Source organism: Chlorocebus sabaeus, chromosome 14 (genome assembly GCF_047675955.1).
Source record: "Chlorocebus sabaeus isolate Y175 chromosome 14, mChlSab1.0.hap1, whole genome shotgun sequence".
Taxonomy (NCBI): domain Eukaryota; kingdom Metazoa; phylum Chordata; class Mammalia; order Primates; family Cercopithecidae; genus Chlorocebus; species Chlorocebus sabaeus.
The window spans coordinates 88,862,107-88,934,195 of NC_132917.1; positions in this window are offsets into that span (position 1 = coordinate 88,862,107).

Genomic DNA, 72,089 nt, shown 5'->3' on the forward strand with positions numbered 1-72,089 from the left:
GGAAATCTCTCCAGTATCTATCTGAAGATATTTCTGTTTTCACGGTAAGCCTCAAAGCACTCCCGAGTATCCCTTAGCTGACTAACCTAAAACAGTGTTAGAATACTGCTCAACGAAAACAGAAACTTAACTGTGCATGTCGACTTCAAGTGACATAGAGTAGTTTCACAGAAAGTTTCGTTCTGGTTTTTATTGGAAGGTATTTCTTTTTCAGCATATTCTTAAGAGCATTCCCAAATGTCCTTTCTCAGATTCCACAGAAACAGTGATTTCAAACTGCTCAATCCAAAGAATGATTTACCTCTATTAGATGAATACACACATCATAAGGCAGTTGCTCCAAAAGCTTCTCTCCAGTTTTCTTTGGAAAACATTTCCTTTCTCACCACAAGCCTCCAGGCGCCTCTGAATATCCCTTCATAGATTACTCAAAGGCAGAGTTTCTCAACTGGGTAACATAGTGTAAGTTTTAATTATCTAAAATGAATGCACACGTCAGAGAGCAGTTTCTTGGAACACTTCTTTCTGGGATTTATTTTGGAATATTTCACTTTTCTCCATAGTCTTCAATGTGCTGCAAAATATCACTTTTTCAGTTTTACAGGAACTGTGTTCAAACACTGTTTTATGAGAAAATAGGTATAACTCCCTGAATGGAATTCACACAACACAAAGCAGTTTCTCAGAAATTTACTCTCCAGTTTTTATCTGAAGATGTTTCCTATTTCTCCACAGGCCTGAATGTGTTCCCGAATGTTCCCACGCAAATCCGTCCATGATGCAGTTTCAAAACTCCGTAAGAGAAAGAAAGCTTTATCTATGTGAGATGAATAGACATATCTGACACAAAGCAGTTTCACAGAAAGTTTCTTTTCAGTTTTTGTCAGAGGATATTTCCTTTTCCACTATAGCCATCCATATCCTCTCAAATGTCCCATGTTAGCTTTTTATGCAAGTGGGATTTCCCAATCCTCTATGAGATGAAAAGTATAACTCTGTGAGTGGAATGAATGTGTCACAAAGCAGCTTCTCAGAATTTTTTTCTGCAGTATCTATCTGAAGATATTTCCATTTTCACAATAAGTTTCAATGCACTGCCAAGTATCCTTTAGCTGAGTAACCTAAAACAGTGTTAGAATACTGCTCAATGAAGACAGAAGTTTTAATGTGCGAGTTCACTTCACATGACCTAGAGCAGTTTCACAAAATGTTTCCTTAAGGTTTTTATCGGAGAGTGTTTCTTTTTCAGTATATTCTTAAAAACGTTCCCAAATGTCAATTCTCCGACTCCACAGAAACACTGATTTCAAACTGCTCAATTCAAAGAATGATTTAACTCTATGACATGAAAACACACATCACAAAGCGGTTGCTCTGAAAGCCTCTCTCCAGTTTTCATCAGAAGACGTTTCCCTTCTCACCACAAGCCTCTGAGAGCCACTTAATATCCCTTCACAGATTCCTCCAAAACAGAGTTTCCAAACTAAGCCCGTAATGTAAGCTTTAATTCTCTGAAATGAATGCACACGTCAAAGAGGAGTTTTTTGGAATGCTTCTTTCTGGGTTTTATTTCAGGATATTTCACTTTTCATCATAGTCTTCAATGTGCTGCAAAATATCACAGGAACAGTGTTCAAACAATATCTTAGGAGAAAAGAGGTATAATTCCCTGAGTGGAATGCACATATCACAAAGCATTTTCTCAGAAAACTACTCTCCAATTTTTATCTTAAGGTATCTCCTATTTCCGTACAGGCCTGTATGTGCTCCCAATGTCCCCTCACGAAACCGTTCATGACACAGTCTCAGAAATGCATAATAGAAAGAAAGGTTTATCTGTGTGAGATGAATAGACATATCTGTTACAAAGCTGTTGCACAGAAAGCTTCTTTCCAGTTGCTGTCTGTGGATACTTCCTTTTTCATCATAGCCGGCCATATACTCCCGAATGCCCCCTTGTAGCTTTTTATCCAAACGGGATTCACCAATCGTCTATGAGAAGAAAAGTATAACTCTGTGAGTGGAATGCACACATCACAAAGCAGCTCCTCGGAGATCTTCTCTCCAGTATGTATCTGAAGATATTTCCTTTTTCACCGTAAGCCTCAGAGTGCTCCCGAGTAGTCCTTAGCTGACTAAACAAAAACAGTGTCAGAATACTGCCCAATGACAAAGGAAGCTTTAATGTGTGAGTGGAATTCACATGACCTAGAGCAGTTACAGGCAAAGATTCCTTCTGGTTTTTATCGGAGAGTATTTTGTTTTTCAGCATATTCTTAAGAGCATCCTCAAATGTCCTTTCTCAGGTTCCACAGAAACAGTGATTTCAAACTACTCAACCCAAAGAATAATTTAACTCTGTGAGATGAATACACACATCAAAAAGCAGTTGCTCTGAAAGCTTCTCTCCAGTTTTCATCGGAAGACGTTTCCTTTCTCACCACAAGCCTCCAGGTTCCACTTATATCCCTTCACAGATTCCTCTAGGACAGAGTTTCCAAACCAGGCCACGTAGTGCAAGGTTTAACTCTCTGAAATGAATGCACACGTCAGAGAGCAGTTTCTTGCAACGGTTCTTTCTGGGTTTTATTTCTGGATATTTCCCTTTTTGCCAGAGTCTTCAATGCGCTGCAAAATATGACATTTTCTGTTTTACAGGAACTGTGTTGAAACACTGCCTTATGAGAAAAGAGTGGAACTCCCTGAGTGGAATGCACACATCACAAAGCAGTTTCTCAGAAAACTTCTTTCCAGTTTTTATCTGAAGATATCTCCTATTTCCCCACAGACCTCAATGTGCTACTGAATGTCCCTTCACGAATCCGTACATGATGCAGCTTCAAAACAGCGTAATAGAAACAAAGTTTATCTATGTGAGATGAATAGACATATCTATCCCAAAGCAGTTTCAGAGAAAGCTTCTTTCCAGTTTTTGTCTGAGAATACTTCCTTTTTCATCATAGCTGTCCATATACTCCCGATTGTCCCCTGGTAGCGTTTTCTCCAAACAGGATTCCCCAATCATCTATGAGAAGAAAGGTAGAACTCTATGAGTGGAATGCTCACGTCACAAAGCAGCTCCTCGGAAATCTTCTCTCCAGTATCTATCAGAAGATATTTCTGTTTTCACGGTAAGCCTCAAAGTGCTCCCAAGTATCCCTAAGTTGACTACCTTGAAACAGTGTTAGAATACTGCTCAATGAAAACAAAAGCTTAACTGTGCATGTGGAATTCACGTGACCTAGGCAGTTTCACAGAAAGTTTCCAAGTTTCCTTCTGGTTTTTATCGGTGGGTATTACCTTTTTAGTGTATTCTTAAGAGTGTTCCCAAATGTCCTTTATGAGGAACCACAGAAACAGTGATTTCAACCTGCTCAATCCAGAGAATGACTTAACCCTCTGAGATGAATACACACATAACAAAGTAGTTGCTCCGAATGATTCTCTCCAGTTTTCATCGGAAGACGTTTTCTTTCTCACCACAAACCTCCATGCAAATATTTTTTTAAAAATTTATTTATTATTATTAAACTTTAAGTTGTAGGGTACGTGTGCACAACGTGCAGGTTTGCTACATATGTATACTTGTGCCATGTTGGTGTGCTGCACCCATCAACTCGTCATTTACATCAGGTATAACTCTCAATGCAATCCCTCCCCCCTCCCCCCTCCCCATGATAGGCCCCGGTGTGTGATGTTCCCCTTCCCGAGTCCAAGTGATCTCATTGTTCAGTTCCTGCCTACGAGTGAGAACATGCGGTGTTTGGTTTTCTGTTCTTGTGATAGTTTGCTAAGAATGATGGTTTCCAGCTGCATCCATGTCCCTACAAAGGACACAAACTCATCCTTTTTTATGGCTGCATAGTATTCCATGGTGTATATGTGCCACATTTTCTTAATCCAATCTGTCACTGATGGACATTTGGGTTGATTCCAAGTCTTTGCTATTGTGAATAGTGCTGCAATAAACATACGTGTGCATGTGTCTTTATAGCAGCATGATTTATAATCCTTTGGGTATATACCCAATAATGGGATGGCTGGGTCATATGGTACATCTAGTTCTAGATCCTTGAGGAATCGCCATACTGTTTTCCATAATGGTTGAACTAGTTTACAATCCCACCAACAGTGTAAAAGTGTTCCTATTTCTCCACATCCTCTCCAGCACCTGTTGTTTCCTGACTTTTGAATGATCGCCATTCTAACTGGTGAAGATGGTATCTCATTGTGGTTTTGATTTGCATTTCTCTGATGGCCAGTGATGATGAGCATTTTTTCATGTGTCTGTTGGCTGTATGAATGTCTTCTTTTGAGAAATGTCTGTTCATATCCTTTGCCCACTTTTTGATGGGGTTGTTTGTTTGTTTTTCTTGTAAATTTGTTTGAGTTCTTTGTAGGTTCTGGATATTAGCCCTTTGTCAGATGAGTAGATTGCAAAAATTTTCTCCCATTCTGTAGGTTGCCTGTTCACTCTGATGGTAGTTTCTTTTGCTGTGCAGAAGCTGTTTAGTTTAATGAGATCCCATTTGTCAATTTTGGCTTTTGCTGCTGTTGCTTTTGGTGTTTTAGACATGAAGTCTTTGCCCATGCCTATGTCCTGAATGGTACTACCTAGGTTTTCCTCTAGGATTTTTATGGTATTAGGTCTAACATTTAAGTCTCTAATCCATCTTGAATTAATTTTCATGTAAGGAGTAAGGAAAGGATCCAGTTTCAGCTTTCTACTTATGGCTAGCCAATTTTCCCAGCACCATTTATTAAATAGGGAATCCTTTCCCCATTTCTTGTTTCTCTCAGGTTTGTCAAAGATCAGATGGCTGTAGATGTGTGGTATTATTTCTGAGGACTCTGTTCTGTTCCATTGGTCTATATCTCTGTTTTGGTACCAGTACCATCCTGTTTTGGTTACTGTAGCCTTGTAGTATAGTTTGAAGTCAGGTAGCGTGATGCCTCCAGCTTTGTTCTTTTGACTTAGGATTGTCTTGGAGATGCGGGCTCTTTTTTGGTTCCATATGAACTTTAAAGCAGTTTTTTCCAATTCTGTGAAGAAGCTCATTGGTAGCTTGATGGGGATGGCATTGAATCTATAAATTACCTTGGGCAGTATGGCCATTTTCACGATATTGATTCTTCCTATCCATGAGCATGGTATGTTCTTCCATTTGTTTGTGTCCTCTTTGATTTCACTGAGCAGTGGTTTGTAGTTCTCCTTGAAGAGGTCCTTTACATCCCTTGTAAGTTGGATTCCTAGGTATTTTATTCTCTTTGAAGCAATTGTGAATGGAAGTTCATTCCTGATTTGGCTCTCTGTTTGTCTGTTACTGGTGTATAAGAATGCTTGTGATTTTTGCACATTAATTTTGTATCCTGAGACTTTGCTGAAGTTGCTTACCAGCTTAAGGAGATTTTGGGCTGAGACAATGGGGTTTTCTAAATATACAATCATGTCATCTGCAAAGAGGGACAATTTGAATTCTTCTTTTCCTAACTCAGTCCCCTTGATTTCTTTCTCTTGCCTAATTGCCCTAGCCAGAACTTCCAACACTATGTTGAATAGGAGTGGTGAGAGAGGGCATCCCTGTCTTATGCCACTTTTCAAAGGGAATTTTTCCAGTTTTTGCCCATTCAGTATGATATTGGCTGTGGGTTTTTCATAAATAGCTCTTATGATTTTGAGGTACGTTCCATCAATACCGAATTTATTGAGCGTTTTTAGCATGAAGGGCTGTTGAATTTTGTCAAAAGCCTTTTCTGCATCTATTGAGATAATGATGTGGTTCTTGTCTTTGGTTCTGTTTATATGCTGGATTATGTTTATTGATTTGCGAATGTTGAACCAGCGTTGCATCCCAGGGATGAAGCCCACTTGATCATGGTGGATAAGCTTTTTGATGTGTTGCTAAATCCGGTTTGCCAGTATTTTATTGAGGATTTTTGCATCGATGTTCATCAGGGATATTGGTCTAAAATTCTCTTTTTTTGTTGTGTCTCTGCCAGGCTTTGGTATCAGGATGATGTTGGCCTCATAAAATGAGTTAGGGAGGATTCCCTCTTTTTCTATTGATTGGAATAGTTTCAGAAGGAATGGTACCAGCTCCTCCTTGTACCTCTGGTAGAATTCAGCTGTGAATACATTTGGTCTTGGACTTTTTTTTGGTTGGTAGGCTATTAATTATTGCTTCAATTTCAGAGCCTGCTATTGGTCTATTCAGGGATTCAACTTCTTCCTGGTTTAGTCTTGGAAGAGTGTAAGTGTCCAGGAAATTATCCATTTCTTCTATATTTTCCAGTTTATTTGCATAGAGGTGTTTATAGTATTCTCTGATGGTAGTTTGTATTTCTGTGGGGTCGGTGGTGATATCTCCTTTATCATTTTTAATTGCGTCGATTTGATTCTTCTCTCTTTTCTTCTTTATTAGTCTTGCTAGTGGTCTGTCAATTTTGTTGATCTTTTCAAAAAACCAACTCCTGGATTCATTGATTTTTTGGAGGGTTTTTTGTGTCTCTATCTCCTTCAGTTCTGCTCTGATCTTAGTTATTTCTTGCCTTCTGCTAGCTTTCGAATGTGCTTGCTCTTGCTTCTCTAGTTCTTTTAATTGCGATGTTAGAGTGTCAATTTTAGATCTTTCCTGCTTTCTCTTGTGGGCATTTAGTGCTATAACTTTCCCTCTACACACTGCTTTAAAAGTGTCCCAGAGATTCTGGTATGTTATATCTTTGTCCTCATTGGTTTCAAAGAACATCTTTATTTCTGCCTTCATTTCATTATGTACCCAGTAGTCATTCAGGAGCAGGCTGTTCAGTTTCCATGTAGTTGAGCGGTTTTGATTGAGTTTCTTAGTCCTGAGTTCTAGTTTGATTGCACTGTGGTCTGAGAGACAGTTTGTTATAATTTCTGTTCTTGTACATTTACTGAGGAGTGCTTTACTTCCAATTACGTGGTCAATTTTGGAGTAAGTACGATGTGGTGCTGAGAAGAATGTATATTCTGTTGATTTGGGGTGGAGAGTTCTATAGATGTCTATTAGGTCTGCTTGCTGCAGAGATGAGTTCAATTCCTGGATATCCTTGTTAACTTTCTGTCTCGTTGATCTGTCTAATGTTGACAGTGGAGTGTTGAAGTCTCCCATTATTATTGTATGGGAGTCTAAGTCTCTTTGTAAGTCTCTAAGGACTTGCTTTATGAATCTGGGTGCTCCTGTATTGGGTGCATATATATTTAGGATAGTTAGCTCTTCCTGTTGAATTGATCCCTTTACCATTATGTAATGGCCTTCTTTGTCTCTTTTGACCTTTGATGGTTTAAAGTCTGTTTTATCAGAGACTAGTATTGCAACCCCGCCTTTTTTTGTTCTCCATTTGCTTGGTAAATCTTCCTCCATCCCTTTATTTTGGGCCTATGTATGTCTCTGCTTGTGAGATGGGTCTCCTGAATACAGCAGACTGATGGGTCTTGACTCTTTATCCAGTTTGCCAGTCTGTGTCTTTTAATTGGAGCATTTAGTCCATTTACATTTAAGGTTAAGATTGTTATGTGTGAACTTGATCCTGCCATTATGATATTAACTGGTTATTTTGCTCGTTAGTTGATGCAGTTTCTTCCTAGCCTAAATGATCTTTACATTTTGGCATGTTTTTGCAATGGCTGGTACCAGTTGTTCCTTTCCATGTTCAGTGCTTCCTTCAGGGTCTCTTGTAAGGCAGGCCTAGTGGTGACAAAATCTCTAAGCATTTGCTTATCTGTAAAGGATTTTATTTCTCCTTCACTTATGAAACTTAGTTTGGCTGGATATAAAATTCTGGGTTAAAAATTCTTTTCTTTAAGAATGTTGAATATTGGCCCCCACTCTCTTCTGGCTTGAAGAGTTTCTGCCGAGAGATCTGCTGTTAGTCTGATGGGCTTCCCTTTGTGGGTAACCCGACCTTTCTCTCTGGCTGCCCTTAAGATTTTTTCCTTCATTTCAACTTTGGTGAATCTGGCAATTATGTGTCTTGGAGTTGCTCTTCTCGAGGAGTATCTTTGTGGCGTTCTCTGCATTTCCTGGATTTGAATGTTGGCCTGCCCTACTAGGTTGGGGAAGTTCTCCTGGATGATATCCTGAAGAGTGTTTTCCAACTTGGTTCCATTTTCCCCCTCACTTTCAGGCACCCCTGTCAGACGTAGATTTGGCCTTTTTACATAATCCCATACTTCTTGCAGGCTTTGTTCATTTCTTTTTCTTCTTTTTTCTTTAGGTTTCTCTTCTCGCTTCATTTCATTCATTTGATCCTCCATCGCTGACATTCTTTCTTCCAGTTGATCGAGTCGGTTACTGAAGCTTGTGCATTTGTCACGTATTTCTTGTGTCATGGTTTTCGTCTCTTTCATTTCGTTTATGAGCTTGTCTGCATTAATTACTCTAGCCATCAATTCTTCCACTTTTTTTTCAAGATTTTTAGTTTCTTTGCGCTGGGTACGTAATTCCTCCTTTAGCTCTGAGAAATTTGATGGACTGAAGCCTTCTTCTCTCATCTCGTCGAAGTCATTCTCCGTCCAGCTTTGATCCGTTGCTGGCGATGAGCTGCGCTCCTTTGCCGGGGGAGATGCGCTCTTATTTTTTGAATTTCCAGCTTTTCTGCCCTGCTTTTTCCCCATCTTTGTGGTTTTATCTGCCTCTGGTCTTTGATGATGGTGATGTACTGATGGGGTTTTGGTATAGGTGTCCTTCCTGTTTGAGAGTTTTCCTTCTAACAGTCAGGACCCTCAGCTGTAGGTCTGTTGGAGATTGCTTGAGGTCCACTCCAGACCCTGTTTGCCTGGGTATCAGCAGCAGAGGCTGCAGAAGATAGAATATTTCTGAACAGTGAGTGTACCTGTCTGATTTTTGCTTTGGAAGCTTCCTCTCAGGGGTGTACTCCACCCTGTGAGGTGTGTGGTGTCAGACTGCCCCTAGTGGGGGATGTCTCCCAGTTAGGCTACTCAGGGGTCAGGGACCCACTTGAGCAGGGAGTCTGTCCCTTCTCAGATCTCAACCTCCGTGTTGGGAGATCCACTGCTCTCTTCAAAGCTGTCAGACAGAGTCGTTTGCGTCTGCAGAGCTGCTGCGTTTGTTATTGTTTACTGTGCCCTGTCCCCAGAGGTGGAGTCTACAGAGACAGGCAGGTTTCCTTGAGCTGCTGTGAGCTCCACCCTGTTCGAGCTTCCCAGCAGCTTTGTTTACCTACTTAATCCTCAGCAATGGCGGGCGCCCCTCCCCCAGCCTGGCTGCTGCCTTTCCGGTAGATCACAGACTGCTGTGCTAGCGATGAGGGAGGCTCCGTGGGTGTGGGACCCTCCCGGCCAGGTGTGGGATATGATCTCCTGGTGTGCCTGTTTGCTTAAAGCGCAGTATTGGGGTGGGAGTTACCCGATTTTCCAGGTGTTGTGTGTCTCAGTTCCCCTGGCTAGGAAAAGGTATTCCCTTCCCCCTTGTGCTTTCCAGGTGAGACAATGCCTCGCCCTGCTTCAGCTCTCGCTGGTCGGGCTGCAGCAGCTGACCAGCACCGATCGTCTGGCACTCCCCAGTGAGATGAACCCAGTACCTCAGTTGAAAATGCAGAAATCACTGGTCTTCTGTGTCGCTCGCGCTGGGAGTTGGAGACTGGAGCTGTTCCTATTTGGCCATCTTGCTCCGCCCCCACTCCATGCAAAACTTAATATCCCTTCACAGATTCCTCAAAGACAGAATTTCCAAACTGAGCAACGTAGTGTAAGCTTTAACTGCCAGAAATAAATGCATACGTCAGAGAGCAGTATCGTGCAATGCTTCTTTCTGAATTTTATTTCCGAATTTTCACTTTTCACCACAGTCTCCAATGTGCTGCAAAATATAACTTTTTCAGTTTTACAGGAACAGTGTTCAAAGACTGCCTTATGAGAAAAGAGGTATACTCACAGAGTGGAATGCACACATGACAAAGCAGTTTCTCAGAAAACTTCTCTCCAGTTATTATCTGAAGATATCTGCTATTTCCCCACAGGCCTGAATGTGCTCCCGAATGTCCCTTCGCAAATCCGTCCATGACGCAGTTTCAAAACTGTGTAATAGAAAGAAAGTTTTATCTATGTGAGATGAATAGACATATCTATCACAAAGCAGTTCCACAGAGAGCTTTTTCCAGTTTTTGTCTGAGGATATTTCCTTTTTCACCATGGCCGTCCATAGACTCCCGAATGTCTCCTGGTAGCTTTTTTTCCAAACAGGATTCCCCAATATTCTAAGAGAAGAAAGCTATAACTCTGTGAGTGAAATGCACACGTCACAAATCAGCTCTTCGGAAATCTTCTCTCCAGTATCTCTCTGAAGATATTTTCATTTTCACCATATGCCTCAAAGTGCTCCTGAGTATCCCTTAGCTGACAATCCCAAAACACTCTAAGAATACTTGTCAATGAAAACAGAAGCTTAACTGTGTGAGTGGACTTCACGTGACCTAGAGCAGTCTCACAGAAAGTTCCGATTTCAACTGTTCAGTCCAAACAACAATTTAACTCTATGAGATGAATACACACATCACAAAGCAGTTGCTCAGTAAGCTTCTGTCCAGTTTTCATCGACAGACGTTACCTTTCTCACTACAAGCCTCCGGGCGCCAATAAATATCTCTTCACAGATTCCTCAAAGACAGAGTTTCCAAACTGGGCAACGTAGTGTAAATTTTAAATCTCTGAAATGAATGCACACATTAGAGAACAGTCTACTTCTTTCTGTGTTTTATTTTGGGATATTTCACTTTTCGGTATAGTCTTCAACACGCTGCAAAATATCACTTTTTTGGTCTTACAGGAACAGTGTTCAAACACTGCCTTATGAGAAAAGAGGTATAATACCCTGATTGGAATGCACACATCACAAAGTAGCTTCATAGAAAGCTTCTCTCCAGATTTTATCTTTAGATAATACCTATTTCCCCACAGGGCTGAATGTGTTCCCAAATGTCCCTTTGGGAATCCATCCATGACGCAGTTTCAAAACCGCATAATAGAAAGAAAATTTTTTCTATGTTAGTTGAATAGACACATCTATCACAAAGCAGTTTCACAGAAAGCTTCTTTACTGTTTTTGTCTGAGGATACTTCCTTTTTCACCATAGAAGTCCATATACTCCCAAATGTCCCCTGGTAGCGTTTTCTTAAAAACGGGATTCCTCAATCCTCTATGAGAAGAAAGGTGTAACTCTGTCAGTGGAATGCACATGTCACAAAGCAGCTCCTCAGAAATTGTCTCTCCAGTATTTATCTGAAGATATTTTCGTTTTCACCGTAAGCCTCAAAGCACTCCCGAGTATCGTTTAGCTGACTAACTTGAAACATTGTTAGAATACTGCTCAATGAAAACAGAAGCTTAACTGTGCATGTGGAATTCATGTGACCTGGGGCATTTTCACAGAAAGTTTCCAAGTTTCCTTCTGGTTTTTTTCGGAGGATATTGCTTTTTTAGCATATTCTTAAGAGTGTTCCCAAATGTCCTTTATGAGGATCCACAGAAACAGTGATTTCAAACTGTTCAATTCAAAGAATGATTTAACTCCATGAGATGAATACACAAATCACAAAGCAGTTGCTCAGAAAGATTCTCTCCAGTTTTCATCGGAAGACGTTTGTTTTCTCACCACATGCCTCCAAGCGACCCTTCATATCCCTTCATAGGTTCCTGAAAGACAGAGTTTCCAAACTGGGCAATGTAGTGTAAGCTTTAGCTCTCTGAAATGAAAGCACACATTAGCAGTTTCTCAGAAAGCTTCTCTCCAGTTTTTATCTGAAGATATCTTCTATTTTCCCACAGGCCTGAATGTGCTGCTGAATGTCCCTTTGTGAATCCATCCATGATGCAGTTTCAAAACCGCATAATAGAAAGTTTTATCTATGTGAGATGAATACACATATCTATCACAAAGCAATTTCACAGAAAGCTGCTTTTCACTTTTTTCTGAGGATATTTCCTTTTTCACCATAGCCGTCCATGTACTCCTGAATGTCCCCTGGAGGCTTTTTCTCAAAACGGGATTCCCCAATCCTCTATGACAAGAAAAGTTTAACTCTGTGAGTGGAATGCACATGTCACAAATCAGCTCCTCAGAAATCTTCTCTCCACTATATATCTGATGATATTTCCATTTTCACAGAAACCTCAAAGCACTACCAAGTATCCCTTAGCTGAATAAACTAAAACAGTTGTAGAATACTGCTCAATGAAAACAGAAACTTAACTGTGTGAGTGGAATTCACATGACAGAGAGCAGTTTCACAGAAGGTTTCCTTCTGCTATTTATCAGAAGCTATTTCTTTTCAGCATATTTTTAAGAGTGTTCCCAAATGTCCTTTCTCAGGTTCCAAAGAAACAGTGATTCCAAACTGCTCAATCCAAAGAACGATTTACCTCTATGAGTTAAAAACACAGATCACTGACAGTTGTTCAGCAATCTTCTCTCCAGTTTTCAACGGAAGATATTTCCTTGCTTGCCACAGGAACGCAGTCGCCACTTAATCTCCCTTCGCAGAAACCTGCAAGACAGATTTTGCAAAGTGTGTAGTGTAAAGTAATCTTTAACTTTGTGAAATGAATGCACATATCAGAGAGTAGTTTCTTGGAACACTTCTTTCTGGGTTTTATTTGAGGATATTTCACGTTCCGCCATAATCTTCAATGTGCTCTAAAATATCACTTTTTTGGTTTTACATGAACAGTGTTCAAACACTGCCTTATGAGAAAAGAGGTATAACTACCTGAGTGGAATGCACACAACACAAAGCAGTTTCTCAGAAAGCTTCTCTCCAGTTTTTATCTGAAGATATTTTCTTTTTCACCGTAGGCCTGAATGTGCTCCCGAATGTCCCTTCCTAGATCTGTCCATGACAGTTGCCAAGCTGCATAAGGTAAAGTAATGTTTATCAATGTCAGGTGAATAAAAATAGCAAAAAGCAGATTCACAGAAAGCTTCTTTCCAGTTTCCATCTGATGTTATTTCCTTTTTCGCCATACTCCTGTGTTTGCTCCCAAATGTCCCTTCGCAGATCCGTCCATGACAGAGTTTCCAACCTGCATAATGTAAGGAAAGCTTTATCTATGTGAGGTGAATACACATACAACGGAGCAGTTTCACAGAAAGCTTCTTCCTTATTTTAGTCTGAAGCTATTTCCTATTTCACCTTTTTCATCAATATGGTACTAAGTATCTCTTGGTACCTTTTCCTCCAAAAGTTTTTCCCTGAATCTATATGAGAAGATAGGTATAACACTGTGAGTGGAATGCACATGTCACAAAGCAGTTCCTCGGAAAACTCCTCTCCAGTTTCTATCGGAGCATATTTCCTTTTTAGCCATAAGCCTCAAAACGCTCCCGAATATCCCTTCGCACACTGAACATAAACACTGGTAGAAAACAGCTCAATGAAAAGAGAAGCTTAACTGAGTGAGAGGAATTCACACGACATGTAGCAGTTTCCCAGAAAGCTTCCTTCTGGTTTTTATCTGAGGATATTTCTTTCTCCATATTCTAAAGAACATTCCCAAATGTCCTTCCTCAGATTCCACAGACGCAGTGATTTCAAACTGCTCAATTCAAAGAATGGTTTAACTCTATAAAATGAATACACACATCACAAAGCCATTGCTCAGAAAGCTTCTCTCCAGGTTTCATTGGAAGACATTTCCTAGCTCAACAGAGGCCTCGGGGCGTAACTTAAAATCTCTTCACAGATACCTCAAAGACAGAGTTTCCAAACTGGGAATGTAGTGTAAGCTTTAACTCTCTGAAATGAATGCACAGGTCAGAGAGCTATTTCTTGGAATGCTTCTTTCTGGGTTTTATTTCAGGATATTTCACTTTTCACCATAGTCTTCAATGCGGTGCAAAATACTACTTTTTCAGTTTTACAGGAACAGTGTTCAAACACTGCCTTAGGAGAAAAGAGGTATAAGTCCCTGAGTGAAAGGCACACATCACAAAGCAGTTTCTCAGAAAGCTTCTTTCCAGTTTTTAGGTGAAGGTATCTCCTTTTTCATCATAGGCCTGAATGTGCTCCCGAAATTTCTTTTGCAAATCCATCCATGACAAAGTTTCAAAGCTGCATAATAGAAACAAAATTTTATCTATGTGAGATGATTAGACATATCTTTTCCAAAGCACTTTCACTCAAAGCTTCTTTACAGTTTGTCTGAAGATAGTTCCTTTTTCACCATAAAAATCCATATACTCCCAAATGTCCCCTGGTAGATTCTTCTCCAGATGCAATTCCCCAATCCTCTATGAGAAGAAAAGTACAACTCTGTGAGTGGAATGCACATGTCACAAAGCAGCTCCTCGGACATCTTCTCTCCAGTATCTCTCTGAAGATATTTCCGTTTTCAGCGTAACCCTCAAAGTGCTCCCGAGTACCCCTAAGCTGACTAACCTAAAACAGTGTTAGAATACTGCTCAATGAAAACAGAAGCTTAACTGTGTGGGTGGACTTCACGTGACCTAGAGCAGTTTCGCAGAAAGTTTCCTTCAGGTTTTTTCGGAGGGTATTTCTTTTTCAGTATATTCTTAAGAGCGTTCCAAATGTCCTTTATCAGGTTCCACAGAAACAGTGATTTCAAATTGCTCCATCGAAAGAATGATTTAACTCTGTGTGATGAATACAAACATCACAAAGCATTTGCTCCGAAAGCTTCTGTCCAGTTTTCATCAGAAGATGTTACCTTTTTCACCACAAGCCTCCACATGCCACGAAATATCTCTTCACAGATTCCTCAAAGACAGAGTTTAGAAACTGGGCAAAGTAGTGTAAGCTTTAACTCCCTGAAATGAATGGACTCGTCGGAGAGTAGTTTCTTGGAACACTTCTTTCTGGGTTTTATTTCAGGACAGTTCACTTTTCGCCATAGTCTTCAATGCACTGCAAACTATCCCTTTTCAGGTTTACAAGAATAGTGTTGAAACCTGCCTTATGAGAAAAGAGGTATAACTCACTGAGTGGAATGCACACATCACAAAGCACTTTCTCAGAAATCTTCTCTCCAGTTTTTATCTGAAGAAATCGCTATTACCCCACGTTCCTGAATGTGCTCCCGAAAGTTTCTTCGCGAATCCATCCATGAGGCAGTTTCAAAACTGCGTAATTGAAGGAAAGTTTTATTTATGTAAGATGAATAACCATATCTATCACCAAACAGTTTCACATATAGCTTCTTTCCCGTTTTTATCAGAGGATATTTCCTTTTTCTCCATAGCTGTGCATATACTCCCAAATGTCTCCTGGTAGCATTTACTCTAAACGTGATTCCTCAATCCTCTATAAGAAGAAAAGTATTACCCTGTGAGTGGAATGCACATGTCACAAAGCAGCTCCTCGGAAATCTTCTCTCCAGTATCTATTTGAAGATATTTCCGTTTTCACTGTAAGCCTCAATGTCCTCCCTAGTATCTCTTAGCTGACTAACCTAAAACAGTGTTAGAATACTGTTCAATGGAAAACAAGCTTAATTCTGCGAGTGGACTTCATATGACCTATAGCAGTTTCACAGAAAGACACCTTCTGGTTTTTATTGGAGGGTATTTCTTTATCAGGATATTCTTAAGAGCGTTCCCAAATATTCTTTTTCAAGTTCCACAGAAACAGTGATTTCAAACTGCTCAATCCAAAGAATGATTTATCTCTATGAGATGAATACACACATCACAAAGCAGCTGCTCTGAAGGTTTCTCTCTAGGTTTCATCGGAAGAGATTTTCTTTCTCACCACAATCCTCCGGGCGCCCCTTAATATCCCTTCACAGATTCCTCAAAGACAGAGTTTCCAAACTGGGAACGTAGTGTAAGATTTAACTCTCTCAAGTGAATGCCCATGTCAGAGAGCAGTTTCTTGGAATGCTTCTTTCTGGGTTTTATTTCAGGATATTTCACTTTTCACTGTAGTCTTTGAGATGCTGCAAAGTTTCACTTTTTCCATTTTGCAGAAACTGTGTTCAAACACAGCCTTATGAGAATAGAGATATATCTCCCTGAGTGGAATGCACACATCACAAAGCAGTTTATCAGAAAGCTTCTCTCCACTTTTTACCTGAAGATATCTCCTTTTTCCCTGGAGGCCTGTGTGTGCTCTTGACTGTCTTTTCACGATTCTGCCCATGACGCAGTTTCAAAATCACGTAATAGAAAGAAAGTTTTATCTATGTGAGATGAATAGAGATATCTATCACGAATAAGTTTCACAGAAAGCTTCTTTCCAGTTTTTGTCTGAGGATATTTTTTTTTTCACCATAACAGTCCATATACTCCCGAATGTCCCTGGGTAGCTTTTTCTCAAATGTCTTCAATGAGCTGCAAAATATCACTTTTTCAGTTTTACAGGAACACTGTTCAAACACTGCCTTTTGAGAAAAGAGTTATAACTCCCTGAGTGGAATGCACACATCACAAAGCAGTTTCTCAGAAAGCTTCTCTTCAGCTTTTATCTGAAAATATCTCCTATTTTCAAACAATCCTGAATGTGCTCCTGAATGTCCCTTTGCGAATCCGTTTTTTACGCAGTTTCAAAACTGTATAATAGAAAGAAAGTTTTATCTATGTGAGATGAATAGACATATTTATCACAAAGCAGTTTCACAGAAAGCTTCTTTCTAGTTCTTGTCTGAGGACATATCCTCGGACACGTTTCTAGGTCACGTGGGCTTCACATGACCTGGACCAGTTTCACAGAAACTTTCCTTCTGGTTTTATCGGAGGGTATTTCTTTTTCAGCATATTCTTAAGAGCTTTCCTAAATGTCCTTTCTCAGGTTCCACAGAAACAGTGATTTCAGACTGCTTAATCCAAAGAATGATTAAACTCTATGAGATGCATACACACATCACAAAGCCATTGCTCTGAAAGTTTCTGTCCAGTTTTCATCAAAAGACGTTACCTTTCTGACCACAAGCCTCCGGGTGCCACTTAATATCCCTTCACAGGTTCCTCAAAGACAGTTTCCAAACTAGGCAACGTAGTGTAAGCATTAACTCTCTGAAATGAATGCACACGTCAGATAGCAGTTTCTTTGAATGTTTCTTTCTGGGTTTATTTCCGGATATTTCATTTTTTGCCATAGTCTTCAATGCGATGTAAAATATCACTTCTTCAGTTTTACAGGAATAGTGTTCAAACACTGCCTGATGAGAAAAGTGGTATAACTCCCTGAGTGGAATACACATATCACAAAGCAGTTTCTCAGAAAGCTTCTCTCCAGTTTTTATCTAAAGATATCTCCTATTTACGCACAGGCCTGAATGTGCTCCCAAATGTCCCTTCGCTAATCCATCCATGTCGCAGTTTCCAACCTTGTCATAGAAAGAAGTTTTTACCTATGTGAGATGAATAGAAAAATCTATCACAATGCAGTTGCAGAGAAAGCTTCTTTCCAGTTTTGATGTGAGGATAATTCCTTTTTCACCATAGCCATCCATATACTCCCAAATGTCCCCTGGTAGCTTTTTCACCAAGCGGGATTACCCTATCCTCTATGAGAAGAAAATTATAACTCTGAATGAAAACAGAAACAACTGTTCGAGTGGACTTCACGTGACCTAGAACAGATTCACAGAATGTTTTGTTCTGTTTTTTATCAAAGGTTATTTCTTTTTCAGCATATTCTTAAAAGCATATTGTTAAGAGCATTCAGCATATTCTTAAGAGTGTTCACAAATGTCCTTTCTCAGGTTCCACAGAAACAGTGATTTCAAACTGCTCAATCCAAAGAATGATTTAACTCTATGATATGAATACACACATCACAAAGCATTTGCTCCGAAAGCTTCTGTCCTGTTTTCATCGGAAGACGTTACCTTTCTCACCACAAGCCTCTGGGCACCACTGAAGAACTCTTCACAGATTCCTCAAAGACAGAGTTTCGAAACTGGGCAACGTAGTGTAAGCTTTTACTCTCTGAAATGAATGCAAACCTCAGAGAGCAATTTCTTGGAACACTTCTTTCTGGGTTTTATTTCACGATGTTTCACTTTTTGCCATACTCTCCAATGCACTGCAAAATATCACTTTTTCAGTTTTACAAGACAGTGTTCAAACACTCTCTTATGAGAAAAGAGGCATAACTCCCTGAGTGGAATGCACATATCACAAAGCAGTTTCCCAGAAAGTTTCTCTCCAGTTTTTATCTGAAGATATCTTCTATTTCCCACAGGCCTGAATGTGCTGCCGAATGTCCCTTCGCGAATCTGTCTATGATGCAGTTTCAAAATCGCATAATAGAAAGAAAGTTTTATCTATGTGAGATGAATACACATATCTTTCACAAAGCAGTTTCACAGAAAGCTTCTTTTCATTTTTTTGTCTGAGGATATTTCCTTTTTCACCATAGCCATCCATATACTCCCGAATGTCTCCTGGTAGCTTTTTCTCAAAACGGGATTCCCCAATCCTTTATGACAAGAAAAGTATAACTCTGTTAGTGGAATGTACATGTCACAAATCAGCTCCTCGGAAATCTTCTCTCCAGTATATATCTGAAGATATATACGTTTTCAGGAAGCCTGAAAGCGCTCCCCAGTATCCCTTAGCTGAGTAAACTAAAACAGTGTCAGAATACTGCTCAACGAAAACAGAAGCTTAACTATGTGAGTGGAATTCACATGACACAGAGCTGTTTCACAGAAGATTTCCTTCTGCTTTTATCCGAAGGTATTTCTTGTTCAGCATATTCTCTAGAGCGTTCCCAAATGTCCTTTCTCAGGTACCACAGAATGAGTGATTCCAAACTGCTCAATCCAAAGAATGATTTACCTCTATGAGTTAAAAACACAGATCACAGGCAGTTGTTCAGAAATCTTCTCTCCAGTTTTCACGGGAAGACATTTTCTTGCTTGCCACAGGATCCCGGTTGCCACTTAATCTCCCTTCACAGAAACCTCCAAGACAGATTTTCCAATGGGAGCAGTGTAGAGTAATCTTAACTTTGTGAAATGAATGCACATATCAGAGAGTAGTTTCTTGGAACACTTCCTTCTGGGTTTTATTTGAGGATATTTCACATTCCGCCACAGTCTTCAATGCACTCTAAAATATCACGTTTTTGGGTTTACAGGAACGGTATTCAAACACTGCTTTATGAGAAAAGAGGTATAACTACCTGAGTGTAATGCACACATCACAAAGCAGTTTCTCAGAAAGCTTCTCTCCAGTTTTTATCAGAAGATATTTCCTTTTTCACCATAGGCCTGAATGTGTTCCCAAATGTCCCTTCGCGAATCCATCCATGACGCAGTTTCAAAACTGCATAATAGAGAGAAGGTTTTAGCTATGTGAGATGAATAGACGTATCTATTCAAAGCAGTTCACAGAAAGCTTCTCACCAGTTTTTGTCAGAGAATATTTCCTTTTTCACCATTGCTGTCCATATACTCCCAAATGTCCTTTTATAGCTTTTTCTCCAAAAGGGATTTCCCAATCCTCTATGACAGGAAAGGTATAATTCCGTGAGTGGAATGCACACATCACAAAGCAGCTCCTCGGAAAGCTTCTCTTCAGTTTCTAGTTGCAGTTATTTCCTTTTTCTCCATAAACCTCATTGCACTCTCAAATATTCCTTCACAGACTAAACAAAAACAGTGTTAGAACACTGCTCAACGAAAACGGAAGCTTTACTGTGTGAGTGGAATTTCCACAACACAAAGCAGTTTCACAGAAAGCGTCCCTCTGGTTTCTATCTGAGGTTATTTCTTTTTTAGGATATACTAAAGAGGGTTCCCAAATGTCCTTTTTCAGATTCTACAGAAAGTGATTTAAAACTGCTCAACCCAAAGAATGATTTAACCCTATGAGATGAATACAAACATCACAAAAGAGTTGCCCAGAAAGCTTCTCTCCAATTTTCAACGGAAGAGGTTTCCTTGCTTATCACAGGCCCCTGGTTGCCACTTAATATCCCTTCGCAAAATCCTCAAAGACAGACTTTCCAAATTGAGAAATGTAGAGTAAGTTTTAACTCTGTGAAATGAATGGACATGTCTGAGAGCAATTTCTTGGAATGTTTCTTTCTGGGTTTTATTGGTCGACATTTCACTTTTCACCATAGTCTTCAATGTGCTCTGATTATCTTTTTTAGTTTTACAGGAACAGTGTTCAAAGAGTGTCTTATGAGAAGAAAGGTGTAACTCCCTGAGTGAAATGCACACATCACCAAGCAGTTACTCAGAAAGCTTCTTTCCAGTTTTTATCTGATGATAATTCCTTTTTCACCATAGGCAAGAATGTGATCCCGAATCTCTTTTCGTGGATTAATCCATGATGGAGTTTCCAAGCTGTGTAATGTGAAGAAATCTTTATCTATGTGAGATGAATACACATATCACAGAGCAGTTTCATAGAAAGCTTCTTTCCAGTTTTTGTCTGAGGCTATTTCCCTTTCCACCCTAGGCATCAACATGCCCCTGAATATCACTTGGTAAGTTTTTCTCCAAAAGGGTTTCCTTGATGCTGTATGAGAAGTATAACACTGCGAGGGGAATGCACACATCACATAGCAGTTCCTCGAAACATTCTCTCCAGTTTCGGTCTGAACATATTTTCTTTTTCAACGTAAGCCTCAAAGGGCTCCCGAATATCCCTTCACATGCTAAAGATACACAGGGTTAGAAACCTGCTCAATGAAAACAGAGGCTTAATTAAGCGAGAGGAATTATGACAACACGGAGCAGTTTCATAGAAAGTTTCCTTCTGGATTTTACCTGAGGAGATTTCTTTTTCCATATTCTAAGGAGCATTTCCAAATCTCCTTCCTGAGATTCCAGAAAAACAGTGATTTCAAACTGCTCAGTCCAAAGAACGGTTTAACTCTGGAGGTGAATGCACACATCACAAGACAGTTGCTCAGAAAGCTTCTCTCCCATTTTCATTGGAAGACGTTTCCTTGCTCACTTCAAGTCTCCGGGCACCACTTCATATCCTTTCACAGATTCCTCAGAGACAGAGTTTCCAAACTGGGCAATGTAGTGTAAGCTTTAACTCTGTGAAATGAATGCACATATCAGAGAGCAGTTTCTTTGAATGCTTCTTTCTGGGTTATATTAGAGGATATTTCACTTTTCGCCATAGTCTTCAATGCGCTCCAAAATATCACTTTTTCGGTTTCTCAGGAACAGTGTTCAAACACTGCCTTATGAGTAAAGACGTGAAAGTCACTGAGTGGAATGCACACATCACAAAGCAGTTTCTCAGAAAGCTTTTCTCCAGTTTTTATCTGAAGATATTTCCTTTTTCACCATTGGTCTGAATGTGCTCCCGAGTGTCCCTTCACGAATCCATCCATGTTGGTGTTTCAAAATTGCATAATAGAAGGAAAGTTTTATCTATGTGAGATGAAAAAACATATCTACCACAAAGCAGATTCACAGAAAGCTTCTTTCCAATTTTTGTCTGAGGATATTTCCTTTTTTACCATCGCCGTCCATTTAACCCAAGTATCCCCTGGTAGATTTTCCTCCAAAACGATTCCCAAATCCTCTATGAGAAGAAAATTGTAACTCTGTGAGTGGAATGCACATGTCACAAAGCAGCTTCTCGGAAGTCTTCTCTCCAGTTTCTATCTGAAGATATTTCAGTTTTTACCGTAAGCCTCAAAGCGCTCCCGAATATCCCTAAGCTGTCTAAACTTAAACAGTGTTAGAATGCTGCTCAATGAAAGCAGAAGCTTAACTGTGTGAGTGGAATTCACATGACACAGAGCACTTTCACAAAAGGCTTCCTTCTGCTTTTCATCGGAGGGTATTTCTTTTTCAGCATATTCTTAAGAGCGTTTCCAAATGTCCTTTCTGAGGTTCCACAGAAAGTGATATCAAACTGCTCAATCCAAAGAATGATTTAAGTCTATGAGATGAATACACACATCCCAAAGCAGTTGCTAAGAAAGTTTCTCTCCAGTTTTCAACGAAAAACATTTGATTACTCGCCACAGGCCCCTGGTCACCACTTAACATCTCTTTGCAGAATCCTCAAAGACAGATTTTTCAAACTGGGAAGTGTAGAGTAAGTTTTAACCCTCTGAAATAAATGCACACGTCAAAGAGTAGTTTCTTGGAACGCTTCTTTCTGGGTTTTATGTCAGGATATTTCACTTTTTGCCATAGTCTTCCATGTGCTCTGAAATATTTCTTTCCCGGTTTTACAGGAACAGAGTTCGAACACTGCCTTATGAGACAAGATGTGTAACTCCCTGAGTTGAATGCACACATCACAAAGCAGTTTCTCAGAATGCTTCTCTCCAGTTTTTATCTGAAGATATTTCCATTTTCAAAATAGTCCTGAATGTGCTCCCAAATGTCCCTTTGTGGATGCGTCCATGACAGAATTTCCAAGCTGCATAATATAAAGAAATCTTTATCTATGTGAGATGAATAAATCTAGCAAAAACCAGATTCACAGAAAGCTTCTTTCCACTTTTTATGTGAAGATATTTCCATTTTCACCATAGTCTTGAATGTGCCCCCAAATGTCCTCTCGCGGACCCGTCCATGTCGAAGTTTCCAAGCTGTGTAATGTAAAGAAAGCTTTATGTACGTGAGATGAATAAACATAGCAAAAACCAGATTCACAGAAAGCTTCTTTCCAGTTTCTATGTGAACACATTTCCTTTTTCACCATAAGCCTCACAGCGCTCCTGAATACCCCTTCACGTGCTATACATAAACAGGGTTAGAAAACTGCTCAGTGAAAAGAAAAGTTTAACTGAGGAAGAGTAATTAGCACAATGCATAGCAGTTTCACAGAAAGCATCCTTCTGATTTTTATTGGAGAATATTTCTTTCTCCATGTTCAAAAGAGCATTCCCAAATGTCTTTCCTCAGATTACACAGAAACAGTGATTTCAAACTGCTCAATCCAAAGAATGGTTTATCTCTATGAGATATATACATACAATACACAGTAGTGGCTCAGAAATATTCTCTCCAGTTTTCATAGGAAGACATTTCCTTGCTCACAACAGGCCTTTAATGCCACTTAATATAAACTCGCAGATTTTTCAAAGACAGAGTTTCCAAACTGGGCAATGTAAAGGAAGCTTTAACTCTGTGAAATGAATGCACATATCAGAGAGCAGTTTCTTGGAATGCTTCTTTCTGGGTTTTATTGAGGATAGTTCACTTTTCGCCATAGTCTTCAATGCACTCTGCAATATCACTTTTTCAGTTTTACTGGAACAGTGTTCAAACACTGCCTTATCAGAAAACAGGTATAACTCACTGAGAGGGGGGACGGAGCAAGATGACTGAATAGGAACAGCTCCAGTCTCCAACTCCCAGCGCAAGTGACACAGAAGACCAGTGATTTCTGCATTTTCAACTGAACTTCTGCTGTTGACACCCAGGCAAACAGGGACTAGAGTGCACCTCCAGCAATCTCCAACAGACCTACAGCTGAGGGTACTGACTGTTAGAAGGAAACTATCAAACAAGAAGGACACCTACACCAAAACTCTATCAGTATGTCACCAACATCATCAAAGACCAGAGGCAGATAAAACCACAAAGATAGGGGAAAAGCAGGCAGAAAAGCTGGAAATTAAAAAATAAGAGCACATCTCCCCCGGCAAAGGAGCGCAGCTCATCATCAGCAATGGATCAAAGCTTGATGGAGAATGACTTTGACGAGATGAGAGAAGAAGGCTTCAGTCCATCAAACTTCTCAGAGCTAAAGGAGGAATTACGTACCCAGCTCAAAGAAACTAAAAATCTTGAAAAAAAAATTGGAAGAATTGATGGCTAGAGTAATTAATGCAGAGAAGGTAATAAACGAAATGAAAGAGATGGAAACCATGACACGAGAAATATGTGACAAATGCACAATCTTCAGTAACCGACTCAATCAACTGGAAGAAAGACAATCAGCAATTGAGGATCAAATGAATGACATGAAGCAAGAACAGAAATCAAAAGAGAAAAGAAGAAAGAGAAATGAACAAAGCCTGCAAGAAGAATGGGATTATGTAAAAACACCAAATCTACGTCTGATTGGGGTGCCTGAAAGTGAGGGGGAAAATGGAACCAAGTTGGAAAACACTCTGCAGGATATCATCCAGGAGAACTTACCCAACCTAGTAGGGCAGGCCAACATTCAAATCCAGGAAATACAGAGAACGCCACAAAGATACTCCTCGAGAAGAGCAACTCCAAGACACATAATTGCCAGATTCACCAAAGTTGAAATGAAGGAAAAAATCTTAAAGGCAGCCAGAGAGAAAGGTCGGGTTACCCACAAAGGGAAGCCCATCAGACTAACAGCAGATCTCTTGGCAGAAACTCTACAATCCAGAAAAGAGTGGGGACCAATATTCAACATTCTTAAAGAAAAGAATTTTAAACCCAGAATTTCATATCCAGCCAAACTAAGTTTCATAAGTGAAGGAGAAATAAAATCTTTTACAGATAAGCAAATGCTTAGAGATTTTGTCACCACTAGGCCTGCCTTACAAGAGACCCTGAAGGAAGCACTAAACATGGAAAGGAACAACCGGTACCAGCCAATGCAAAAACATGCCAAAATGTAAAGATCATTTAGGCTAGGAAGAAACTGCATCAACTAACGAGCAAAATAACCAGTTAATATCATAATGGCAGGATCAAGTTCACACAAAACAATATTAACCTTAAATGTAAATGGACTAAATGTTCCAATTAAAAGACACAGACTGGCAAACTGGATAAAGAGTCAAGACCCATCAGTCTGCTGTATTCAGGAGACCCATCTCACATGCAGAGACATACATAGGCTCAAAATAAAGGGATGGAGGAAGATTTACCAAGCAAATGGAGAACAAAAAAAAGCGGGGGTTGCAATCCTAGTCTCTGACAAAACAGACTTTAAACCATCACAGATCAAACGAGACAAAGAAGGCCATTACATAATGGTAAAAGGATCAATTCAACAGGAAGAGCTAACTATCCTAAATATATATGCACCCAACACAGGAGCACCCAGATTCATAAAGCAAGTCCTTAGAGACTTACAAAGAGACTTAGACTCCCATACAATAATAATGGGAGACTTCAACACTCCACTGTCAACATTTGAGAGATCAATGAGACAGAAAGTTAACAAGGATATCCAGGAATTGAACTCATCTCTGCAGCAAGCAGACCTAATAGACATCTATAGAACTCTCCACCCCAAATCAACAGAATATACATTCTTCTCAGCACCACATCGCACTTATTCCAAAATTGACCACATAATTGGAAGTAAAGCACTCCTCAGTAAATGTACAAGAACAGAAATTATAACAAACTGTCTCTCAGACCAAAGTACAATCAAACTAGAACTCAGGACTAAGAAACTCAATCATAACCGCTCAACTACATGGAAACTGAACAGCCTGCTCCTGAATGACTACTGGGTACATAACGAAATGAAGGCAGAAATAAAGATGTTCTTTGAAACCAATGAGAACAAAGATACAACATACCAAAATCTCTGGGACACATTTAAAGCAGTGTGTAGAGGGAAATTTATAGCACTAAATGTCCACAAGAGAAAGCAGGAAAGATCTAAAATTGTCACCCTAACATCACTATTAAAAGAACTAGAGAAGCAAGGGAAACGCATTCAAAAGCTAGCAGAAGGCAAGAAATAACTAAGATCAGAGCAGAACTGAAGGAGATACAGACACAAAAAACCCTACAAAAAATCAATGAATCCAGAAGTTGGTTTTTTTGAAAAGATCAACAAAATTGACAGACCGCTAGCAAGACTAATAAAGAAGAAAAGAGAGAAGAATCAAATCGACGCAATTAAAAATGATAAAGGGTATATCACCACCGACCCCACAGAAATACAAACTACCATCAGAGGATACTATAAACACTTCTATGCAAATAAACTAGAAAATCTAGAAGACATGGATAATTTCCTGGACACTTACACTCTTCCAAGACTAAACCACGAAGAAGTTGAATCCCTGAATAGACCAATAGCAGGCTCTGAAATTGAGGCAATAATGAATAGCCTACCAACCAAAAAAAATCCAGGACCTGATGGATTCACAGCTGAATTCTACCAGAGGTACAAGGAGGAGTTGGTACCATTCCTTCTGAAACTATTCCAATCAATAGAAAAAGAGGGAATCCTCCCTAACTCATTTTATGAGGCCAACATCATTCTGATACCAAAGGCTGCCAGAGACACAACAAAAAAAGAGAATTTTAGACCAATATCCCTGATGAACATCGATGTAAAAATCCTCAATAAAATACTGGCAAACCGGATTCAGCAACACATCAAAAAGCTTATCCACCATGATCAAGTGGGCTTCATCCCTGGAATGCAAGGCTGGTTCAACATTCACAAATCAATAAACATAATCCAGCATATAATCAGAACCAAGGACAAGAACCACATCATTATCTCGATAGATGCAGAAAAGGCTTTTGACAAAATTCAACAGCCCTTCATGCTAAAAACGCTCAATAAATTCGGTATTGATGGAACGTAACTCAAAATAATAAGAGCTATTTATGACAAACCCACAGCCAATATCATACTGAATGGGCAGAAACTGGAAAAATTCCCTTTGAAAACTGGCACAAGACAGGGATGCCCTCTCTCACCACTCCTATTCAACATAGTGTTGGAAGTTCTGGCTAGGGCAATCAGGCAAGAGAAAGAAATCAAGGGGATTCAATTAGGAAAAGAAGAAGTCAAACTGTCCCTTTTTGCAGATGACATAATTGTATATTTAGAAAATCCCATTGTCTCAGCCCAAAATCTCCTTAAGCTGATAAGCAACTTCAGCAAAGTCTCAGGATACAAAATTAATGTGCAAAAATCACAAGCATTTGTATACACCAGTAACACACAAACAGAGAGCCAAATCAGGAATGAATTTCCATTCACAATTGCTTCAAAGAGAATAAAATACCTAGGAATCCAACTTACAAGGGATGTGAAGGACCTCTTAAAGGAGAACTACAAACCACTGCTCAGTGATTCAATGCCATCCCCATCAAGCTACCAGCGAGTTTCTTCACAGAATTGGAAAAAACTGCTTTAAAGTTCATATGGAACCAAAAAAGAGCCCGCATCTCCAAGAAAATCCTAAGCCAAAAGAACAAAGCTGGAGACATCACGCTACCTGACTTCAAACTATACTACAAGGCTACAGTAACCAAAACAGCATGGTACTGTACCAAAACAGAGATATAGACCAATGGAACAGAACAGAGTCCTCAGAAATAATACCACACATCTACAGCCATCTGATCTTTGACAAACCTGAGAGAAACAAGAAATGCGGAAAGGATTCCCTATTTAATAAATGGTGCTGGGAAAATTGGCTAATCATAAGTAGAAAGCTGAAACTGGATCCTTTCCTTACTCCTTATACGAAAATTAATTCAAGATGGATTAGAGACTTAAATGTTAGACCTAATACAATAAAAATTCTATAGGAAAACCTAGGTAGTACCATTCAGGACATAGGCATGGGCAAAGACTTCATGTCTAAAACACCAAAAGCAACGGCAGCAAAAGCCAAAATTGACAAATGGGATCTCATTAAACTAAAGAGCTTCTGCACAGCAAAAGAAACTACCATCAGAGTGAACAGGCAACCTACAGAATGGGAGAAAATTTTTGCAATCTACTCATCTGACAAAGGGCTAATATCCAGAACCTACAATGAACTCAAACAAATTTACAAGAAAAAAACAAACAACCCCATCCAAAAGTGGGCAAAGGATATGAACAGACATTTCTCAAAAGAAGACGTTCATACAGCCAACAGACACATGAAAAAATGCTCATTATCACTGGCCATCAGAGAAATGCAAATCAAAACCACAATGAGATACCATCTCACACCAGTTAAAATGGCGATCATTAAAAAGTCAGGAAACAACAGGTGCTGGAGAGGATGTGGAGAAATAGGAAGACTTTTACACTGTTGGTGGGATTGTAAACTAGTTCAACCATTATGGAAAACAGTATGGCGATTCCTCAAGGATCTAGAACTAGATGTACCATATGACCCAGGCATCCCATCACTGGGTGTATACCCAAAGGATTATAAATCATGCTGCTATAAAGACACATGCACACGTATGTTTATTGTGGCACTATTCACAATAACAAAGACTTGGAATCATATGAACTTTAAAGCAGTTTTTTCCAATTCTGTGAAGAAGCTCATTGGTAGCTTGATGGGGATGGCATTGTATCTATAAATTACCTTGGGCAGTATGGCCATTTTCACGATATTGATTCTTCCTATCCATGAGCATGGTATGTTCTTCCATTTGTTTGTGTCCTCTTTGATTTCACTGAGCAGTGGTTTGTAGTTCTCCTTGAAAAGGTCCTTTACATCCCTTGTAAGTTGGATTCCTAGGTATTTTATTCTCTTTGAAGCAATTGTGAATGGAAGTTCATTCCTGATTTGGCTCTCTGTTTGACTGTCACTGGTGTATAAGAATGCTTGTGATTTTTGCACATTAATTTTGTATCCTGAGACTTTGCTGAAGTTGCTTACCAGCTTAAGGAGATTTTGGGCTGAGACAATGGGGTTTTCTAAATATACAATCATGTCGTCTGCAAACAGGGACAATTTGACTTCTTCTTTTCCTAACTGAATCCCCTTGATTTCTTTCTCTTGCCTGATTGCCCTAGCCAGAACTTCCAACACTATGTTGAATAGGAGTGGTGAGAGAGGGCATCCCTGTCTTGTGCCAGTTTTCAAAGGGAATTTTTCCAGTTTTTGCCCATTCAGTATGATATTGGATGTGGGTTTGTCATAAATAGCTCTTATGATTTTGAGGTACGTTCCATCAATACCGAATTTATTGAGCTTTTTTAGCATGAAGGGCTGTTGAATTTTGTCAAAAGCCTTTTCTGCATCTATTGAGATAATGATGTGGTTCTTGTCTTTGGTTCTGTTTATATGCTGGATTATGTTTACTGATTTGTGAATGTTGAACCAGCCTTGCATTCCAGGGATGAAGCCCACTTGATCATGGTGGATAAGCTTTTTGATGTGCTGCTGAATCCGGTTTGCCAGTATTTTATTGAGGATTTTTGCATCGATGTTCATCAGGGATATTGGTCTAAAATTCTCTTTTTTTGTTGTGTCTCTGGCAGGCTTTGGTATCAGGATGATGTTGGCCTCACAAAATGAGTTAGGGAGGATTCCCTCTTTTTCTATTGATTGGAATAGTTTCAGAAGGAATGGTACCAGCTCCTCCTTGTACCTCTGGTAGAATTCAGCTGTGAATCCATCAGGTCCTGGACTTTTTTTGGTTGGTAGGCTATTAATTATTGCCTCAATTTCAGAGCCTACTATTGGTCTATTCAGGGATTCAACTTCTTCCTGGTTTAGTCTTGGAAGAGTACTGCTTTAAAGTTCATATGGAACCAAAAAAGAGCCCGCATATCCAAGACAATCCTAAGTCAAAAGAACAAAGCTGGAGGCATCACGCTACCTGACTTCAAACTATACTACAAGGCTACAGTAACCAAAACAGCATGGTACTGGTACCAAAACAGAGATATAGACCAATGGAACAGAACAGAGTCCTCAGAAATAATACCACACATCTACAGCCATCTGATCTTTGACAAACCTGAGAGAAACAAGAAATGGGGAAAGGATTCCCTATTTAATAAATGGTGCTGGGAATACTGGCTAGCCATAAGTAGAAAGCTGAAACTGGATCCTTTCCTTACTCCTTATACGAAAATTAATTCAAGATGGCTTAGAGACTTAAATGTTAGACCTAATACCATAAAACTCCTAGAGGAAAACCTAGGTAGTACCATTCAGGACATAGGCATGGGCAAAGACTTCATGTCTAAAACACCAAAAGCAACGGCAGCAAAAGCCAAAATTGACAAATGGGATCTCATCAAACTAAAGAGCTTCTGCACAGCAAAAGAAACTACCATCAGAGTGAGCAGGCAACCTACAGAATGGGAGAAAATTTTTGCAATCTACTCATCTGACAAAGGGCTAATATCCAGAACCTACAAAGAACTCAAACAAATTTACAAGAAAAAAACAAACAACCCCATCCAAAAGTGGGCAAAGGATATGAACAGACATTTCTCAAAAGAAGACATTCATACAGCCAACAGACACATGAAAAAATGCTCATCATCACTGGCCATCAGAGAAATGCAAATCAAAACCACAATGAGATACCATCTCACACCAGTTAGAATGGCGATCATTCAAAAGTCAGGAAACAACAGGTGCTGGAGAGGATGTGGAGAAATAGGAACACTTTTACACTGTTGGTGGGATTGTAAACTAGTTCAACCATTATGGAAAACAGTATGGCGATTCCTCAAGGATCTAGAACTAGATGTACCATATGACCCAGCCATCCCATTACTGGGTATATACCCAAAGGATTATAAATCATGCTGCTATAAAGACACATGCACACGTATGTTTATTGCAGCACTATTCACAATAGCAAAGACTTGGAATCAACCCAAATGTCCATCAGTGACAGATTGGATTAAGAAAATGTGGCACATATACACCATGGAATACTATGCAGCCATAAAAAAGGATGAGTTTGTGTCCTTTGTAGGGACATGGATGCAGCTGGAAACCATCATTCTTAGCAAACTATCACAAGAACAGAAAACCAAACACCGCATGTTCTCACTCGTAGGTGGGAACTGAACAATGAGATCACTTGGACTTGGGAAGGGGAACATCACACACCGGGGCCTATCATGGGGAGGGGGGAGGGGGGAGGGATTGCATTGTGAGTTATACCTGATGTAAATGACGAGTTGATGGGTGCAGCACACCAACATGGCACAAGTATACATATGTAGCAAACCTGCACGTTGTGCACATGTACCCTACAACTTGAAGTTTAATTATAATAAATAAATTAAAAAAAAAAAAAAGACTTGGAATCAACCCAAATGTCCATCAGTGAAAGACTTGATTAAGAAAATGTGGCACATATACACCATGGAATACTATGCAGCCATCAAAAAGGATGAGTTTGTGTCCTTTGTAGGGACATGGATGCAGCTAGAAACCAGCATTCTCAGCAAGCTTGTCTCCAATTTTCATTGGAAGACGTTTCCTTTCTCACCACAAGCCTCTGGGCGACACTTAATATTCCTTCACAGGATTTTCAGAAAAAGAGTGTCCAAACTGGGGAAAGTAGTGTGAACTTTACTTCTCTGAGATGAATGCACACACAAGAGGGAAGTTTCTTGGAACGTTTCTTACTGGGATTTATTTCCAGATATTTCACTTTTTGCCATATACTTCAGGGCACTGCAAAATATCCCTTTTTCAGTTTTACAGAAACAGTGTTCAAAGACTGCCTTATGAGAAAATAGGTAGACCTCCCTGAGTGGAATGTGCACATCACAAAGTTGTGTCTTGGAAAGCCACACTCCTGTTTTCATCTGAAGATATTTCCTGCTTCCCCACATGCCTGAATCCGCTCTCAAATGTCCCTTCGCAAATCCGTCTATGATGCAGTTTCAAACTCCGTAATAGAAAGAAGGTTTTATCTATGTGAGAAGAATAGACATAACAATCACAAAGCAGTTTCAGAGAAAGTCTCTTTCCACTTTTTGAGTGAGGATATTTCCTTTTTCACCATAGCCATCCATTTAGTACCGAATATTCCCTGATACCTTTTTCTGCTAACGGGATTTCCCCATCGACTATGAGAAGAAAAGTATAACTCTGTGAGTGGAATGCACATGTCACAAAGCAGCTCCTTTGAAATCGTCTCTCCAGTATCTATCTGAAGTTATTTCCATTTTTACCATAAGCCTCAAAGTGCTCCAGAGTATCCCGTAGCTGACTAACCTGAAAGAGTGTTTGAACACTGCTCAATGAAAGCAGAAGCTTAACTGCGTGAATGGATTTCATGTGACCTAGAGCAGTTTCACAGAATGTTTCTTTCAGGTTTTTGTAGGAGGGTATTTGTTTTTCAGCATATTTTGAAGAGCGTTCCCAAATGTCTTTCTCAGGTTCCACAGAAACAGTGATTTCAAACTGTAAAGTCCAAAGAATGTTTTAACTCTATGAGATGAATACACACATCACAAAATACTTGCTTCTAAAGCTTCTCTCCAGGTTTCCTCAGAAGACGTTTCCTTTCTCACAAGCCTCTGGGCACCACTTAATATCCCCTCACAGATTCCTTAAAGACAGAGTTTCCAACCTGGGCAATGTAGTGTATGCTTTAACTCTCTGAAATGAATGCACACGTCAGAGAGTAGTTTCTTGGAATGCTTCTTTCTAGGTTTTATTTCAGGGTATTTCACTTTTCCCCAAGTCTTCAAAGCGCAGTCAAATATCACTTTTTCAGTTTTACAGGAACAGTGTTCAAGCACTGCCTTATGAGAAAAGAAAAAAACTCCCTGAGGGGAATGCACACATCACAAAGCACTTTCTCAGAAAGATTCTCTCCAGTTTTTATATGAAGATATCTCCTTTTTCCCCACAGGCCTGAATGTGCTCTCGAATGTTCCTTCACGAATCTGTCTATGATGTATTTTTAAAACTGCATAATAGAAAGAAAGTTTTATCTATGTGAAATGAATAGACATATCTATCACAAAGCAGTTTAACTGAAAGGTTCTTACAGCTTTTGTCTGAGGAGATTTTCTTATTCACCATAGCCATCGATATACTCCCAAATGTCCCTTGTTAGCTTTTTCTCCAAACGGGATTCCCCAGTCATCTATGAGAAGAAAAGTATAACTCTGTGAGTGGAATGCACAGGTCACAAAGCAGCTCCTCAGAAGTCTTCCCTCCAGTATCTATCTGAAGATATTTCTGTTTTCACCATAAACCTGAAAGTGCTCCCAAGTATCCCTTAGCTGACAAACCAAAAGAAGTGTTAGAACACTGCTCAATGAAAACAGAAGCTTATCTGTGCAAGTGAACTTCATGTGACCTAGAGCAGTTTCAGAGAAAGTTTCTTTCTGGTTTTTATCAAAGAGTATTTCCTTTTCAGCATATTCTTTTGAGCGTTCCCAAATGTCCTTTCTCAGGTTCCACAGAAAGTGATTTCAAACTGCTCAATCCAAAGAATGATTTAAATCTATGAGATGAATACACACATCACAGAGCAGTTGCTCTGAAATCTTCTCTCCAGTTTTCATTGGAATATCATTCCATTCTCATGACAAGCCTCTGGGTGCCACTTAATATCCCTTCCCAGACTCCTCAAAGACAGAGTTTCCAAACTGGTTAACGCAGTGTAAGCTTTAATTCTCTAAAATGAATGCACACGTCGGAGAGCAGGATCTTGGAACACTTCTTTCTGGGGTTTTATTTCAGTATATTTCACTTTTTGCCATTGTCTTCAATGTGCTGCAAAATATCACTTTTTCTGTTTTATGGGAACAGTGTTCAAACACTGCCTTATGAAAAAAGAAGTATAACTCCCAGATTGGAATGCACACATTACAAAACAGTTTCTCAGAAAGCTTCTCTCCAGTTTTTATCTGAAGATATGTCCTATTTCCCTGCAGCCCTGAATGTGCTCTCAAATGTCTCTTCGCAAATCCGTCCATGACACAGTATCAAAACTGCATAATAGCAGGAAAGTTTTATCTACGTGAGATGAGTAGACATATCTATCACAAAGCAGTTTGACAGAAACTTTCTTTCCCGTTTTGTCTGAGGATATTTCCTTTTTCACCATCACCGTCCATATAATCCCCAAAGTCCACTGGTAGCTTTTCCTCCAAGCGGGATTCCCCAATCCTCTATGAGAAGAAAAATATAACTCTGTGAGTAGAATGCACACGTCACGATGTAGCTCCTCGGAAATCTCTCCAGTATCTATTGAAGATACTTCCATTTTCACCAAAAACCTCAAAGCGCTCCCGAGTATCCCTTAGCTGACTAACGTAAAACAGTGTTAGAATACTGCTGAATGAAAACAGAAGCTTAACTGTGTGAGTGGAATTCACGCAACCTAGAGCATTTTCACAGAAAGTTTTCTTCTGGTTTTTATCAAAGGGTATTACTTTTTCCGCATATTCTTAAGAGCATTCCCAAATGTCCTCTATGAGGTTCCACAGAAACAGTGATTTCAAACTGTTCAATCCAGAGAATGATTTAACTCTATGAAATGAATGCACACATCACAAAGCAGTTACTCCGAAAGCTTCTCTCCAGTTTTCATCGGAAGACGTTTCCTTTCTCACCACAAGCCTCCGGGCACCACTTAATATCCCTTCACAGATTCCTCAAAGACAGAGTTTCCAAAGTTAACAATGTAGTGTAAGCTTTAACTCTCTGAAAAGATTGCACATGTCAGAGAGCAGTTTCTTGGAATGCATCTTTCTGGGTTTTATTTCAGGATGTTTCACTTATCGCGGTAGTCTTCAATGTGCTGCAAAATATCACTTTTTCAGTTTTACAGGAAAACTGTTCAAACACAGCCTTATGAGAAAAGAGGCATAGCTGCCTGAGTGGAATGTACACATCACAAAGCAGTTTCTCAGAAAACTTCTCTCCAGTTTTTATCTGAAGATATTTCGTATTTCCCCACAGGCCTGTATGTGCTCCTGAAATTCTCTTCGTGAATCCGTCCATGACACAGTTGCAAAACTGCATAATAGAAATTTTTATCTATGTCAAATGAATAGACATATCTATCCCAAAGCAGTTTCCTAGAAAGCTTCTATCCAGTTTTTTTCTGAGTATATTTCTTTTTCACCATAGCCGTCCGTATACTCCCAAATATCCCCTGGTAGCTTTTTCTCCAAACTGTATTCTCCAATACTCTATGAGAAGAAAGGTATAGCTCTGTGAGTGGAATGCCCATGTCACAAAGCAGCTCGTCGTAAATCTTCTCTCCAGTATCTATCTGAAGATTTCCATTTTCACCGTAAGCCTCAAAGTTCTCCCGAGAATCTCTTAGCTGACTAAGCTAAAACAGTGTTAGAATACTGCCCCATGAAAACAGGAACTTAACTGTGCAACTAGACTTCACGTGACCTAGAGGAGTTTCACAGGAAGTTTCCCTCTGGTTTTTATTGGAGAGTGTTCCTTTTTCAGCAGATTCTTAAGAGCGTTCCCAAATGTCCTTTCTCAGGTTCCACAGAAAAAGTGATTTCAAACTGCTTAATCCAGAGAATGATTTAACTCTATGAGATGAATACCCACATCACAAAGCAGTTGCTCCGAAACTTTCTCTCCAGTTTTCATAGAAAGACGTTTCCTTTCTCACCACAAGCCTCTGGGTGCCCCTTCATATCCCTTCTCAGATTCCTCAAAGACAGAGTTTCCAAACTGGGCAAAGGAGTGAAAGCTTTAACTCACTGAAGTGATTGCACACCTCAGAGAGTAGTTTCCAGAACGCTTCATTTTGGATTCTATTTGAGGATATTTCACTTTTCATCATACTCTTCAAAGCACTGCAAAATACCACTTTTTCAGTTTTACAGGAACAGTGTTCAAAAACTGCCTAATGAAAAAAGAGGTATAACTTCCTGAGTGGAATGCACACATCACAAAGCAGTTTCCCAGAAAGCTTATCTCCAATTTTTATATGAAGATATCTCCTTTTTCCCCACAGACCTCAATGTGCTCCCGAATGTCCCTTCACGAATCCGTCCATGAAGCAGTTTCAAAACTGCGTAATATAAAGAAAGTTTTATCTACATAAGATCAATAAAGATATCTATCACAAAGCAGTTTCACGGAAAGCTTCTTTCCAGTTTTTGTCTGAGGATATTTCCTTATCCACCATAGCCATCCATATACTCCCGAATGGCCCCGGTAGCTTTTTCTGCAAGCGGGATTCCCCAACTCTCTATGAGAAGAAAAGTATTACTCTGTGTGTTAATGAGTCACAAAGCAGCTTGTTGGCAATCTTCTCTCCAGTATCTATCTGAAGATATTTCCATTTTCACTGTAAGCCTCAAAGTGCTCCCGAGTATCCCTTAGCTGACTAACCTAAAACATTGTTACAATACTGCTACATGAAAACAGAAGCATAACTGTGCAAGTGGACTTCACATGACCTAGAGCAGTTTCACAGAAAGTTCCCTTCAGGTTTTATCGGAGGATATTCCTTTTTCAGCATACTCTTAAGAACGTTCCCAAATAGCCTTTCTCAAGTTCCACAGAAACAGTGATTTCAAACTGCTAAATTCACAGAATGATTTAACTCTATGAGAGGAAAATACACATCACAAAGCAGTTTCCCCAGAAGCTTCTCTCCAGTTTTCATCAGAAGATGTGTCCTTTCTCACCACAAGTCTCCGGTTGCCACTAAATATCCCTTCAGAGATTCCTCAAAGACAGAGTTTCCAATCTGGAAATCATAGGGTAAACTTTCAGTCTCTGAAATGAATGCACACGTCAGAGAGTAGTTTCCTTGAATGCTTCTTCCTGAGTTCTATTTCAGGATATTTCACTTTTCTCTGTAATCTTAAATGCTCTGCAAAATATCACGTTTTCAGTTTTACAGAAACAGTGTTCAAATGCTGTCTTATGAGAAAAGAGGTATAAATCCTGAGTGGAAAACACACATCACAAAGTAGTCTCTCAGAAAGCTTCTCATCTGTTTTTATCTGAAGATATCTCCTATTTCCCAACAGGCATGAATGTGCTTACGAATGTACCTTCGTGAAACCGTCTATTACGCAGTTTCAAAACTGTGTAATAGAAAGAAAGTTTTATCTATGTGAGATGAATAGACATATTTATCACAAAGCAGTTTCACAGAAAGCTTCCTTCTGGTTTTTGTCTAAGGATATTTCCTTATTCACCATAGCCCTCCGTATACTCCCGAATGTCCCCTGGTAGCTTTTTCTCCAGACGGAATTCCCCAATCCTCTATGAGAAGAAAAGTATAACTCTGTGAGTGGAATGCACATGTCACAAAGCAGCTCCTTGGAAATCTTCTCTCCGGTATCTATCTGAAGATATTTCCGTTTTCACCATAAGCCTCAAAACGCTCCCGAGTATCCCTTAGCTGACTAACCTAAAACAGTGTGAGAATACTGCTCAATGGAAAGAGAAGCTTAACTGTGTGAAGTGTACTTCATGTGACGTAAAGCAGTTTCACAGAAAGTTTCCTTTTGGTTTTTATCGGAGGGTATTTCTTTTTCAGCATATTCTTAAGAGCATTCCCAAATGTCCTTTCTCAGGTTCCACAGAAACAGTGATTTCAAACTGCTCAATCCAGAGTATGATTTAACTCTCCGAGATGAATACACACATCACAAAGCAGTTGCTCTGAAAGCTTCTCTCCAGTTTTCAACAAAAGACGTTTCCTTCTCAACACAAACATCCGTGGTCCGTTTTATATCCCTTCACGGATTCCTCAAAGACAGAGTTTCCAAACTGGGCAATGTAGTGAAAGATTTAACTCTCTGAAATGAATGCACATGACAGAAAGCAGTTTTTTGGAATGCTTCTCTTTCTGGGTTTTATTTCCGAATTTTCTCTTTCACCGCAGTCTTCAATGCGCTGCAAAATATCACTTTTTCAGTTGTACAGTAACAGTGCTAAAACACTGCCTTATGAGAAAAACAGGTACAACTCCCTGAGTGGAATGCAGACACCAAAAAATAGTTTCTCAGAAAGCTTCTCTCCAGTTTTTGGCTGAAGGTATCTCCTTTTTCATCGTAGGCCTGAATGTGCTCCCGAATGTCCCTTTGTGAATCCGTCCATGATGCAGTTTCAAAACAGTGTAATAATAAGAAAATTCTATCTATGCGAGATGAATAGACATATCTATCACAAAGCAGTTTGACAGAAAGTTTTTTTCCAGGTTTTGTGTGAGAATACTTCCTTTTTCACTGTAGCCATCTGTATATTCCCGAATATCCAAAGTAGCTTTTTCTCCAAATGTGATTCCCCAGTCCTCTATGAGAAGAAAAGTATAACTCTGTGAGTGGAATGCACATGTCACCAAGCAGCTCCTCGGAAATCTTCTCTCCAGGATCTATGTGAGATATTTCCATTTACACCATAGCCTCAAAGCACTCTGGAGTATCCCTTAGCTGACTAACCTAAAACAGTGTTAGAATACTGCTCAATGAAAACAGAAGCTTAACTGTGTGAGTGGACTTCACATGACCTAGATCAGTTTCACAGAAAGTTTTCTTTAAGTTTTTATCAGAGGGTGTTTCTTTTTCAGCATATTTTTAAGAGCGTTCCCAAATGTCCTTTCTCAGTTTCCACAGAAACAGTGATTTTAAATTGCTCAATACAAAAAATGATTTAACTCTATGAGATGAATACACACATCACAAAGCAGTTGCTCTGAAAGCTTCGCTCAGTTTCCATTGGAAGACGATTCCTTTCTCACCACAAACCTCCGTGCGCCACTTAATATCCCTTCACAAATTTCTTAAAGACAGAGTTTCCAAACTGGGCAATGTAGTGTAAACTTTAACTCTCTGAAATGAATGCACACGTCAGAGAGCAGTTTCTTGGAATGCTTCTTTCTGGGTTTTATTTCCAGATATGTCACTTTTCGTCATAGTCTTCAATGTGCTGCGAAATATCACTTTTTCATTTTTACATGAACAGTGTTCAAAGACTGTCTTCTGAGAAAATAGGTAGAACTCCCTGAGTGGAATACACACATCACAACGTTGTGTCTCAGAAAGTCACTCTCCTGTTTTTATATGAAGATATTTCCTATTTCCCCAAGGCCTGAATGTACTCTCAAATGTCCCTTCGTGAATCCGTCCATGACGCAGTTTCAAAAGTGCGTAATAGAAAGAAGGTTTTATCTATGTGAGATGTATTGACATATATATCACAACGCAGTTTCACAGAAAGTTTCTTTCCAGCTTTTGTCTGAGGATATTTCCTTTTTCACCATAGCCATCCATTTACTTCCAAATATTCCCTGGTAGCTTTTTCTCCAAATGGGATTCCCCTATCGTCCATGAGAAGAAAAGTATAACTCTGTGAGTGGAATGCACACGTCACAAAGCAGCTCCTCTGAAATTGTCTCTCCAGTATCTATGTGCAGGTATTTCCGTTTTCACCATAAGCCTAAAAGTGCTCCCGAGTACCCTGTAGCGGACTTACCTAAAACTGTGTTTGAATACTGCTGAAGGAAAACAGAAGCTTAACCGTGCGAATGGACTTCATGTGACCTGCAGCAGTTTCACAGAAAGCTTCCTTCTGGTTTTTATGGGAGGGTATTTCTTTTTCAGCATATTCTTAATAGTGTTCCCAAATGTCCTTTCTCAGATTCCAAAGAAACAGTGATTACAAACGGCTCAGTCCAAAGAATGATTAAACTCTATGAGATGAATACACACATCACAAGACACTTGCTCCTAAAGCTTCTCTCCAGTTTTAATCAGAAGACGTTTCCTTTCTCGCCACAAGCCTTTAGGCACCACTTAATATCCCCTCACAGATTCCTTAAAGACAGAGTTTCCAAACTAGGCAATGTAGTGTAAGCTTTAACTCTCTGAAATGAATGCACACGTCAGAAAGCAGTTTCCTGGAACGCTTTTTTCTGGGTTTTATTTCAGGATATTTCACTTTTCTCCCTAGTCTTCAAAGCGCTGCCAAATATCACATTTTCAGTTTTACAGGAACAGTGTTAAAACACTGCCTTATGCTAAAAGAGGTATAACTCCCTGAGTGGAATGCACACACCACAAAGCATTTTCACAGAAAGCTTCTCTCCAGTTTTTATCTGAAGATATCTCGTTTCTCCCCACTGGCCTAAATGTGTTCCCGAATGTCCTTTCTCGAATCCGTCCATGATGCATTCTCCAAACTGTGTAATAGAAAGAAAGTTTTATCTATGTGAAATGAATAGACATATCTATCACCAAGCAGTTTCACTGAAAGGTTCTTACAGCTTTTGTCTGAGGAGATTTCCTTTTTCACCATAGCTGTCCATGTACTCCTGAATGTCCCTTGTTAGCTTTTTCTCCAAATGGGATTCCCCAATCTTCTGTGAGAAAAAAAGTAATCTCTGTGAGTGGAATGCACAATTCAAAAAGCAGATCCTCAGAAATTTTCTCTCCGGTATCTATATGAAGATATTTCCGTTTTCACCATAAGCTTCAAAGTGCTCCCAAGAATCCCTTAGCTGACCAACAAAAATAGCGTTAGAATACTGCTCAATGAAAACAGAAGCTTAACTGTGCGAGTGGATTTCATGTGACTTAGAACTGTTTCACAGAAGGATTCCTTACGGGTTTTATCTGATGGTGTTTCTTTCTCAGCACATTCTTAAGAACGTTCCCAAATGTTCTTTCTCACGTTCCACAGAAACAGTGATTTCAAACTGCTCAATCCACAGAATGATTTATCTCTATAAGATGAATACACACATCACAAAGCAGTTGCTCCAAAAGCTTTTCTCCAGTTTGCGTCAGAAGACATTTCCTTTCTCACCACAAGCCTCTGGGAGCCACTTAATATCCCTTCCCAGATTCATCAAAGACAGAGTTTCCAAACTGGGCAATGTAGTGTAAGCTTTAACTCTCTGAAATGAATGCACACGTCAGAGAGCAGTTTCTTGTAACGCTTCTTTATGGGTTTTGTTTTGGGATATTGCACTATTCGTCATAGTCTTCAATATGGTGCAAAATATCACATTTCCAGTTTTACAGGAACAGTGTTCAAACACTGTCTTATGAGAAAAGAGGTATAACTCTCTGAGTGGAATGCACACATCACAAAGCAGTTTCTCTGAAAGCTTCTCTCCAGTTTTTAAGTGAAGGTATCTCCTTTTTCATCATAGGAATGAATGTGCTCCCAAATGTCGCTTTATGAATCCATCCATGATGTAGTTCCGAATCTGCGAAATAGAAAGAAAGTTTTATGTGAGATGAATAGACATGTCTATCAAAAAGCAGTTTCAGAGAAAGCTCTTTACAGTTTGTCTAAGGATATTTCATTTTTCACCATAGCCCTCCACATACTCCCGAATGGCCCCTGGTAGCCTTTTCTCCAAATGGGTTGCCCCAAAACTCTATGAACAGAAAAGTGTAACTCTGTGAGTGGAATGCACACGTCACAAAGCAGCTCCTCGAAAAGTCTCTCTCCAGTATCTCTCTGCAGATATTTCCGTTTTCATTGTAAGCCTCAAAGCGCTCCCGACTATCCCTTAGCTAACTAACCAAAAACAGTGTTAGAATACTGCCCAACGAAAATAGAAGTTTAACTGTGTGAGTGGAATTCACGTGACCTAGAGCAATTTCACAGAACGTTTCCTTCTGGTTTTTATCAAAGGGTATTTCTTTTTCAGCATATTCTTAAGAGTGTTCCCAAATGTCCTTTCTCAGGTCCTGCAGAAACACAGATTTCAAACTACTCAATCCAAAGAAAGATTTAACTCTATGAGATGAATACACACATCACAAAGTTGTTGCTCAGAATCCTTCTCTATAGTTTTCAAGGAAGACGTTTCCTTCCTCACCACAAGCCTCCAGGCGCCACTTAGTATCCCTTCACAGATTCCACAAATATAGAGTTTCCAAACAGGGCAACGTAGTGTAAGTTTTAAATCTCTGATATGAATGCACACGTCAGAGAGCAGTTTCTTGGAATCCTTCTTTCTGGGTTTTATTTCTGGATATTTAACTTTTCACCACAGTGTTCAAAGCACTGCAAAATATCACTTTTTCAGGTTTACAGCCACAGTGTTCAAACACTGCCTTATGAGAAAAGAGGTATAATTCCCTGAGTGGAATGCAAACATCACAAAGCAGTTTCTCAGAAAGCTTCTTTCCAGTTTTTATCGGGAGATATCTCCTATTTCCCCATAGGCCTGAATGTGGTGCCGAATGTCCCTTTGCAAATCCGTCCATGACTCAGTCTCAAAACTGCATAATAGAAATATAGTTTTATCTATGTTAGAAGAATAGGCATATCTATCACAAAGCAGTTTCACAGAAAGCTTCTCTCCAGTTTTTACCTGAAGATATGTCCTATTTGTTCACAGGCCTGAATGTGCTCCTGGATGTTCCTTAGCAAATCCATTGATGATGCCGTTTCAAAACTGCGTAATAGAAAGTAAGTTTTATCTATATGAGAAGAATAGCCATATCTATCACAAAGCACTTTCTCAAAAACCTTCTTTCCAGTTTTTGTCTGAGGATATTTCCTTTTCAACCATAGCTGTCCATATACTCCCGAATGTCCCCTGGTAGCTTTTTCTACAAATGGGATTCCCCAAACCTCTATGAGAAGAAAAGTATAACTCTGTGAGTGGAGTGAACACGTCACATAGCAGCTCTTTGGAAATCTACTCTCCAGTATCTATCTGAAGATATTTTCGTTTCCACCATAAGCCTCAAAGCGCTCCCGAGTATCCCTTAGCTGACTAAGCTAAAACAGTGTTAAAATACTGCTCAATGAAAACAGAAGCTTAACTGTACAAGTGGAATTCACGTGATCTAGAGCAGTTTCACTGAAAGCTTCCTTCTGGTTTCTATCGGAGGATATTTCTTTTTCAGCATATTCTTAATGTCCTTTCTCAGGTTCCACAGAAACAGTGATTTCAAACTGCTCAATCCAAAGAATGATTTAACTGTATGAGATGAATACACACATCACAAAGCAGTTGCTCCAAAAGCTTCACTCCAATTTTCATCGGAAGACGTTTCCTTTCTCACCACAAGCCTCCAGGCGCCACTTAATATCCCTTCACAGATTCCTCAAAGACAGAGTTTCCATACGGGGCAATGTAGTGTAAGTTGAACTCTCTGAAATGAATGCACACGTCAGAGAGCAGTTTCTTGAACTCTTCTTTCTGGGTTTTATTTCAGGATATTTCACTTTTCACCACAGGCTTCAATGCACTGCAGAATATCACTTTTTTAGTTTTACAATAACAGTGTTCAAACACTGCCTTATGAGAAAAGAGGTATATATCCCTGAGTGAAATGCAAATATAACAAAGCAGCTTCTCAGAAAGCTTCTCTCCAGTTTTTAACTGAAACTATTTCCTATTTCCCCAGAGGCCTGAATATGCCCCTGAATTCTGTTAGCGAAGAAAAGTATAATTCTGCGAGTGGAATACGTATGTTACAAAGCAGTTCCTCGGAAAGCGGAAAGCTTCTCTCCAGTTTCCATCTAAAGGTATTTCCTTTTCCACCATAAGCCTCAAAGTGCTCCCGAATATCCCTTCACACATTAAACAAAAACAGTGATAGAATACTGCTCAATGAAAAGAGAACCTTAACTGTGCGAGCAGAATTCACGTGACCCAGAGTAGTTTTACAGAAAGCTTCCTCTGGTTTTTATCGGAGGGTATTTCTTTTTCAGCATATTCTTTTTTTTTTTTTTTTTTTTTTTTTTTTTGAGACGGAGTCTCGCTCTGTTGCCCAGGCTGGAGTGCAGTGGCCGGATCTCAGCACACTGCAAGCTCCGCCTCCCAGGTTTATGCCATTCTCCTGCCTCAGCCTCCCGAGTAGCTGGGTCTACAGGCGCCCACCACCTCACCCGGCTAGTTTTTTGTATTTTTTAGTAGAGACAGGGTCTCACCGTGCTAGCCAGGATGGTCTCGATCTCCTGACCTCGTGATCCTCCCATCTCGGCCTCCCAAAGTGCTGGGATTACAGGCTTGAGCCACCGCTCCCGGCCCAGCATATTCTTAAAAGCGTTCCCAAATGTACTTTCTCAGGTTCCACAGAAACAGTGATTGAAACCGCTCAATCTAAACAATGATTTAACTCTATGAGATGAATACACACATCACAAAGCAGTTGCTCTGAAAGTTTCTCTCCAGTTTTTATCTGAAGATATTTAACATTTCCCCACAGGCTTGAATGTGCTCCTGAATGCCCTTTCGCTACTCAGTCCATGATGCAGTTTCAAAACTGTGTAATAGAAAGAAAGTTTTATCTATGAGAGATGCATAGGCATATCTATCACAAAGCAGTTTCACAGAAAGCTTCTTTCCAGTTTTTGTCTGATGATATTTTCTTTTTCACCATAGCCGTCCATATACTCCCAAATATCCCCTGGTAGCTTTATCTCCAAACGGGATTTCCAATTCCTCTATGAGAAGAAAAGTATAACTCTGTGTTTGGGTTGCACATGTCACAAAGCAACTCCTCGGAAATCTTCTCTCCAGTGTCTTTCTGAAGCTATTTCCATTTTCACCATAAGCCTCAAAGCGCTCCCAAGTTTCCATTAGCTGACTAAACCAAAACAGTGTTAGAATACTGCTAAATGAAAACAGAAGCTTAACTGTGAAAGTGAACTTCACGTGACCTAGAGCAGTTTCACAGAAAGTTTCCTTCTGGTTTTTACCAGAGGGTATTTCTTTTTCAGCATATTCTTTAGAACACTCCCAAATATCCCATCTCAGGTTCAACAGAAACAGTGAATTCAAACTGCTCAATCCAAAGAATGATTTATCCTCATGAGATGAATACACACATCATAAAGAAGTTGCTCCGAAACCTTCCGTCCAGTTTTCATTGGAAGACGTTACCTTTCTCACCACAAGCCTCCAGGTGAAACTAAATATCTCTTCACAAATTCCTGAAAGAAAGAGTTTCCAAACTGGGCAATGCAGTGTAAGTTTTAACTCCCTGAAGTGAATGAACACACGGGAGAACAGTTTCTTGGAACGCTTCTTTCTGGGTTTTATTTGAGGGTATTTCACTTTTCATCATACTGTTCAAAGCGTTACAAAATATCACTTTTTCAGTTTTACAGTAACAGTTTTCAAACCTGCCTTATGAGAAAAGAGGTATAACTCCTTGAGTGGAATGCACACATAACAAAGTACTTTCTCAGAAACTTCTCTCCAGTTTTTATCTGGAGATACCGCCTCTTTCCCTAAAGGCCTGTATGTGCTCCCAAAATTCCCTTTGTGAATCTGTCCATGACACAGTTTCAAAACTGGGTAATAGAAAGAAAGTTTTATCTACGTGAGATGAATAGAGATATCTATCCCAAAGCAGTTTCACAGAAAGCTTCTTACCAGTTTTTGTTTGAGTACATTTCCTTTTTCACCATAGCCATCCGTATACTCCCGAATGTCCCCTGATAGTTTTCTCCCCACACGGGATTCCCGAATCCTCTATGAGAAGAAAAGTATAGCTCTGTGAGTGGAATGCACACGTCACAAAACAGCTCCTCGGAAATCTTCTCTCCAGTATCTATTTGAAGATATTTCCGTTTTCACCATAACCCTCAAAACGCTCCCGTGAATCCTTTAGCTGACTAACCTCAAACAGTGTTAGAATACTGCTCAATGAAAATAGAAGCTTAACTGTGAGAGTGGACTTCATGTGACCTAGAGCAGTTTCAAAGAAAGTTTCCTTCTGGTTGTTATTGGAGGGTATTTCTTCTTCAGCATATTCTTAAGAGTGTTCCAAAATGTCCTTTCTCAGGTTTCACAGAAACAGTGATTACAAACTGCTCAATCCAAAGAATGATTTAACTCTATGAGATGAATACACACATCACAAAGCAGTTGCTTCAAAAGCTTCTCTCCAGTTTTCATTGGAAGACGTTTCCTTTCTCACCTCAAGCGTTGGGGCAACACTTAATATCCCTTCACAGGTTTTTCAGAAAAAGAGTGTCCAAAGCGGGCAAAGTAGTGTGAGCTTCACTTCTCTGAGATGAATGCACACGTAAGAGGGCAGTTTCTTGGAATGTTTCTTTCTGGGTTTTATTTCTGGATAATTCACTTTTAGCCATATAGTTCATGGTGCTGCAAAATATCCCTTTTTCAGTTTTACAGGAACAGTGTTCAAAGACTGCCTTATGAGAAAATAGGTAGAGCACCCTGAGTGGAATGTGCATATCACAAAGTTGTGTCTCGGAAAGTCACTCTCCTGTTTTTATCTGATGATATTTCCTACTTCCCCAAAGGCCAAAATGTGCTCTCAAAGGTCCCTTCGCAAATCCATCCATGACGCAGGTTCAAAACTGCATAATAGAAAGGTTTTCTCCATGTGAGATGAATAGACATATCTATCACAAAGCAGTTTCACAGAAAGTTTCTTTCCAGTTTTTCTCTGAGGATATTTCCTTTTTCACCATAGTCGTCCATTTACTACTGTATATCCCCTGGTAGCTTTTTCTCCAAATGGGATTCCCCCATCGTCTATGAGAAGAAAAGTATAACACTGTGAGTGGAATGCACACGTCATAAAGTAGCTCTTTTGAAATCATCTCTCCAGTATCTATGTGAAGTTATTTCCATTTTCACCTTAAGCCTTAAATCGCTCCCGAGTATCCTGTAGCTGACTAACCTAAAACAGTGTTTGAATACTTTTCAATGAAAACAGAAGCTTAACTGTGAGAATGGACTTCAGGTGACCTAGAGCAGTTTCACAGAAAGTTTCCTTCAGGTTTTTATAGGAAGGTATTTGCTTTTAGCATATTTTGAAGAGCATTCCCAAATGTCCTTTTCAGGTTCCACAGAAACAGCGAATACAAACTGCTCATTCCAAAGAATGATTAAACTCTATGAGATGCATACACACATCACAAAATACTTGCTCCTAAAGCTTCTCTCCAGTTTTCATCGGAAGACATTTCCTTTCTCACCAAATCCTCCAGGCACCACTTAATATCCCTTCACAGATTCCTTAAAGACAGAGTTTCCCAACTGGGCAACGTAGTGTAAGCTTTATTTCTCTGAAATGAATGCACAAGTTGGAGAGCAGTTTCTTGGAATGCTTCTTTCTGAGTTTTATTTCAGGATATTTCACATTTCTCCCAAGTCTTCAATGCGCTGCCAAATATCACATTTTCAGTTTTACAGGAACAGTGTTCAAACACTGCCCTATGAGAAAAGAGGTATAACTCCTGAGGGGAATGCACACATCACAAAGCAGTTTCTCAGAAAGCTTCTCTCCAGTTTTTATCTGAAGATATCTCCTTTTTCCCCACAGGCCTGAATGTGTTCCCAAATGTCCCTTCGTGAATCCGTCCATGATGCATTTTGAAAACTGCATAATAGAAAGAAAGTTTTACCTATGTGAAATGAATAGACATATCTATCACAAAGCAGGTTCACTGAAAAGTTCTTACAGCTTTTGTCTGAGATTTTCTTTTTCACCATAGCCGTACATATACTCCTGAATGTCCCTTGTTAGCTTTTTCTCCAAACGGGATTTCCCAATCATCTTTGAGAAGAAAAGTATAACTTTGTGAGTGGAATGCACAGGTCACAAAGCAGCTCCTCGGAAATCTTCTCTCCAGTATTTATCGGATGATATTCCCGTTTTAACCGTAAGCTTAAAAGTGCTCCTGAGAATCCCTTAACTGACTAACCTAAAACAGTGTTAGAATACTGCTCAAAGAAAGCAGAAGCATAACTCTGCGAGTGGACTTCACGTGACCTAGAGCAGTCTCACAGAGGGATTCCTTATGGTTTTTATCGGACGGTATTTCTTTCATAACATATTCTTAAGAACGTTCCCAAATGTCCTTTCTCAAGTTCCAGAAAAACAGTGATTTCAAACTGCTCAATCCACAGAATGATTTAACTCTATGTGATGAATACACATATCACAAAGCAGTTGCTCCGAAAGCTTCTCTCCAGTATTCATCAAAAGACGTTTCCTTTCTCATCACAAGCCTCTGGATGCCACTTAATATCCCTTTACAGATGCCTCAAAGACAGAGTTTACAAACTGGGCAACGTAGTGTATGCTTTAACTCTCTGCAATGAATGTACACGTCAGAGACCAGTTTCTTGGAATGCTTCTTTCTGGGGTTTTATTTCAGGATATTTCACTTTTCGCCATAGTCTTCAATGCAGTGCAAAATATCACTTTTTCAGTTTTACAGGCACAGTGTTCAAACACTGCCTTATGAGAAAAGAGGTATATCTCCCTGAGTGGAATGCACACATCACAAAGCACTTTCTCAGAAAACTTCTCTCCAGTTTTTATCTTAAGAAATCTCCTTTTTCCCCACACGCCTGAGTGTGCTCCCGAATGCCCATTTGCAAATCCGTCCATGACGCAGTTTCAAAACTGCATAACAAAAAGAAAGTTTTATCTATGTGAAATGAATAGACATATCTATCACAAAGCAGTTTCAAACAAAGATTCTTTCCTGCTTTTGTCTAAGGATAATTCCTTTTTTACCATAGCCATCCACATTCTCCCAAATGTCCCTAGTTAGCTTTCTCTCCAAAGGGGATTCCCCAATCCTCGATGAGAAAAAATGTATAACTCTGTGAGTGGAATGCTCACGTCACAAAGTAGCTCCTTGAAAGTCTTTGTTCCAGTATTTATCTAATATTATTACCATTTTCACTGTAAGCCTCAAAGTGCTCCCGAATATCCCATAACTGACTAAACTAAAACAGTGTCAGAATACTGTATAATGAAAACAGAAGCTTAACTGTGCGAGTGAACTTCACATGACCTAGAGCAGTTTCACAGAAAGTTTCCTTTTGGTTTTTATCGGAGAGTATTTCTTTTTCAGTATATTCTTAAGAGTGTTCCCAAATGTGCTTTCACAGGTTTCAAAGAAACAGTGATTTCTAACTGTTCTATCCAAAGAATGATTTTACTCTGTAAGATGAATACACACTTCACAAACTAGTTGCTCCTAAAGTTTCTCTCCAGTTTTCATTGGAAGACGTTTTCATTCTCAGCATAAACCTCCATGCGCCACTAAATATCCCTTCACAGATTCCTAAAAGGCAGATTTTTCACACTGGGCAATGTAGTGTAAGCTTTAACTCTCTGAAATGAATGCACACGTCAGAGAACAGTTTCTTGTAATGTTTCTTTCTGGGTTTTATTTCTGGATATTTCACTTTTCACCATAGTCTTCAATGTGTTGCAAACTATCCCTTTTTCAGTATTACAGGAACAGTGTTCCCACCTGCCCTATGAGAAAAGAGGTATAACTCACTGAGTGGAATGCACATATCACAGTGCAATTTCTCAGAAAGCTTCTCTCCACTTTTTATCTGAAGAAATCTCCTATTACCCCACATTGCTGAATGTGCTCCCAAATGTCCCTTCGCGAATCTGTCCATGAAGCAGTTTCAAAACTGCATAATACAAACAAAGTTTTATGTATGTGAGATGAATAGACATATCTATCCAAAAGCAGTTTCACAGAAAGCTTCTTTCCAGTATTTTTCTAAGGATACTTCCTTTTTCACCATAGCCGTCCATATACTCAAGAATGTCCCCTGGTAGCGTCTTTTCAAAACGGGATTCCTCAATCCTCTAGGGGAAGAAAAGTATAAATCTGTGAGTGGAATGCACACGTCACAAAGCAGCTTCTCGGAAATCTTCTCTCCAGTATCTATCTGTAGATATTTCCGTTTTCACAATAAGCCTCAAGGCGCTCCCGAGTATACCTTAGCTGACTAACCTTAAACAGTGAGTTCCATTCACAGACTTATACCTTTCTTCTCATAGAGGATTTGGAAATTCCATTTGGAGAAAATGTTACCAGGGGGCATACGGGAGTATATGGACAGCTACGGTGAAAAAGGAAGTATCCTCAGACAAAAACTGGAAGAAGCTTTCTGTGAAACTGCTTTGTGATAGATATGTCTATTCATCTCACATAGATAAAACTCAGGTTGGAAACTCTGTCTTTGTTGCTCAGGTTGGAAACAAAGCAACTTCTCAGAAATATTCTCTCCTGTGTATATCTGAAGACATTTCTGTTTTCACGGAAGCCTCAAAGTGCTCCCAAATATCCCTTAGTTGACTAACCTAAAACAGTGTTACAATACTGCTCAATGAATATGGAAGCTTAACTGTGCGAGTGGAATTCCTATGACCTAGAGCAGTTTCACAGAAAGTTTTCTTCTGGTTGTTATCAAAGGGTATTTCTTTTGCAGCATATCCTTAAGAGTGTTCCCAAATGTCCGTTCTCAGGTTCCACAGAAACAGTGATTTCAAACTGCTCTATCCAAAGAATGATTTAACTCTATGAGATGAATACACACCTCACCAACTTGTTGCTCTGAAAGCTTCTCTCCAGTTTTCATCAAGAGACATTTCCTTTCCCACCACAAACCTGTGTGCCACTTAGTATCCTTTCACATATTCCTCAAAGACAGAGTTTCCAAACTGGGCAACATAGTGTAAGCTTTAACTCTCTGAAATGAATGCAGACGTCAGAGAGCCATTTCTTGGAACCCTTCTTTCTGGGTTTTATTTCAGGATATTCCACTTTTCGCCATAGTCTTCAATGCACTGAAAAATATCACTTTTCTAGTTTTACAGAAACAGTGTTCAAACAATACCTTATGAGAAAAGAGGTATAACTCCCTGAATGGAATGTACATATCACAAAGCAGTTTTTCAGAAACCTTCTCTCCAGTTTTTATCTGAAGATATCTACTCTTTCCCCACCGGCCCAAAAGTGCTCCAAAACCTCCCTTCAGGAATCCATCCATGAAGAAGTTTCAAAACTGCGTAATACAAAGAAAGTTTTATCTATTTGTGATGAATCGACATATCTATCACAAAGCAGTTTCACAGAGAGCTTTTTTCCAGTTTTTGTCTGAGGATATTTCCTTTTTCACCTTAGCTGTCCATATACGTCGCAAAGTCCATTGGTAGCTTTCTCTCCAAACGGGATTCCCCAATAGTCTCCAAGAAGAAAAGAATAATTCTTTGAGTGGAATGCACACGTCACAAAGCAGCTCCTCGTAGATCTTCTCTCCAGTGTCTATCTGAAGATATTTCCGTTTTCATCATAAGCTTCAAAGTGCTCCTGAGTATTCCTTAGCTGACTAACCAAAAACAGTGTTAGAACACTGCTCAATGAAAACAGAAGCTTAACTCTGCAAGTGGACTTCACGTGACCCGGAGCAGTTTCACAGAAAGTTTCCTACTGGTTTTATTGGAGGATATTTCTTGTTCAGCATATTCTTTAGAGCATTCCCAAATGTCCTTTCTCAGGTTCCACAGAAACGGTGATTTCAATTCGCTCAATCCAAAGAATGATTTAACTCTATGAGATGAATACACACATCACAAAGTAGTTGCACCGAAAGCTTCCCTCCAGTTTTCATCGGAAGATGTTTCCTTTCTCACCACCAACCTCCATTTGCCACTTTATATCCCATCACAGATTCCTTAAAGACAGAATTTCTTAATTGGGTAACGTAGTGTAAGCTTTAACTCTCTGAAATGAATACACACATCAGAGAGTAGTTTCATGTACTGCTTCTTTCTGGGTTTTCTTTCCGGATTTTCACTTTTCACCATAGTCTTCAATGTGCTGCAAAACTTAAGAGTATTTCCAAATGTCTTTTCTCAGGTTCCACAGAAAATGATTTCAAACTTTTCAATCCAAAGAATGATTTAACTCAATGAGATGAATACACACCTCACAAAGTAGTTGCTGCGAAAGCTTCTCTATGGTTTTCATTGGAAGACGTTTCCTTTCTCACCACAAACCTCTGTTCGCCACTTAATATCCCTTCACAGATTCGTCAAAGACAGAGTTTCCAAACTGGACAACGTAGTGAAAGCTTTAACTCTCTGAAATGAATGCACACATCAGAGAGCAGTTTTTTTGGAACGCTTGTTTCTGGGTTTAATTTCAGGGTATTTCACTTCTCACCAAAGACTTCAGTGCGCTGCAAAATATCACTTTTCCAGTTTCACAGGAACAGTATTCAAACACTGCTTTATGAGAAAAGAGGTATAACCCCCACAGTGGAATGCACACATCACAAAGCAGTTTCTCAGAAAGCTTCTCTCCAGATTTTATCTGAAGATATCTTCAATTTTCCCACAATCCTGAATGCGCTCCCGAAAAACCCTTCATGAATCCGTCCATGATACAGTTTCAAAACTGTGTAATACAAAGAAAGTTTTATCTATGTGAGATGAATAGACATATCTATCACAAAGCAGTTTCACAGAAACTTTCTTTCAAGTTTTTGTCTGAGGATATTTCCTTTTTCATCATAGCCATCCATGTTCTCCCGAATGTCTCCTGGTAACTTTTTATCCAACTGCAATTCCCCAATCATCTGTGAGAAGAAAAGTATGACTCTGTGAGTGGAATGCACATGTCACAAAGCAGCTCCTCGGAAATCTTCTCTCCAGTATCTATCTGAAGATATTTCCGTTTTCACCATAAGCCTCAATGCGCTCCCGAGTATCCCGTGGCTCACTTACCCAAAACAGTGTTAGAATACTGCTCAATGAAAACAAAAGCTTAACTGTGTGAGTGGACTTCACATGACCTAGAACAGTTTCACAGAATGTATCCTTCTGGTTTTTATCCATGGGTATTTCTTTTTCAGCATATTCTTAAGAGCTTTCCCAAATGTCATTTTGCAGGTTCCACAGAAACAGTGATTTCAAACTGCTCAATCCTCAGAATGATTTAACTGTATGAGATGAATACACACATCACAAAGCAGTTGCTCCGAAAGCTTATTTCCAGTTTTCATTGGAAGACATTTCCTTTCTCACCACAAGCCTCTGGGCCCCACTTAATATTCTTTCATAGATTCCTCACAGACAGAGTTGCCAAACTGGGCAACGTAGTATAAGCTTTAATTCTCCGAAATGAATGCACACGTCAGAGAGCAGTTTCTTGGAACACTTCTTACTGGGTTTTATTTCAGGATATTTCACTTTTTGCCATAGTCTTCAATGTGCTGCAAAATATCACTTTTTCAGTTTTACAGGAAAAGTGTTCAAACACTGCCTAATGAGAAAAGAGGTATAACTCCCTGAGTGGAATGCACACATCACAAAGCAGTTTCTCAGAAAGCTTCTCTCCAGTTTTTATCTGAAGATATCTCCTGTTTCCCCACAGGCGTGAATGTGCTCCCTAATGTCACTTCGCGAATCCGTCCATGACCCAGCTTCAAAACTGCGCAATAAAAAGAAATGTTTATTTATGTGAGATGAATACACGTATCTATCACAAACAGTTTCACAGAAAGCTTGTTTCCAGTTTTTGTCTGAGGATATTTCCTTTTTCACCATAGCCGTCCATAATTTCACCCCAATGCCCCCTGGTAGCTTTTCTCCAACCGAATTTCCTAATCCTCTCTAAGAAGGAAAGCATAACTCTGTGAGTGGAATGCACATGTCACAAGCAGCTCCTCGGAGATATTCTCTCCAGTATCTAACTGAAGATATTTCCGTTTTCACCGTAAGCCTCAAAGCGCTCCTGTACATTCCTTAGCTGACAAACCAAAAACAGAGTTGGAATATTGCTGAATGAAAATAGAAGTTTATCTGCGTGAGTGGAATTCATGTGACCTAGAGCAGTTTCACAGAAAGTTTCCTTCTTGTTTTTATTGGAGGATATTTCTTTTTCAGCATATGCTTAAGAGCATTCCCAAATGTCCTTTTTCAGGTTCCGCAGAAACACTGATTTCAAATGGCTCAATCCTAAGAATGATTTAACTCTATGAGATGAATACACACATCACGAAGCAGTTGCTCCGAAATCTTCTCTCCAGTTTTCATTGGAAGACGTTTCCTTTCTCACCACAAGCCTCCAGGCGTCAAAAATATCAGTTCACAGATTCCTCAAAGACAGTTTCCAAACCGGGCAATGTAGTGTAAGCTTTAAATCTCTGAAATGAATGCACATGTCAGAGAGCAGTTTCCTGGATGCTTCTTTCTGGGTTTGTTTCCGGGTATTTCACTTTTCGCCATAGTCTTCAATGCGCTGCAAAATATCACCTTTTCAGTTTTACAGGAACAGTGTTCAAACATTGCCTTAAGATAAAAGAGATATAAGTCCCTACGTGGAATGCACACATCACAAAGCAGTTTCTCGGAATGCTTCTCTCCAGTTTTTATCTGCAGATATCTCCTTTTTTCCCACAAACCTGAATGCACTCCCGATGTGTCTTTGAGAATCCGTCCATGACGCAGTTTCAAAACTGCGTAATAGAAAGGAAGTCTTATCTATGTGAGATGAATAGACATATCTATCACAAGGCAGCTTCACAGAAAACTTTTTTCCAGCTTTTGTCTGAGGATATTTCCTTTTTCACCCTAGCCGTCCGTATACTCCGGAATGTCCCCTTGTAACTTTTTCTCCAAACGGGATTCCCCAGTCCTCTATGAGAAGAAAATTAATACTGTGTGAGTTGAATGCACACTTCACAGGCAGCTCCTCGGAAATCTTCTCTCCAGTAGCTATATGAAGATGTTTCTGTTTTCACTGTAAGCCTCAAAGCACTTCCGAGTATCTCTTAGTAACTAATGTAAAACAGTGTTAGAATACTGCTCAAAGAAAACAAAGCTTAACTGGGCGAGTGGACATCACGTGACCTAGAGCAGTTTCACAGACAGTTTTCTTCTGGATTTTACCAGAGGGTATTTCCTTTTCAGCATATTCTTAAGAGCGTTCTCAAATGTCCTTTCTCAAGTACCACAGAAACAGTGATTTCAAACTGTTCAATCCAAAGAATGACTTATCTCTATGAGATGAATACACATCAGAAAGCAGTTGCCCTGAAACCTTCTCTCCAGCTTTCATCCGAAGACGTTACCTTTCTCATCACCACTTAATGTTCCTTCACAGTTTCCTCAAAGACAGAGTTTCCAACCCGGGCAATGTAGTGTAAGCTTTAACCATCTGATAAGAATGCACACATCAGAGAGCAGTTTCCTGCAAGGCTTCTTTCTAGGTTTTATTTCTGGATTTTCACTTTTTGCCATAGTCTTCAATGTGCTGCAAGATATCACTTTTTCAGTTTTACAGGAACAGCGTTCAAACACTGCCTTATGAGAAAAGAGGAATTACTCACTGAGTGGAATGCACACATCACAAAGCAGTTTTCAGAAAGCTTCTCTCCAGTTTTATCTGGAGATATTTCCTATTTCCCCACAGTTCTGAATCTGCTCCCGAATATCCTTCGTGAATCCATCCATGAAGAAGTTTCAAAACTGCATAATAGAATACTGCTCAATGAAAAGAGAAGCTTAATTGTGCGAGTGGAATTCACGTAACCTAGAGCAGTTTCAGAGAAAGCTTCCTTCTGTTTTTTCTTGGATGGTATTTCTTTTTCAGCATATTCTTAAGAGCATTCCCAAATGGCCTTTCTCAGGTTCCACAGAAACAGTGATTTCTAACTTCTCAATCCAAAGAATGATTTAACTCTATGAGATGAATGCACACATCACAAAGCAGTTTCTCTGAAAGCTTCTCTCCATTTTCATCGGAAGACGTTTCCTTTCCCACCACAAGACTCCAGGGGCCACTGAATATCCCTTCACAGATTCTTCAGATACAGAGTTGCCAAACTGGAAAACGTAGTGTAAGCTTTAAAACTCCGAAACAAATGCACAAGTCAGAGAGCAGTGTCTTGGAACAATTCTTACTGGGTTTTATTTCAGGATATTTCACTTTTCACCATAGTCTTCAAAGCACTATAAAGTATCATTTTCTCAGTTTTACAGAAACAGTGTTCAAACACTGGCTTATGAGAAAAGAGGTATAACTCCCTTAGTGGAATGCACACATCACAAAGCAGTTTCTCAGAAAGCTTCTCTCCAGTTTTTATCTGAAGATATCTCCTATGTTCCCATAGGTCTGAATGTGCTCCTGAACGTCCCTTCACAAATCTGTCCATGACGTAGTTTCAAAACCGTGTAATGGAAAGAAAGTTTTATCTATGTGAGATGAAAGACATATCTATCACAAAGCAGTTTCACAGAAAGCTTCTTTTCAGTTTTTGTCTGAAGATATTCCCAAATGCCCCCTGGTAGTTTTTTCTCCAAATGGGATTCTGTAATCCTCTTTGAGAAGGAATGTATAACTCTGTGAGTGGAATGCACATGTCAAAAAGCAGCTCCTCGGAGATCTTCTCTCCAGTACCTATCTGAAGATATTTCCGTTTTCATCATAAGCCTCAAAGCGATCCCGAGTATTCCTTAGCTGTCTAAGCAAAAACTGTTAGAATACTGATCAATGAAAATAGAAGCTTAACTGTGTGAGTGGAATTCATGTGACTTAGAGCAGTTTCACAGAAAGTTTCCTTCTGCTGTTTATCAAAGGGTATTTCTTTTTCATCATATTTTTAAGAGCGTTCCCAAATGTCCTTTATCAGATTCTGCAGAAACAGTGATTTCAAACTGCTCAATCCTAAGAATGATTTAAGTCTATCAGATGAATACACACATCACAAAGTAGTTGCTCCGAATTCTTCTCTCAAGTTTTCATTGGAAGACGTTTCCTTTCTCATCACAAGTTTCAGGGTCCCACTTAATATTCCTTCACAGGTTCCTCAAAGACAGAGTTTCGAAATCAGGCAATGTAGAGTAAGCTTTAATTCTCTGAAATGAATGCCGACGTCAGAGAGCAGTTTCTTGGAACGCTTCTTTCTGGGTTTTATTTCAGGATATTTCACTATTGCCATAGTCTTCAATGCACTCCAAAATATTGCTTTTTCAGTTTTACAGGAACAGTGTTCAAACACTGACTTATGAGAAAAGAGGTATAACTCCCTGAGTGGAATGCACATATCACAAAGCAGTTTCTCAGAATGCTTCTCTCCAGTTTTTGTCTGGAGATATCTCCTATTTCCCCACATGCCTGAATTGGCTGTCGAATATCCCTTCGTGACTCCGTCCATGATGCAGTTTCAAAACTGCGTAATATAAAGAACGTTTTATCTATGTGATACAAATAATCATATCTATCACAAAGCAGTTTCACAGAAAGCTTCTTTCCAGTTTTTGTCTGAAGATATTTCCAACTTCACCATCGTCATCCATATACTCCCAAATGTCCATTGGTAGCATTTTCTCCAAAAGAGTTTCCCTAGTTCTCTAAGCAAAGAAAAGTATAACTCTGTGAGTGGAATACATATGTTACAGAGCAGCTTCTTGGAAAGCTTCTCTCCGGTTTCCATCTGAAGGTATTTCCTTTTTCAGCGTAAGCCTCAAAGTGCTCCCGAATATGCCTTCGCTCACTAAACAAAAACAGTGTTAGAATACTGCTCAATGAAAAGAGAAGCTTAACTATGCGAGCAGAATTCACATGACAGAGAGCAGTTTCAAAGAATGCTGCCTTCTGTTTTCTATCTTCAGTTACTTCTTTTTCAGCATATTCTAAAGAGAGTTCCCAAATGTTCTTTCTCAGATTCCACAAAAACAGATTTCAAAGTGCTCAATCCAAAGAATGATTTAACTCTATGAGATGAATACACACATCACAAAAGAGTGGTTCAGAAAACTTCTCCCCAATTTTCAATGGAAGAGATTTCCTTCCTTGGCACAGGCCTACACGTGTCACTTAATATCCCTTTGCAGAATCCTCAAAGACAGACTTTCCAAACTGGGAAATGTAGAGTAAGCTTTAACTCTGTGAAGTGAATAGACATATCAGAGAGCAGTTTCTTCTAATGCTTTTTTCTGGGTTTTATTGGACAACTTTTCACTTTTTGCCATAGTCCTCAATGTGCACCTAGTATCACCTTTTTAATTTACAGGACCATTTTTCAAACAGTGCCTTGTAAGAAGAAAGTTATAACTCCATGAGTGGAATGAAAACATCACCCAGCAGTTTCTCAGAAAGCTTCTGTCCAGTTTTTATCTGACGATATTTCCTTTTTCACCATAGTCCCGAATGTGATCCTGAAAATCCATTCACGGATCCATCCATGACGGAGTTTCCAAGTTTCATAATGTAAAGAAAGCTTTATCTATGTAAGATGAATAAACATAGCGAAAAGTAGATTCACAGAAATTGTCTTAGCAGTTTTTATCTGAAGATATTTCCTTTTTCAGCATAGTCCTGAATGTCCCTTTGTGAATCCATCCATGACAGAATTTCCAAGCTCAGTAATGTAAAGAAAGCTTTATCTATGTTAGATGAATATACATATCATGGAGCAGTTTCATAGAAAGCTTCTTTCCAGTTTTTATCTGAGGCTACTTTCCATTTCACCATAGGCATCAACATGCTCCCGAATATCACTTGGTAACTTTTTCTCCAAAAGGGTTTCCCTGATGCTGTGTGAGAAGAGAGGTATAACACTGTGACTGAAATGCACATGTCACAAATCAGTTCCTCAGAAAGCTTCTCTCCAGTTTTGGTCTGAATATATTTCCTTTTTCAACGTAAGCCTCACAGTGCTCCCGAATATCCCTTCACATGCTAAACATAAAGAGGGTTAGAAAACTGCTCAACGAAAAGAGAGGCTTAACTGAGTGAGAGGAATTAAGGTGACACAGAGCAGTTTCACAGAAAACTTCCTTCTGGAATTTACCAGAGGATATTTCTTTCTCCATATTCTAAGGAGCGTTCTCAAATGTTCTTCCTCAGATTCCACAAAAACAGTGACTTCAAACTGCTCATTCAAAAATAGTTTAACTCTATGAGATGAATATTCACATCATAAAGCAGGTGCTCAGAAAGATTCTCTCCGGTTTTCATCGGAAGACGTTTCCTTGCTCACCACAAGCCTCCAGACACCACTTAATACCCCTTCACAGATCCCACAAAGACAGAGTTTGCAAACTGGCCAACATAGAGTAAGATTTGCCACTGTGAAATGAATGCAAATATCAAAGAGCAGTTTCTTGGAACGCTTCTTTCTGGGTTTTATTTGAGGATATTTCACTTTTCCCCATAGTCTTCAATGCACTCCGACGTATCACATTTTCGGTTCTACATGATCAGTGTTCAAACACTATCGTATGAGAAAAAAGTAAAACTCGCTGAGCAAAATGTACACACCAGAAAGCAGTTTCTCAGAAAGCTTCTCTCCAGTTTTTATCTGAAGATATTTCCTTTTTCACCATAGGCATGAATGTGATCCTGAATATCCTTTCGCAGATACATCCATGATGGAATTTCCATGCTGTGTAATGTAAAGAAAGTTTGATCTACGTGAGATGAATAAATATAGCAAAAAGCAGATTCACAGAAACTTGTTTCCAGTTTTTATCTGAAGATATTTCCTTTTTCAGCACATTCCTGAATGTGCTCCCGAGTGTCCCTTCACGGATCCATCCATGACAGAGTTTTCAAGCTGCATAATGTAAAGAAAGCTTTATCTATGTGAGATGAATACACATATCACAAATCAGTTTCACAGAAAGCTTCTTTCCAGTTTTTATCTGAGGCTATTTACTTTTTCACCATAGGTGTCAATATGCTCCTGAATATTCCTTGGTACCGTTTTCTCCAAAATGTTTTCCCGATGCTGTATGAGAAGAGAAGTATAACACTCTGAGTAGAATGCATACATCACAAAGCAGTTCCTCGGAAAGCTTCTCTCCATTTTCTATCTGAAGCTATTTCCTTTTTCACTGTAAGCCTGAAAGCACTCCCGAATATCACATCACATGCTAAACATAAACAGTATGAAAACTGGTCAATGCAAGAGAAGCTTAACTGAGAGAGAGGAATTCACAGGACACACAGCAGCTTCACAGAAAGCGTCCTTCTTGTTTTTATCTGAGAATATTTAGTTTTCCATATTGCAAAGAGCATTCCCAAATGTACTTCCTAAGATTCCACAGAAACAGTGATTTCAAACTACTCAATCCAAAGAATGGTTTATCTCTATGAGATGAACACACACATCACAAAGCAGTTGCTCAGAAATCTTCTCTCCAGTTTTCAATGGAAGACATTTCCTTGCTCACCACAGACTTTTGGGAGCCACTTAATATCCCTTTGCAGATTCCTCAAAGACAGTGTTTCCTAACTGGGTAATGTAGAGAAAGTGTTAATTCTGTGAAATGAATGCACATATCAGAGAGCAGTATCTTGGAATGCTTTTTTCTGGGTTTTATTTGAGGAGAGTTGTCTTTTTTTCATAGTCTTCAATGCGCTACCAAAGATTACATTTTCGATTTTACAGGAACAGTGTTGAAACACTGGCTTATGGGAAAAGAGCTATATCTCCCTGAGTGAAATGCACACATCCCAAAGTAGTTTCTCAGAAAGCTTCTCTCCAATTCTTATATGAAGAGATTTCCGTTTTCACCATAGGCCTGAAAGTACTCCTGAATGTCCTTTGGGGGATCTGTCCTTGACGGACTTTACAAACTGCATAATATAAAGAAAGTTTTATCTATGTGAGATGAATAAACATATCTATCACAAAGCAATTTCCCAGGAAGGTTCTTTCCCGTTTTTGTCTGAGTATAATTCCTTTTTTGCAATAGCCGTCTATATACTCCTGAATGTCCCTTGGTAGCTTTTTCTCCAAAAGGGATTCCCCAATCCTCTATGAGAAGAAAGGTATAACTCTGTGAGTGGAATGCACACGTCACGAAGCAGCTCCTCAGAAAGCTTCTCTCTAGTGTCTATGTGAAGATATTTCCATTTTCACCATAAGCCTCAAAGCGCTCCCGAATATCCCTTTACAGACTAAACACTGTGTTAGGATACTGCTCAATGAAAAGAGAAGCTTAACTGTGTGTGTGGAAATCACAGGACTGAGAGCAGTTTCACAGAAAACTTCCTTCTGGTTTTCATCTGTGCGTATTTCTTTCTCCACATTCCAAAGAGTGTTCCCAAATGTCCTTCCTGAGATGCCACAGAAACAGTGATTTCAAAGCGCTCAATCCAAAGAATTATTTAAGTCTATGAGATGAATGCACACATCACAAGACAGATATTCAGAAAGCTTCTCTCCAGTTTTCATGGGAAGAGAATTCCTTGCTCACCAGAGGCCTCCGGGGCGCCAATTAATATCCCTTCGCATATTCCTCAAAGACAGAGTTAGCACACTGGACAAAGTAGAGTACACTTTAAGTTTTTGAAGTGAATACACATATCAGAGAGCACTTTCTTGAAATGCTTCTTTCTGGGTTTTACTTGAGGATAGTTCCCTTTTCACCATAGCCTTCACTGTACTCCGAAATAACACTTTTTCTGTTTTGCAGGAACAGTGTTGAAACACTGCCTTATGAGAAAAGAGGTATAACTCCCTGAGTGGAATGCACACATCACAAAGCAGTTTCTCAGAAAGCTTCTCTGCAGTAATTATCTGAAGATATTTCCATTTTCACCAGAGTCCTGAATGTGCTTCCCAATGTCCCTTAATGGATCCGTCTGTGACAGAGTTTCCAAGCTGTGTAATGTAAATAAAGTTTTATCTATGTGAGATGAATAAACATAGCAAAAATCAGATTCACAGAAGGCTGTTTTCCAGTTTTTATCTGGACATATTTCCTTTTTCACCATAGTCCTGAATATCCACCCAAGTGTCGCTTTGTGGATCCGTCCATGACAGTTTCCAAGCTGCGTAATGTAAAGAAAACGTTATCTATGTGAGATGAATACACATATCACAGAGCAGTTTCATAGAAAGCTTCTTTCCAGCTTTTATCTGAGGCTATTTACCTTTTCACCATAGGCATCAACATGCTCCTGAATATCATTTGGTACGTTTTTCTCCAAAAGAATCTCCCTGGTGCTGTATGAGAAGAGACGTATAACACTTTGAGTGGAATGCACGTGTCAAAAAGCGGTTCCTTGGAAAGCATCTCTCCAGTTTCGGTCTGAACCTATTTCCTTTTTCAACGTAAGCCTCACAGCACTCCCGAATATCCCTTCACATGCTAAATATAAACAGGGTTAGAAAACTGTCCAATAAGAAGAGAGGCTTAACCAATTGAGAAGAGTTAAGCGGCACAGAGCAGTTTCACAGAAAACTTCCTTCTGGATTTTACATGAGGACATTTCTTTCTCCATATTCTAAGGAGCATTCCCAAATGTCCTTCCTCAGATTCCACAAAAATAGTCATTTCAAACTGCTCAATCCAAAGAATGGTGTAACTCTTTGAGATGAATCCACACATCACAAAGTAGTTTCTCAGAAAGCTTCTTTCCAGTTTTCAACAGAAGACATTTCCTTACTCATCACAGGCCCCCAGTCGCCACTTAATATCCCTTTGCAGAATCCTCAAAGACAGATTTTTCAAACTTGGAAATGTAAAGTAAGCTTTAACTCTGTGAAATGAATGCATACGTCAGAGAAGAGTTTCTTGGAACTCTTCTTTCTGGGTTATATTTCAGGATATTTCACTTTTCACCGTAGTCTTCCATGTGCTCTGAAATATTTCTTTCTCGGTTTTACAGGAACAGAGTTCAAACACTGCCTTATGAGACAAGGTGTATAACTCCCTGAGTTGAATGCACACATCACAAAACAATTTCTCAGAATGCTTCTCTATAAAGAAAGCTTTATCTATGTGAGATGAATAAACATAGTAAAAACCAGATTCACAGAAAGGTTCTTTCCAGTTTCTATCTGAACGTATTTCCTTTTTCACCATAAGACTCACAGCTCTCCCGAATATCTCTTCGCACACTAAACGTAAACAGTGTTAGAAAACTGTTCAGTGAAAAGAGAAGTTTAACTGAGCCAGAGCAATTAACACAATGCATAGCAGTTTCACAGAAAGCGTCCTTCTGGTTTTTATTGGAGGATATTTCTTTCTCCATATTCAAAAGAGCATTCCCAAATGTCCTTCCTCAGATTCCACAGAAGCAGTGATTTCAAACTGCCCACTCCAAAGAATGGTTTAACTCTATGAGGTGAATACACACATCACAAAGCAGTGGCTCAGAAAACTTCTCTCCAGTTTTCATCGGAAGACAGTTCCTTGCTCACCACAGGCATACAGGCGCCACTTAATATAACTTTGCAGATTCCTCAAAGACAGAGTTTCCAAACTGGGCAATGTAGAGGAAGCTATTACTCTGTGAATTGAATGTACATATCAGAGAGCAGTTTCTTGGAATGCTTCTTTCTGGGTTTTACTTGGGGATAGTTCACTTTTCACCATAGTCTTCAATGCACTCCGAAATATCACTTTTTCGGTTTTACAGAAACAGTGTTCAAACACTGCCTTATCAGAAAGCAGTTATAACTCACTGAGTGGAATGCACACATCACAAACCCGTTTCTCAGAAAGCTTCTGTGCAGCAATTATCTGAAGATATTTCCATTTTCACCAGAGTCCTGAATGTGCTCCCGAATGTCCCTTCATGAATCCATTCATGACAGAGTTTCCAAGCTGCGTTATATAAAGAAAGCTTTATCTATGTGAGATGAATTCAGATATCACAGAGAAGATCCGTAGAAAGCTCCTTTCCAGTTTTTGTCTGAGGCTCTTTTCCTTTCCACCGTAGGCGTCAATATGCTCCCGGTTATCCCTTGGTACCTTATTCACCAAAAGGCTTTCCCCGATGCTGTATGAGAAGAGACGGACAATACTGTGAGTGAAATGCACACGTCACAAAGCAGTTTCTCAGAAAGCTTCTCTCCTGTTTCTATCTGAACATATTTCCTTTCTCACTGTAAGAATCAAAGTGCTTCTGAATATCCCTTCGCACACTAAACATAAACAGTGTTAGAAAACTCTTCAATGAAAAGGGAAGCTTAACTGAGTGAAAGGATTTCACACAACACATAGCAGTTTCACAGAAAGCTTCCTTCTGGTTTTCATCTGAGGGTATTTATTTCTCCAGATTCCAAAGAACGGTCTCAAATGTCCTTCCTCAGATACCACAGAAACAGTGATTTCAAACTCCTCAATCCAAGGAATGGATTTACTCTATGAGAAGAATACACACATCACAAAGCAGTTGCTCAGAAAGCTTCTTTCCAGTTTTCATGGGAAGACATTTCCTTTCTCACCACAGGCCTCCAGGGCATCACTTAGTATCCCTTCGCATATTCCTCAAAGATAGAGTTTGCAAACGGGACAATGTACAGTACGCTTTAATTCTGTGAAGTGGATGCACATATCAGAGAGCAGTTTCTTGGAACACATTTTTCTGGGTATTACTTGAGGAAAGTTCACTTTTCGACATAGTCTTCAATGTACTAGAAAATATCACTTTTTCGGTTTCACAGGAACAGTGTTCAAACACTGCCTGATGACAAGAGAGGTATAACTCCCTGAGTGGAATGCACACATCACAAAGCAGTTTCTCAGAAAGCTTCTCTGCAGTAATTTTCTGAAGATATTTCCATTTTCACCATAGTCCTGAAAGTGCTCCCAAATGTCCCTTCACGGATCCGTCCATGACAGAGTTTCCAAGCTGCGTACTATAAAGAAAGCTTTATCTATGTGAGATGAATACACATATCACAGATCAGTTTCACAGAAAGCTTCTTTCCAATTTTGTCTGAGGTTATTTCCATTTTCACCATAGGCGTCAATAAGCTCCCGAATATCCCTTGGTACTTTATTCTCCAAAATGTTTTCACGATGCTGTATGAGAAGAGAAGCATAACACTCTGAGTGGAATGCACACACCACAAAGCAGTTCCTTGGAAATGTTCTCTCCATTTTCTATCTGAAGATATTTCCTTTTTCACTGTAAGCCTTAAAGCACTACCGAATATCCCTTCACATGCTAAACATAAACAATATGAAAACTGGTCAATGCAAGAGAAGCTTAACTGAGTGAGAGGAATTCACATGACACACAGAAGTTTCACAGATAGCATCCTTCTTGTTTTTATCTGAGGATATTTAGTTCTCCATATTCTAAAGAGCGTTCCTAAATGTTCTTCCTCAGATTCCAAAGAAACAGTGATTTCAAAGGGCTCAATCCAAAGAATGGTTTAACTTTATGAGATGAATACACATGTCGCAAAGCAGTTGCTCAGAAAGCTTCTCTCCAGTTTTCAAAGGAAGACATTTCCTTGCTCACCACAGTCCTCTGGGAGCCACTTAATATCCTTTCGCAGATTCCTAAAAGATAAAGTTTCCAAAATGGGTAATGTAGAGTAAGCTTTATTTCTGTGAAATATATGCACATATCAGAGAGCAATTTCTTGGAACACTTCTTTCTGGGTTTTATTTGAAAAGAGTTCTCTTTTCGCCGTAGTCTTCAATGCGCGATGAAATATCACGTTTTCGGTTTTACAGGAACATTGTTGAAACACTGTCTTATGAGGAAAGAGGTATATCTCCCCCTGAGTTGATTGCACACATCCCAAAGCAGTTTCTCAGACAGCTTCTCTCCAATTTTTATATGAAGAGATTTCCGGTTTCACCATAGGCCTGAAAGTGCTCCCAAATGTACCTTAGCGGATCTTTCCGTGATGGAGTTTCCAAACTGCGTAATATAAATATGTGAGATGAATAGACATATCTATCACAAAGCAGTTTCCCAGAAGCTTCTTTCCCGTTTTTGTCTGAGGATAATTCCTTTTTCACAATAGCCGTCTATATACTCCTGAATGTCCCTTGGTAGCTTTTCCTCCAAAAGGAATTCCCCAATCCCGTATGAGAAGAAAGGTATAACTCTGTGAGTGGAATGCACACGTCACAAAGCAGCTTTTCAGAAAGCTTCTCTCTAGTGTCTATGTGAAGGTATTTCTGTTTTCACCATATCCCTCAAAGCGCTCCTGAATATACCTTAGCAGACCAAACACAGTGTTAGAATACTGTTCAATGAGAGAGAAGCTTAACTGTTTGAGTGGAAATCACATGACCATGACGAGTTTCACTGAAAGCTTTCTTCTGGTTTTCATCTGAGGATATTTCTTTCTCCATATTAAAAAGAGTGTTCCCAAATGTCCTTCCTGAGTTGCCACAGTAACAGTGATTTCAAACTGCTCAATCCAAGGAATAGTACCATTCTATGAGATGAATACACACATCACAAAGCAGTTGCTCAGAATGCTTCTCTCCAGTTTTCATGGAAACACATTTCCTTGCTCACCACAGGCCTCCGGGGTGCCAATTAATATAGGAATATTAAAGAAATAATAAAGGAATATCCCTTCACATATTCCTCAAAGACAGAGTTTGCACACTTGGCAATGTAGAGCACACTTTAATTTTGTGAAGTGAATGCACATGTCAGAGAGAAGCTTTTTGGAACGTTTCTTTCTGGGTTTTACTTGAGGATAGCTCACTTTTCACCATAGTCTTCAATGTACTCCGAAATATCACTTTTCCGGTTTTACAGGAACGGTGTTCAAACACTGTCTTATGAGAAAAGAGGTATAACTCCCTGAGTAGAATATACACATCACAAACCAGTTTCTCAGAAAGCTTCTCTGCAGTAATTATCTGAAGATATTTCCGTTTTCACCATAAGCCTCCAAGCGCTCCTGTGTATCCCTAAGCTGTCTAAACTAAAACAGTGTTACAATGCTGCTCAATGAAAACAGAAGTTTAACTGTGCGAGTAGAATTCACTTGGCACAGAGCACTTTCACATAAAGCTTCCCTCTGGTTTTTATCGCAGAGTATTTCTTTTTCAGCATATTCTTCAGAGCGTTCCCTAATGTCCTTTCTCAGGTTCCACAGAAACAGTGATTTCAAACTGCTTAATGCAAGGAATGTTTTAACTCTATGAGATGAATACACACATCACAAAGAAGTTGATCAGCATGCTTCTCTCCAGTTTTCAATGGAAGCCTTTTCCTTGCTCGCCAGTGGTCTCTGGTCGCCACTTAATATCCTTTTGCAGAATCCTCCAAGGCAGACTTTTCAAACTGGGAAATGTAGAGTAAGCTTTAAACCTCCATAATGAATGAACACGTCAGAGAGCAGTTTCCTGGTACGCTTCTTTGTGGGTTTTATCTCAGGAAAATTCATTTTTCATCGTAGACTTCCATGCGTTCAGAAATATTACATTTTCAGTTTTACTGGAACAGCGTTCAAACACTTATTTATGAGAAAAGAGGTTTAGATTTTGTTTTTTTTTTTTTTTCTCTTTTTTTTTTTTTTTTTTTTAAATTTATTTATTATTATTAAACTTCAAGTTGTACGGTACATGTGCGCAACGTGCAGGTTTGCTACATATGTATACTTGTGCCATGTTGGTGTGCTGCACCCATCAACTCGTCATTTACATCAGGTATAACTCCCAATGCAATCCCTCCCCCCTCCCCCCTCCCCATGATAGGCCCCGGTGTGTGATGTTCCCCTTCCCGAGTCCAAGTGATCTCATTGTTCAGTTCCCACCTACGAGTGAGAACATGCGGTGTTTGGTTTTCTGTTCTTGTGATAGTTTGCTAAGAATGATGGTTTCCAGCTGCATCCATGTCCCTACAAAGGACACAAACTCATCCTTTTTTATGGCTGCATAGTATTCCATGGTGTATATGTGCCACATTTTCTTAATCCAATCTGTCACTGATGGACATTTGGGTTGATTCCAAGTCTTTGCTATTGTGAATAGTGCTGCAATAAACATACGTGTGCATGTGTCCTTATAGCAGCATAATTTATAATCCTTTGGGTATATACCCAGTAATGGGATGGCTGGGTCATATGGTACATCTAGTTCTAGATCCTTGAGGAATCGCCATACTGTTTTCCATAATGGTTGAACTAGTTTACAATCCCACCAACAGTGTAAAAGTGTTCCTATTTCTCCACATCCTCTCCAGCACCTGTTGTTTCCTGACTTTTGAATGATCGCCATTCTAACTGGTGTGAGATGGTATCTCATTGTGGTTTTGATTTGCATTTCTCTGATGGCCAGTGATGATGAGCATTTTTTCATGTGTCTGTTGGCTGTATGAATGTCTTCTTTTGAGAAATGTCTGTTCATATCCTTTGCCCACTTTTGGATGGGGTTGTTTGTTTTTTTCTTGTAAATTTGTTTGAGTTCTTTGTAGGTTCTGGATATTAGCCCTTTGTCAGATGAGTAGATTGCAAAAATTTTCTCCCATTCTGTAGGTTGCCTGCTCACTCTGATGGTAGTTTCTTTTGCTGTGCAGAAGCTCTTTAGTTTGATGAGATCCCATTTGTCAATTTTGGCTTTTGCTGCCGTTACTTTTGGTGTTTTAGACATGAAGTCTTTGCCCATGCCTATGTCCTGAATGGTACTACCTAGGTTTTCCTCTAGGATTTTTATGGTATTAGGTCTAACATTTAAGTCTCTAATCCATCTTGAATTAATTTTCGTATAAGGAGTAAGGAAAGGATCCAGTTTCAGCTTTCTACTTATGGCTAGCCAGTTTTCCCAGCACCATTTATTAAATAGGGAATCCTTTCCCCATTTCTTGTTTCTCTCAGGTTTGTCAAAGATCAGATGGCTGTAGATGTGTGGTATTATTTCTGAGGACTCTGTTCTGTTCCATTGGTCTATATCTCTGTTTTGGTACCAGTACCATGCTGTTTTGGTTACTGTAGCCTTGTAGTATAGTTTGAAGTCAGGTAGCGTGATGCCTCCAGCTTTGTTCTTTTGACTTAGGATTGTCTTGGAGATGCGGGCTCTTTTTTGGTTCCGTATGAACTTTAAAGCAGTTTTTTCCAATTCTGTGAAGAAGCTCATTGGTAGCTTGATGGGGATGGCATTGAATCTATAAATTACCTTGGGCAGTATGGCCATTTTCACGATATTGATTCTTCCTATCCATGAGCATGGTATGTTCTTCCATTTGTTTGTGTCCTCTTTGATTTCACTGAGCAGTGGTTTGTAGTTCTCCTTGAAGAGGTCCTTTACATCCCTTGTAAGTTGGATTCCTAGGTATTTTATTCTCTTTGAAGCAATTGTGAATGGAAGTTCATTCCTGATTTGGCTCTCTGTTTGACTGTCACTGGTGTATAAGAATGCTTGTGATTTTTGCACATTAATTTTGTATCCTGAGACTTTGCTGAAGTTGCTGATCAGCTTAAGGAGATTTTGGGCTGAGACAATGGGGTTTTCTAAATATACAATCATGTCATCTGCAAACAGGGACAATTTGACTTCTTCTTTTCCTAACTGAATCCCCTTGATTTCTTTCTCTTGCCTGATTGCCCTAGCCAGAACTTCCAACACTATGTTGAATAGGAGTGGTGAGAGAGGGCATCCCTGTCTTGTGCCAGTTTTCAAAGGGAATTTTTCCAGTTTTTGCCCATTCAGTATGATATTGGCTGTGGGTTTGTCATAAATAGCTCTTATGATTTTGAGGTACGTTCCATCAATACCGAATTTATTGAGCTTTTTTAGCATAAAGGGCTGTTGAATTTTGTCAAAAGCCTTTTCTGCATCTATTGAGATAATCATGTGGTTCTTGTCTTTGGTTCTGTTTATATTTTTTCAGCATATTCTTAAGAATGATCCCAAATATCCCATCTCAGGTTACACAGAAACAGTGAATTCAAACTGCTCAATACAAAGAATGATTTAGCTCCATGAAATTAATAAAAACATCACAAAGCAGTTGCTCCAAAAGCTTCTGTCCAGTTTTCATTGGAAGACGTTACCTTTCTCACCACAAGCCTCCAGGCGACACTAAATATCTCTTCACAGATTACTGAAAGACAGAGTTTCCAAACTGGGCAACATATTATAAGCTTTAACTCCCTGAAATGAATGAACACATAGGAGAACACTTTCTTGGAACACTTCCTTCTGAGTTTTATTTCAGGACATTTCAATTTTCGCCATAGTATTCAAAACACTGCAAAATATCACTTTTTCAGGTTTACAGTAACAGTTTTCAAACCTGCCTTATGAGAAAAGAGGTATAACTCCCTGAGCGGAATGCACACATCACAAAGCACTTTCTCAGAAATCTTCTTTCTAGCTTTTACCTGGAGATATCTTCTATTTCCCTAAAGGCCTGTATGTGCCCCAAAATTCCCTTCATGAAGCCGTCCATGACGCAGTTTCAAAAGTGGGTAAAAGAAAGAAAGTTTTATCTATGTGAGATGAATAGAGATATCTATCCCAAAGCAGTTTCACAGAAAGCTTCATTCCAGTTTTTGTTTGAGTACATTTCCTTTTTCACCATAGCCATCCCTATATTCCCGAATGTCCCCTGGTAGTTCTCTCTGATTCTCAGTCCTCTATGAGTAGAAAAGTATAACTCTGTGAGTGGAATGCACATGTCACAAAGCAGCTCCTCGGAAATATTCTCTCCAGTATCTATCTGAAGATATTTCTGTTTTCACCATAACCCGCAAAGTGCTCCCACGTATCATTTAGCTGACTAACCTCAAACAGTGTTAGAATACTGCTCAATGAAAACAGAAGCTTTACTGTGCAAGTGGACTTCACGTGACCTAGAGCAGTTTCACAGAAAGTTTCCTTCTTGTTTTTATCGAAGGGTATTTCTTTTTCAGCATATTTTTAAGAGTGTTCCAAAATGTCCTTTCTCAGATTCCACAGAAACAGTGATTATAAACTGCTCAATCCAAAGAATGATTTAACTCTATGAGGTGAATACACACATCACAAAGCAGTTGCTCTGAAAGCTTCTCTCCAATTTTCATTGGAAGACTTTTTTTTCTCACCTCAAGCCTCCGGGCGACACTTAATATCCCTTCACAGGTTTTTCAGAAAAAGAGTGTCCAAACCGGGCAAAGGAGAGTGAGCTTTACTTCTCTGAGATGAATGCACATGTAAGAGGGCAGTTTCTTGGAATGTTTCTTCCTGGGTTTTATTTCCGGTATTTCACTTTTCACCATATTCTTCATGGCGCTGCAAAATATCCCTTTTTCCGTTTTACAGGAACAGTGTTCAAAGACTGCTTTACGAGAAAATAGGTAGAACTCCCTAAGTGGAATGCGCACATCACAAAGTTGTGTCTCAGAAAGTCACTCTCCTGATTTTATCTGAAGATATTTCCTAATTCCCCACAGGCCTGAATGTGCTCTCAAATGTTCCATGATGCAGTTTCAAAACTGCTTAATAGAAAGAAGGTTTTATCTATGTGAGATGAATAGACATATCTATCGCAAAGCAGTTTCACAGAGTTTCTTTCCAGTTTTTGTGTGAGGATATTTCCTTTTTCACCACAGTCATCCATTTACTACCGAATATCCCCTGGTAGCTTTTTCTCCAAACCAGATTCCCCCATCGTCTATGAGAAGAAAAGTATAACTCTATGAGTGGAATGCACATGTCACAAAGTAGCTCCTTTGAAATCGTCTCTCCAATATCTATCTGAAGTTATTTCCGTTTTCACCATAAGCCTCAAAGCGCTCCTGAGTATCCCGTAGCTGACTAACTTAAAACAGTGTTTGAATACTGTTCAATGAAAACAGAAGCTTAACTGTGTGAATGGACTTCATGTGACCTATAGCAGTTTCATAGAAAGTTCCCTTCAGGTATTTATAGGAGGGTATTTGTTTTTCAGCATATTTTGAAGAGCGTTCCCAAATGTTTCTCAACTTCCACAGAAACAGTGATTACAAACTGCTCAGTCCAAAGAATGATTAAACTCTATGAGATGAATACACACATCACAAAATACTTTCTCCTAAAATTTCTCTCCAGTTTTCATCGGAAGACGTTTTCTTTCTCACGACAAGCCTCCAATGCCATGTAATATCCCTTCACAGATTCCTTAAAGACAGAGTTTCCAAACTGGGCAATGTAGTGTAAGCTTTAACTCTCTGAAATGAATCCACACGTCATAGAGCAGCTTCTAGGAACGTTTCTTTCTGGGTTTTATTTCAGGATATTTCACTTTTCACCCTAGTCTTAAAAGCACTGCCAAATGTCACTTTTTCAGTCTTACAGGAACAGTGTTCAAACACTACCTTACGAGAAAAGAAATGTAAGTCCTTTAGTGGAATGCACACATCACAAAGCAGTTTTTCAGAAAGCTTCTCTCCAGTTTTTTTCTGAGATATTTCCTATTTCCCCACAGGCCTGTATGTGCTCCCGAAATTCCCTTCACGAATCCATCAATGATGCAGTTTCAAAGCTGTGTAATAGAAAGAAAGACTTAACTATATGAGATGAATACACACATTACAAAACAGTTGCTCCAAAAGCTTCTCTCCAGTATTCATCGGAAGATGTTTCCTTTCTCATCACAAGACTCTGGGCGCCACTTAATATCCCTTTACAGATTCCTCAAAGACAGAGTTTCCAAACTGGGCAACGTAGTGTAAGCTTTAACTCTCTGAAATGAATGTAAACTTCAGAGAGCAGTTTACTGGAATGCTTCTTTCTGGCTTTTATTTCAGCATGTTTTACTTTTTGACCTAGACTTCAAAGCTCTGCAAGATATCACGTTTTCAGTTTTACAGGAACAGTGTTCAAACACTGCCCTATGAGAAACGAGGTATAAGTCCCTGAGTGGAATGTACACATCACAAAGCAGTTTCTCAGAAAGCTTCTTTCCACTTTTTAGGTGAAGATATTTCCAATTTCCCCACAGGCTTGAATGTGCTCCTGAAATTCCCTTCACGAATCCATCCATGATGCAGTTTTAAAACTGCGTAATAGAAAGAAAATTTTATCTATGTGAGATGAATAGACATATCTTTTCCAAA